At 37.7% G+C, this 72,089-nt stretch overlaps 1 protein-coding gene across 2 annotated transcripts; it reads right to left on the reverse strand.

The window, feature by feature from the left end:
- Positions 1 to 72: 72 nt before the first annotated feature.
- Positions 73 to 22,509, reverse strand: PNPase (polyribonucleotide nucleotidyltransferase 1). 2 transcript variants are annotated; one of them, XM_022852883.2, is made up of 12 exons: positions 22,215 to 22,509; positions 20,997 to 21,138; positions 20,572 to 20,677; positions 18,941 to 19,204; positions 17,681 to 17,976; positions 12,915 to 13,189; positions 8,876 to 9,053; positions 8,194 to 8,373; positions 5,703 to 5,861; positions 4,765 to 4,965; positions 3,852 to 4,040; positions 73 to 535 (listed from the first exon to the last, which is right to left on the reverse strand). In XM_022852883.2, the coding sequence occupies exons 1-12, from the start codon at positions 22,355 to 22,357 to the stop codon at positions 377 to 379; spliced, it is 2,292 nt and encodes a 763-aa protein (XP_022708618.1). In that variant the 5' UTR covers positions 22,358 to 22,509; the 3' UTR covers positions 73 to 376. The 2 variants fall into 2 exon arrangements, with proteins under 2 accessions (XP_022708618.1, XP_022708617.1); XM_022852882.2 differs by having other exon boundaries at positions 18,929 to 19,204.
- Positions 22,510 to 72,089: the final 49,580 nt, after the last annotated feature.

Genomic DNA, 72,089 nt, shown 5'->3' on the forward strand with positions numbered 1-72,089 from the left:
ACTTATAGCTTTTGTGTACGTGTAATGGCTGTTACCATTAGCTTTAAAGCAAACGACAAGTAAAACAAAGGATTGTAAAATTAACACAGAAAATAAAGTGTTTTTGAAGCTTTATTTTTTTGCCCTTTTATTGAATTATATATATATATATATATATATATATATATATATATAAACGCTATTAATAAATATATGCACCCGATATATGTAGTCAATTGCGTATAAATTCTAGTAATCGTTAACTGTACAATTAACTTTATATGCTTTAGTAATGGCACCACATTTTTTACATTAATATTCACAAGCTTTAGAACTTGATGCAAGATTGGAAGTATAATGTCGTGATGATATAATAAGACCAAGTACTTCTTCGATATCACTCTGATTTCTGGATTAGATTCTTCATTATGGAAGAAGGTGGCACTTGTAGAACTTTTCGCGAAAGTCGCATCGCTCCGGACACTGGATCACGACCGTAATACTTCACCTGGATTTCCTGACCTTCCTCAAAACCCAACACCGACGGATGGCTTACCTAAAAAATAAAGACACGTTTAATTTCAGAATATTTTCTGCACGCTATCAAATGAGACGAACAATGCCGGAAAATAAATATTTGGTGCGTACCGTTACCTAGTGTTACCCTGGGAGATCTAATTTACCTGGAGAATGTTAGAAATCAAAGTTGACCCAGTTATTTTCAAATAAGAAACTAAGAACAAGAATAAGTATTGATTCTTGGGCTCATAATCTTAGTCAGAGGGGAAGGATTCACTTTGAAGAAGAGGCAGCCCAAATGCCGGGTATCGATTTAACTTCCAAACATTGTGAGGCTTCACAAAAAATGCTTTTGTATAACTTCATTTATAGATTCCCATAATTCCGGTTCTTTGTTTGTTATACTGACAGTATATATGCGCACTCGTATCACTTCATTTCGTAAAAATCCATTATGGAGTGATGTTTGCAAGCTTGCATTACATGTTAGTTTAGCTATATATATATATATTCCAATAACTTGTTTACCATGTGCTAGAAATGTCGTTCTTGATAGTTAAGTTTATTCAATACGACCATTATTTGCCGCGATCATTTGGGATTTAAATAATCTAATCATTTTTAGTATATCCCCTTTCTTTAACCTGCAAATACCTTGCATAAAAGTAATCGTGCGCTCCATATTGAAAATTTCAGAGGAATAAAATTTTGGGTTAAAAGCAGGCCCGAAGTCTTAAAAATGCAAAAACTGATGGTGCAAGGAAGCATAAAAACTCTCCATAATATTAACCATTGGAGCTCATCTAAAGCATTTTAATTGGCTCTCCACTATATTCACTAGACATCGACCCTAGAGACTAATGTTTTTTTGAAATTCAACAACTTTTTATTAAAATAATCATTAAAATCTTAACACGATGTCGAAGTCTCTTTTCGAAACTCCTGAAGCCTCAAACTTTTAGAGTTGCGGAAAAAACAGATTATTATTTAAAGTCATAGATACCGGTGCACATTTTGAGTGAAAATAAGTGTGCCTAAGAAAAAGGTCACTAAGTCACATACACTCATCCGCCATTCTTTATACTAGAATAAAGCTAGGTTTTTCCAGAAGAAGCGCTCACCAAAATTAAAAGCCTCCTTTTTTTCCCAGGAATCGATAGTGTATGTTGTCTTCATGCGCCTTACGAAAAATTGGAAAAAGCTTTCCATAAGGCAAGCAAAACGATAATGAAAATTCCCAATAACTTTCATATTTAAAGAGCTCAATATTATCTCTTTGATACATTTATTTTTATAGTAATAAACGATTGTTAAAGAGTATAATATTAATGATCGATTAGGTCGTCTTCGATTCGGTAAGCTCCAACGCTTAGTTCTGTTGCAGCTTTTTGCGTCATTTGAACTTCATGGCCGTTGTAAACCCTAGCTTTTTTTTATCTGCTATTAGCTCAAATTTAGTTTCGTTGAAATTGATTGTATGTAATGTGTTTGAGCGATACTTAAACGCCGCTCGACGCACGGCTATTGCTAAAAATAGCTAAAGAAGGAACATTAGGAAAATGGGTGGTTCAGGTTATAAATTTAAAATGCAGTTATGGTGGATATGAATAAGTGTGAACGTCACGAATAAGACGGGTAATACATGTAAAAAAAAAAACTCGTGAAAGTATAATAAAACCATAATTGACAATTTGGTGTCATTTGGTGGTACGCGTGAGATAGACGAAATCATACGCGGTTTGGTGCAAGCCATTTAGGGTAGGACGAACAGAACCGACAGCCCCAAGTTTGACGGTATCAAACCGAAAAAGCGGATCGAAGAGATCGAGCGCCTGATAATCCAAGTAAAGTGGCCTGACGATTAAGTAGTACGGATAGTCAGCGTGCTACTTAAAAGGGTCGCGCCTGTGTAGTACGACCGTGAAACGGTAAAGACCGATACATACAAGGAATTCAAATACAAGTCTGCGGATCGCTTCCCGGAGGCAAAGCTCAGGTTTTTAGAACTCCTCAATGTCGTTGAGACCCGGAAGGTAACGTTTGTGAAATTTGTGCAGGCCGACCAGCATTGTTATACAATGTACGGCTAAAGCTTGATCTTAAAGTGGTCTAACAAACGTACGTCAGGTAGTTAAGTTGATTCCTTTTGCAGTGGGGCACGGTGTCGTCGAGAACGATTTTCGACTGTCACGTTAATGCCATCCAGGGTTCCAGTCCTAGGCTGTGTTGATACCGCCCAACTGCGAGGTAGATATTTGTCAAATAAGGACTTTCGTTGGGACGCCACCCTTGCTTTCGCGGTAGCAGCACATCAAATGACACATACTTGCTGGACACTGGTAATATGGGTGCTCACGGCAAGTTAGAACGGCGGCCCGCTCGCGCTTGTGAAAGACGCTTACAAGGCAGAAACACCGCTCGATGCTTCTGCATCAAGCCGAACCATTAATCAAGCCTCCATAGTTATCTAGCTGTCCAAGCGTGGATGGAGCGCCTTGAACAGCAGTATGCAAAGATGTTAAACAATGTGCAGGTATTTGCCTACATAGCAGCAGTTTCTCCTGATGTACAATTGCGAAAAAAGGTTTGACCGTCAACCTGATCTTCACTAAGGGCCTAGTCAGAATAAACTAACGGATTTACTTGCCATCTGTAATAACAGTGGAAAACGGCAAGAATGCGAGAGGTGAAAGGACAACGGTCTTGGGGCGAAGGCACCCCACCCGATAGCATTGACCGAGTCAAACGGAGTTGTACAGAAATAAGTTCACGGTAAATGATCTCGGATATTATATAGCCAGTCCCACACGGGCAAAGACGAAGCTACAATCAGCAATATATCACGAATCTGTTCATTCGAAACCAGAACAACTAAGTAAAAGGTTATTATATTAGATTAGAAGCAAACATGAGACATCCTTTTTTATTCGCAGTTCCAAGTGCAATCAAGTATTATCCAGCTTTCACATGCACAAAAGATTTTTTCTTTCCTACCAAGGTTCCTTTTTTGTCCATAATGGGCAGCATATGTTATTCCCAATTTTCGGAAGCAGAAGCGGATCATCTTCAGTATGCTTTAGACTGAAATGGCTCGAAAGCTTTCCAATATTCCATAAAGCCTTATATAACGCACCCTCATTTTAAAGTGATGCTAATGTATATATATAAATGTTTGGCAGATGGGAATATTCATCGTCTCTTGAACCCGTGCGTTTTTAAGACTTTTGGCCTGCCAACAGGCCGCAATTCAATTCCGCAGGAAAACGTGCATCAACTCTGAATGCATTTTCTTGCACTCTAATGGTATGGTCTGCAAATAAAAATCTATACATCACAAAATTGGCTTGGCTTACCTTACGCTGGTCAAGCTGCGAGTTCGGAAGTAGCGTGGGGTGCATCGAAGGATAAAGTTGAACCATTACTCCACTTTCTCGAATTTCAACAATTCGCGCTGAATAAACCCCACCAAAATCTAGCGTAGGTTCCTTTCCTGTAGACATCAATATTGACGTCATCAACTCCTTGGCTTCGGACAGCGCGGTCTGCGAAACATGATAAAAGTCAATTGAAATACAACTCCGTCCTGTAATTCCTAGATAAACAAATAAACACTACCTCTTGTTAAGTGAAACGTATCTATAATTTACGACATCGTGAATCGAATAAACACTATATATGACACTATTTATTTACATTGTGTAGATGCTATTATTAGCTTCACTAGTAAAAACAATATCTTAGCCTTGAAGTTTTATTAACATGTTTCCTTGTGTGATTTTTTTATTTACATTTCAGAAAGAGTGTATAATCTAAATAACAATGATATTAACATCAGTCCACTTCCATAATTTAGCCGCCGGTTGCGTCCGTAAATTTCGAATGAAGGCGTACTATATACAGAATTGGTAGCATATTGAATAATAATAATTTTAATAGAATAACTTGAAGAAAGGCAAGGGTTTGTTGAACAATTTTACTGTACGAACTGCCAACTAGGCTTGTGGCATCTGGAACTAACATGAGCCCAAAAAATACACTCGTATAATGTCTATAACGGAAAAATTTACTGCTATTGTTGGCCAACGTATTGAATGAAAAATCATTCAGTCTTGATGTTGTAAGTACACATAGCATAGTAGCAAATAAGTTACTTTCACCTGGCTGATACATAGAACGCCGCGCATTGACTCAACAACAGTCTGTGTTTTATTTAACACAGTGGCAAAATTTAAAAAAAAGAGTGTTTATTTAATCTTTTTTTTTTACCTGATTAGGTGCAAACACATCAAACGAACTGTTGTCGAGAGGGATGAGTGTGACTCCAGTCTCTGCTGTGATCCGTTTTAAATTACGACCGCCAATTCCAATGAATTCACTTCTCTTATGAACTGGAACGTCAAACTTCTCGACTACTGGCCAGTTGTCTTTAGGGTCATCGCGCGCCTTGTCCATTGCCTCACTCATCACCTATAATGCGCAACGATTAACGCGTGTTTTCCCGAGAAGATCTAAACAAATTAATAGAGGGCAGAAAATATACTGAACATAAAACACGCTCTAGATGTAAAACCCAGTGGCAAACTCCTATACGACCTCTGCCATTTGACGTTCGTTTGTCTGGACCCATTATCATTAAGTAATAATCGTGTCTCGATACATAATTAAATGCATTATACGCTAAACTACATCCTAAAGGTTATAGAAAGTGTATGGCACGTTCACGGACGCTATTCTGAAAAAGCTCTTAACCTGATTTTCCATACTCTATTTCATACCCACTTCGTTCGAAATTTGCGAGGTTCACAGGCCTCACATTGCTGAGAAACAGCCTTGGTGTGAAGTACTATGTGCCATGTGTTTTTCCATCGGGCTCATGAGGCCTGTATCTCTTATGGACAAGGAGGCGTGCAATCCTTACAGTCGCCGCTGCAGTAGTTCAAGTATAGCTTCATGCGTGACAGTCGTTATGTAAAAATAATATTTAAAATGCAGCGACACGAGATTGGCACTACTGCCTGTGAAACGTTCACTCTTGCTGGCCAACAACAAACCGATCGACATCTTGAAAACCTACTGGAATATTTCAGGAGTTATCCACGTAACCACATACATAGCAAGATTACGGTTGAATGCGGCATTTATATATTGCCCATGTATTACTAAGTAATGCCGTGCCTTTCAATTTGGACACGACTTCTCCTCACCTTGAGAATGTGCGTTTTTGCCAAAAACCCTTGTACTATCGTTTCCATAACAACTTTAAGTGGCATTCCAGGAATTTTTATGTCTGCTTGTAGCGCGGTTATCCCTTTCGCAGTCCCGGCCAGTTTGAAGTCCATTTCCCCTAGGAAGTCTTCAATACCCTGGTCAAAATGTTAGAAAAGGGAAAAGCGGTAGTTAAAGTCAGATTGTCACACATTGGGTAATACTATTAGATCATATAGGTAAACACGTCCCGGCATCCTACAGAGGCTTAGCTATTGATTTGCTATCGATAAGAAACGTAATTTCGTCTAAATGAAATGGAGAAGGAAAATATAAACTCTTATATCGTAAATTTTTTAACTCAATTTGCAGACGAACTAGCAAATTCTCAGTGAATAATTTCTAATGAACACAGTTTGGAAATAAGAAAACCCTTATCAAAGTGCGACTTCTGGAATCCCTTTTACATTCTACAAGAAAACTGTATATTCTACAATAGTAAGTTCTACTACTGCTATTTCTGACAATTGTTAGGTTGTGACATCAGCTTCTAAAAAAAAGCAGCTAAAGGTACTGTTCAGTAACTTTATATTGGTTGCTCAGAAGCTTGCATCGTCTTTCAAAAAATATCGGATGGTGATCGTATTATTAATAAATTTAAAATCAAAACAATGGTCAACAAAATCCAATATAGGCTTCACAAAAGGCCATCGGCACACACACACATACACACTTAGTACGCATTGCCTATAAATGGTATATCATTGTCAATAACTATCAGCAACGCCATTACGTGTATTTTAATTTTTTAAAGATTTTTAAGAAAATAAACCACCGTAGTATCCTGTTGGGATGATACTCCGTGATAATTCCAGGGCCTAAACTAATTATCATGTGCTACTGAAGGAAGAAAGGTATTTCTGAGAATGCGGTTTTGTTCTGCCAAAACATGCCTGTCTTCTGAAGCCCTTTAAGAATACTTGTTTTCGTATATGATTCCTCGTACGCTCAATCCGGTTACGTCATAGATTGTGATTTTTGCAGCAGCGAAGTTATATTGAGCTGTACGAAGTCGAACTCACGTCTAGAAGTCGCAGTTTGTTCGGGCAATGAGGAGGAAATGTAATAGCAAATGGTCGCAATGAAATATTCAAGACGGTCTCCAAACATTATGATCTATTTGGCCGTGTTTGCAAAACCATAGCTCCTAACGAGTGCACGCATTTTACTGTTTATCCTAAGAAATACGGTACATGGTAAAAGTGTGCGTCGTGTCTGCGAACACGGCGAGCATCGCAGCACCTGTTCCGCTTCTATGTAGTGTTTTAGACCACATAGTGTTTTTTGGACGCGATCACTTTTCGGGTTCATAACCGTAAACAGAGACGTCTCTCTGAATCAAAAAAAGATTATAAAATCATATGACAATTTCTCTTGCCTTTTGCTGTATGTTTGTGTGGGGGCGGGTCTATAAGCAAAAAGCAACCCCAAGTTCATATAAATACTGTCTTTTGTGGCACTTCTGCAGCTCCGCATAGCCCGTACGGTTGATTTCATGCTCTTGTCGATACCTTCCAGCTTGATAAACTTCGCTTCTGTTTTTTACCTTCTTAATCAATTGATCAAAATCCTTATCTAACCGATCCTCGCTGCTCTCTGGTATTCCTTCATTCTCTATTGGAAATCAATCACTTCCTGTCGTTGTTACCAGTTGCTACGTCAGCACCCATATCACCAACTTCTGATCACTACTAACTCTAAAAATCTGATCATTCAGTACATTCAAAAACCTCAGTGTTGAGTTATATTTTTGATGATACCACACAATAGATTTCGCCCTTTCTCCCTTATGATGAAAGTGTTCTTTTTAACTAGAATAACCTAATGAGGAAGCTGCCCCACACTTTGCCCATTTATTTCTATTTATTCTTTTATTAAAGCCTTTTATCGTCATAAGTTATTGCAAAACACGGAATATCAGATACCCTGAGTACGTATTCTGTAATCGTTAAAAGGGTTGCTGGAGAATGCTTTGCGAAGTTCAGAAATGGTTTCTGAGAGAAGCATTTTGTTTCACTAGACCGTCCAACTTTGATGAGGATAGTTTAAAGGCACTTTTTGGAGAGGGATGGCCATTAATAAATCTTGTAACTGGCCGTTAAAGTGGACTGCAGCTACGACGTTATTGAGTGGCAATACCTAATCATCCTACATCACGACATCGCTAAGTTCCGAAAGGATTACCATTTTTTCCGCTTCCTATTAAACCAGCTACACTGCGAAATTTCTACGAGTGAAGAGAACGTTGAAATCTGATTAAACAATTTCGAAAGCAAGTCCGCCAATTTGAACATTTAGGCGAAAGATTAAAAGGAAAAATTGTCAAAAATGACAGGACTATACAATAAATCAATGTGGTACGATTGTTTTCGCTAAAGAAACATAGTCTTTTTGAATTTCACAAAATTCTCTCGTCAACACATTACATACGAGAATATCTGTAAGTATCTTATAGTCCTTGAGTTGTTTTGGATTTTCAGGGTCCGGTACGGACACGAGACCCATGGCAACTCCGGCTACAGGGGCTTTCAGCTTAACCCCTGCATCAAGTAGAGCAAGTGTACCGCCGCAAACTGAAGCCATACTCGATGATCCGTTCGACTCGAACACCTATGATTGAGACGTAGCAGTGAAATCAGAAAAGGTTTTTCGAGAGAAACAGTTTTGCTAAGGTTAACTACAGGCGAAAAATATTTATTGGTCTGAACTCGCTATTTTAATTAAAAAAGCATCTATCTGCTACAGCGGAATATTTTTGCAAGTAACACCAAATGGAATAGAGAAAACAAAAAATAACCGGACTGCGGAAATAAGTTACTAAATGTAAAACGGCGGCCGGCGCAGGTAATCGTAGAAGTCTTGCAAATGCTTATAGAACTGTACGACAAACATCAGTTTGTAAAAACCTTCATTTTTTCACGTTTTCTTTGTATATCATAACACTTTCAGCAATACCAACACAATATAATGAAATGGAAGAAGTATTTTTTGGTGGGAAATAAAAAATGCTTACCCATAAATCTAGCTACCTGATCCTTGATCAATAGTTTATCATAAAGCAAATTCGTTAGTGGCTACTAACATTTAAAGTGGGTTCTGCGGGCTAATATACCTCTGAGGTGAGTCGAATAGTAAAGGGAAAGTCTTTTGGAATTACAGGTACGAGCGCACGTTCAGCAAGATTTCCATGTCCAAGTTCACGCCGGCCGGCCTGCGAACTGTGTTTAATCTCATTTGTTGCGTATGAAGGGAACTCGTAGTGAAGCATAAAATTTTTCTCCTTATAGCCACTGCAATAGTACCAAATAAATTATAGAAATGAACGTAAATGCCAATAATGCAAACCGTATATACTATGTACTTAACCTGTATTGCAAAACTTATTACTGTTATTGCTCTCACACAGCTCAATTTTCCGTTTATATAAATTTCGAAGCTAATGAGCAATACACTTCCTCAATTGCATTAAGCGTTTTCTTTATATGATACAGAAATTTAAAATGACCATAAGAAACGACGAAATAGGGTGACGTTTAAATTTTTACACAAAACGGGGCATTTAAATCTGAATTTTTACCTTCTGAACAAAAAAAAACTAAACAGTCAATATTTTAACTTTTTCTTTTGCATGCGCTTGGAGTGTCATTTCTCGCTATGACACTTATTTATGTAGATATTATTTACCGCAACAAAACTTTACTTTCTCACCTAGACGATTAATTTTTAATACGCGAATAAAATTTTACTAATGATGGTGTACCAAGCGACACTGGTAGGTGTAAGCTCTCTTGAACTAAACTACTGAAGGCGTCGCTTGAACTTTGGGTTGACAGCAGGCAATAGTTTTACGAACGCAAAGGCCCAAAACGGCAAAAGTTCAAAAAGTGCAAAAGAGCGCAAAAAGTCTCAAAAAGACTAATTGTTGGAATTTATCTGGGTAACCCATTTGGCAATTGATATTTTCCTCTTTAAAACAATCGTTAATTTCTGTTTCTAGAATTTATGTGTATTAAAAATAGAACTTTAAGCCGTTTCTATAATTCTTATAGACCTTCAAATTAAATTATATTGAAAGTCTTCTGGTTTCGTTCACGAAAATCTTGTTTCGGGTTTTTTATAAGCCACAGAAAAACTCGCCGTCGATTTCGGGCAGAAAAGTAAGTTTTTAATGTTAAAGGGGGTTTGTCCAGCGCAGAGAAATTGAATAATAGGCAATATTCATTCAACTTCAAATGCTTCTTCTTGTGTATATATGTATAAGGTAAAGTAAAAGCAATGTATGTATAGGGATCCAATGCCTACATGAGCTAAGAGTAATAAGAAACACCTCAAAAAGTTGCAACAGTAGTGGCTAAACACACAAGAAATCGCAAAGCTAAGAAGTTGATGATGGAAATCAAGGAGTAATATTCGAAGCACTCCGGAGAGGTGAGAGAAGTGACCTATTAGCAGATTAAGGTCCATTGGTGTTTCAAAGCGTATCTTCATAGAATAGTGGAGACGTCAAATGACTCATGCGTCACACGCATGCGCAATGCAGTGTGTGCTCCCATATGAGTTACATACTAGAACACTGTACATTACTCGAGAAACAAAAAAACAGAAGTTAAATCTAGAGCGACCATTTTGAATCAGGGCCAGAGTGAACTATTCAAGGCAAAGAGAACTGGACAGCTATGTCTGCATATGTGGCGAAGATTAAGAATACATTCAAGAGCAGAAGCGGATCAGATACAGGCAGACGGCAAAATCTTCCCGGGATCTGCGTTGAAAGAAAGGTAGTCCTCTGTAGTCTAAGTAGAAATAAAGCTAGTATTGATGCGCAATCAGTAACGAGTAAAGATGTGAATATGGCAGGTAATGCAATTAGAAAACGCATATTAAAAGAAATCCCACACTGTCGTGGTGAATACCTTGGGGCAAACTATAATCTGCAAGGATAGCGTATATAAAGAACCCAGGTGAATTAAATGAAAATATGACTAAACTCCGTGTAATAATTTAGATTCACGTAGTATCTTCCAGAGATATAACCACCAAAAAGTGGATCATTGAGGGTGGTAAGGCCCTTGGGTCAGTCTAGTGTAGACTCTTAACCTGTGGATTTGTATGATTGATCAGTTTTAATTCTCATTTTACGACCGCCAAAGTAGCAGAAAATATGCAAATTACTGCAGTAAAAAGCGGATTCTAAGTGAAATTTTTCTAGATTTCTTTTCGACTCCATATTACTATTTAGGATCGACTTAAATCATATTAGATGTCAACAACAAAGCAGGATTTAGAGAAGAATAGGGCAGACGGCTGAAAGCTCACAGCATCACCACAAGCAGCAGGTTGTAATGTGTCCTCTACAGTCATTCTTCTCGCAGAGTTTCAACAGCAGCCATTGACGCAAAGAACAAATCTTTTCTGCAATCACCATGCCTTTTGTAACATTTTATGACAACATAAATATGTTTGAATACAAAACTTTATCAGAAAAAATAACAGATCAAGTGCTCTCCACCTGCAGAACATACTGCCCCTTTCGAAAATCGAACAGGTCATCATCAACATTTATCCTGCGCCTTCAAAAGCCCTAGAAATACGGAACTAAAGTTCACTTTAATAAAGTAATAGCTGTTCTTGAGACAGGTGGTATTCCTGGAGGCACGATTGATAGCAACTAACTACAGGAGTCCTCTAAAAAGCCTCACAGTATTAAGGAACCATCTGATCCAAAAACAGGCAAAAATAAATAAAGCCAAATTACATATTTTGTGTAATGAGTCGGACATACACCGGTAACTTAAGAGTTCGTTTGTAAGTTTTTAGGTCAGCTAAACATGACAGAAAAAATGCAATTTGGTATTATGCCAGTCAGTTAAAAAAAATGTGCAACAAATGTTTTGGCGCTTGCCCAAAAAGTATCTCTTTCATTTTTCAACGTATATATAAACGTCTCCTTGGTTTGGCTAACTAAGGATTTGAAATGCACTATGGAAAATCTATCTGGAAAGCTTAGAAATGTATAATGCAATAGAAAGTTTTTCAACAAATCTAACAAAAACGATTGTGGGTTGTGCCATTTAATTTAGTTAAAAAAGCGCTAAGGATTTCAAAATGTAAAAAATTAAACGTGGCGTGGTAAAAATAATATGGGTAAGGAGTGGATGCTAGATATGTACATGCAAAGGGTACGAAATTTGAATTGACAAAAACTTCGACGGGCTTAGCTGTAGCGAATATACGTTAATCCGCTATTTCTAGTACCAGAAAAAAAAACCAGTTCTTTCTAGGTCAAAAAACAAATTCGTCATGGTGAAAAACAGCGCCTGTTTTCAAAATTTGAGCGAAAAATAACTATTACAATCCCTCTGTGCTCAGAAGAGCGTCAGCTTAAGAACTTGAAAGATACAATATACTCCTGCTAATTTTCATGCGGCTTCTGCAAAATCCATAAGAGCTAATTCCATGTGATTCCCATAAGGCAATTTCATTTTTTTTACATTTTTTAAATTTGAACCGCTCAAAACGCCCTTTTTGATACACCTATACGTTTTATACCGAAATTAATGGCCACTCTGGGAAGGACAATATCAGTTATTAATTAGGTTATTCAGATAATGTCCGACTGCTAGTATCTCTGCGTTTTTTCACACCTTTTCAAATTTTTGGTCGTTTTATATTTTGGCTTTTTGGAAGTATTTATCTTGCTATCAGTTCACAGTTCAATCCTGCCCAATAATTTTTTCTATATAGCATATTCTAGCGACACCACAACGAATTTACACCAATGTCGCTTAACTCAAAAGTAAATTGCGGTTTAAGGAAGAAATATTTTGAAAATGACTAGTGAGTGACGTAGCTCCCAAGCAAAAGCTTTCATTGCGGTAGGCGGTAATTATATTAAATAATCATGACCGTCAAAAGTGGCACATTTATCACATGCAAGAAAATCATTGAAATGAATCTTTTTTATTACATACAGTATTAGAAATGAAGCGCAAGGAAAAGTCTCAATTAAGATGCAATGACCTAAATATAAAGATATGTTATGTTAAGCACTGCCTGCAAGTCTATTTGATTGATGAACGACTGTCATGAACAAGATCATTTTCGAGCTCTTGAAACGCTTTTTATATATTATATATTATCTAAATACGCACTCAAGGAGCTGTGAGACAGGATCCCTCATCCGTAATGCACTATCAGGTGAATCGAACGTTACAGTGCACATAACCTGAGTTTGGCCTCTCTGAAATAAGGCCGACCCGTGTAATGGTTGTAGAAGGTTCACGTCACAGAAAATTGGACGAATATCGGTAAGCCTTCGCCCGTCCATACGCTCTTCCTTTTCCAAGACGAGACGACGAAACGCGTCTTTTACGATTCCATTGATAGCGTCCACCAAAAGATTGCTCTGCGCTTCTGGAAACTTAGACTAACGATGCGGAAACGAATGGATGTTGATACAGTTATTCAGATCGTTCAGTTTACCCTGTTTAATTTAGTCCGTCACTCTCTCGCAGTTACTTCATCAGCTTATTCGTCAGGGGGCTCAGCCGACTAAAGATTTGTCTTGCTTATTTTATGATATCTATATTTAATCATGGGACTTCTCTAGCGCTGGCTGATTGTTTCTGGGGCAAACATGAATGGGGTTAATCATCGGCCGACGTCTGAAGGGCGTACATGAATTAAGTAGCCGACTTTTAGTAGACGTTGCGATTGATAAATACGACTGACCTATTGATTCTGTTTCTGGAACATCACAAATTTTTTTTTATAACATAATATATACATACATGTAAAAAAATATGTGCAGTTATTTACTTTTATAACTAAGTAACTGCACATATTAAACTAGATGAAAATATTTCATGATGGTTTTATCTTTTATTTTTGTCGAGATTTATCAATTCACGTCACGAAATTCCTTTTTCATACAAAACATTAGGTTAAATTTCCACCTTTCAAGTGGTGTCTTCTTTTGAATGAAATGAAGTTTAGGCACAGGAACATGTATAGCATTTAGATAGTTTAAGCCTCTTGACAAGGAATTCCCTTACGTAGATCTTCAAGGCTGCTATTTTTTCAGAAAAATATTTCGATAAACATTTCATTAAAATATAGCCTTCTTTAGTCCCTAAAACTTTGTCACAGACGTGTATAAGAGATTTCATCAATGATTTCGCACAATAATTAAAACAGCATTTTGTCTCTCCATGGGGAAAACCTGTCAGTACCCGAAGAAGAGTAGCAGCATATTTAGACTGACATAACTGAAATAATTCATATTTCATCGATTATGAACCATTTAGGAAGTTGCATAACAGTAAAAAATCGGTTCTTTTGTAGTCCGATGTCGCACCCACTTGGTAAAACTTGAGGAAACAAATCATTTTTCAAGATGGTTACCGAGAAGTTCGCAGAAAATTACCAGTTTGTCCAAATTAGCTTCATGGAAAAGAGAAACTTCCTTACAAAAAAAGCTATCTGCCCAAGCCGTTTTATCCTACTTGCAAATTTTCATGGGATGAAACTCTTCGATTCTGAAAAAAATCAGTCCGATTCGACCATTCTACGGGATTGCCTTACGTCGGAAAAACACACCAAAAAATAGACACAGAAAAAAGATCCGTGGGCCCTATCTCGCGCCTGTGCTGCTATTGAGTGAATCACAATGTGAGTCTTTTACCTAAATAAACAGAATATTAAGGTAAGCACAGATTTGTAGTAATTCTGGGGCACATACTGTAACCTACCTAAAAAAGGACCTATAACTACTAATGTGTCTGAGGGAAGTGGACTTTAGTATTCTTGGTGCAAAACACTCGATGTGTTCTCGTTGTAAGTTGATTTTCTTGTGCTTCGTTTCGTGTTGGCATAAATTCATAACAACTATTAAGGTTTCACAAATCGGGCACAACACAAGTCTCACTGCACACAATTCGGGCCCACGGACAGAAAATTATAGTCATATAACATATAGATATGGTTGTTTTCAATGATAAATTTTTTATGTTGCTCAACGTTGGGCCTAACAGCTTGGTTAACAGTAGACATTGAAAACCAATGGTCATACAACACAAATGGAGCACAGATTTCACTCTTCGGGTCAGGTGTCTGAAAGGCATTGCCGTGTGGTACAGCTTGCTATCAATAACAAACCTTCTACGTTTGTCAGCGAAGCTATTTAGATCAATACAGTAGATTTCTATTATGCTCAATAGAAAGTTTCCCCTGTAGAGGCAAATATATTTGTCTAATTGGCTCCATCTTCTGCACTGCTCGTTCCAAGGTTGGAAGGCTCCGACCATAAAAAATCAGTCTAATCCGTCTACGTTGAAAGGTCGATTTGAATCTTAGAAACCCGCTCTCTCAGACTTTCAGTAGTTCAGTAGATAAAATGCCCGTCCCGAGTACAACTTCGCATTTTGGAAATAAATATGCTCTGCAGGTAAAGAAAAAAAGTGCTCTAAATATTCGTTCTGTTATTCTCCTTCATTCTAAAAGATTATAACAGTTATAACGAACAGTAAGCGTTATTCGTATCGCGTGAGGGCTACCCGGATGCAGAAAACTGACGGTCAAAGCGGGTTCCCCTGTACTCAGTTTGAAGACGCCCGATTATTTTATCATGTGGGCAAATTATTACAGTACAGGTTGACCGTCGAAAGCATAATTTCGAAAAAGTGGTAACTAAATAAATATCGAATTAGTTTCAAAAAACAGTTTGAGGAAAGCGTAGTTCTGCTGTTGTATGCCTCCCCTCTATATTAAATTTTTATTCATCTACGGCTACAAAATATGATAGGGCAATAAACGTCTCTTCCAAGGAAAGCTGATTAGCAAAAGAACACTAGTAAATAAGTTACTAATTATTTCACGTAATAGTCAATATTTTCCAGTTCATTAATTGAGCATTGCTTTTAGGCGGGAGTAGCAAAAGCGATTTCAAAAACTTCTAAAGAAATTAATATTTAAAAATAAAAAAGGTGACTTGACAACAATTTAGTGGTCTTTTACGAATTACTCTTATACGATAACGTAAGGTTACTTTTCAAGTATGTCACATAGTATTACACAGTCAAGAAAGGATTCATTTAGAGCTTTTGTTTGTGTGCTCATCGCATAGTCTCTCTTCTGTGAGAAAAAAATAGTCTATAAGTAGTTCGTTAAGCCCCACAGAAAGGTCGAGAATCCTATCAATCTACTCATCTCATATCTAACTCCCAGACGTGCCAAGATCTGTTATCTTTCAGCGAAAAGGGAGGATTCTAGTAGTAGTGCCCTATTGCAAAATAGAGATGGATATTTCTAAATCGTTGGATATTCTATTTATATAAATAAGCAGAGCAATTCTGATAACTCTTATCCCTTAGAAAAAAATAATATTGCTAACGACAAATCGAGAAAACTTGAACACTTACAAACGAAACATCTTGATTTTGGTAAAAAACATTGTGTCTTTGAATTGATTGTCCATTTTCCTTAATGTATATGGATGGAATACAATTACTCGGTTCGTGTGTTACTATACCACAAAAAGCATCATCGTTTGGAAACTATACCTAATTAATTCGAATACAAATTTTTATTTTGAATAAAATAAACAAACGTTTTGCGTTCTGAAACTCCTATCTACGGAATTGTGCTTCAGAGAGAGTAACACCCATATTTTAAACTTGAATTGTTGAATTGCCTGTACATTATTGAAATCGTTTAGAATCATCTTAAAAATCTTAAGAAGTTCTTTAAACTGTGATTAGTTACATCGCTATCCAAATTAAAATGAACAATAGAAGATTATCATTTTGTGGTGTAGAAATCGATGGTTTCTATTAGCTTAGAAAAAAGATTAGTTTCCCTTTCACGAGAGGTGTTCTGATGAGTGACAGCTAAGTCTTTATACATAGAGCCAAGATCTACTAGTACACTAGTTGCAAATATGTGCCGAAAATAATCCATGTTTCTATAGAAAAAAATCACTTGAATAGTAGTTATTTTAAGCTTTCGGACATGTTTAATATGGGAAACCGCAAGTTACTTAGTTAAAGGTTAGAGAGGGTAGTTTTTGCTAGCCGTATGTTAAACTAGATTTACGGTCACTAACAAATAGAACGTGCTTTGGTAGAGAGACTTTCAACTGTTCTGCATTCTCTCCGTTAGGAGCCCCTAGTAGCACGCTCCGCTTTTTTGATATTTTTATCCTAGACCTGTCTCCTCCAAGATATATTTCCTTGCAGAAATTATCTCACGCTTTAAAAATCATCAGATACACTGGAGAATAAAAACGGTTATTAGAATTAGGTAAAAGCATTTTGAACATTTTTTTAAATTTGGCCAAAAGGCTACAAAACAGTCGAATTTCCTACCCGTTGAATTGTCACCTGCATACGTTGAGGTAACCGACAACTTTGGGCTTGATTCTGAATTATCAACGTAATTTAGCAATTAATTCCTCTTGTTTTTAATAAAAAAGCATTTGTATTTTATTTTTGTATTGTTACTTCATAAAATCAAATCAAAGTATCAAAGTACCAAAGGAAAATCTACAGGGTATCCAGGAAATTATGCAATCCTATGGAAAGTTAACCAAAATTTAACCCAGTTTTCCTTCTTTATTTTCTAGTGAGAATCCATACTTTAACATTGATGTGTATTTCGAAATAATAAAAGAAGGAATTCAGACAAAGTTAAGAAAATGTAAAATTCTGAAATGTGAAAAATGTGTACCGAATTAAGCAAAGTTAACCGCATTCTAAATTGATTTGTTTCTCGATATTTTGCTTTTCGCTTTTTAGATCCACGATCCTTTTGAAATAGCCATTCAGAAAAAAAAATAAAGAAATGTCTTGAAACTGACTAGTATGCAATCCATAGCTATCCTACCCTGATTCTTTATACGATTCGCCACTTATCCCCTTACCGTTAATTTCTGCAGAGCCTCATCCCGAACCACAGAGATGGCTTTGTCTCTGGAAACCTTATCGTGGTTCCAATCCATCATAATATCAGTGACTCTTTCGAGCACTTCACTTCTTGCCGTCTCGATCATTTCCTCTGATGGCAGACACTGTTCTTCAATGACCCGTTTGGGTTTACCATGTCGTTCAACAAACTTCTTCAATGGCAAAACAATTTGGGTTACTTCCTTCATTCCGACCTTCACCGCCTTCATGAAGTCTTGCATATAAACATCCTTAGCTCCTGCTTCTAGCATAACTGCAAAGAACGAAATATATATATGATTATTATTAAAAAAATTTTTGCCTATAGAAGGCTTTTACGATATATATCATTAGTACGCTCTTGGTGTTCTCGCTTCTATTTCGTCAGATCTTTAGCGCAAAATTTCAGACTTATTATATATGAAGTAGGTTTAATACTTTAGTGAGAAATAGTTTAGTACTTTAAAAATATTCGGATTTTCAAACCTTAAATGTCGAAATCGTCGTATTGCTAGCGAAAAAGGATATTTTATGTAAGGGACTATTCGCCAGTTTTCTAAGCTTCCTTTTTTTATGTAAAACACGATTCAATAGACAGAAAAGTACCCCAATAACTGCGAAGATTGTGACGATTCGTCAAATTAAATTTTACAAAACGTTATTAATACATAATCAAGTGCGAATGGTTTTTATACACACGTAAAATTGAACTTTTTAAGCTGTTTTTTAAACCGAGGTATATATATATATATATATATATTATAAAGCAATTAATTTCCGATGATCGAATTTCAGTGCTTTAATTCCGTAAGTACTACGTAATATAAGTAGTGACTTCGGAACATACACATGAACAAATGACGAAATATGTGGCCACAGACCCCTTTTCGGCTCGTGTAGACCCTGCTTCTAAGAAAACATTAACGAAAGAATCTAGTCATGTTACTTTGTTACAAAGCTCTGAGCGAATATTCTGTTGTTCGCCAAGCTTGTTGTTTAGAAAATTTCGTAGCAAAATTCGGCAAGCTAAAAAAAATATTTTTCATTCGAATCTTCTCAACAGTGAACACGTTCATTTGCCAGTGCTTATGATCAGAACTTCATAGGAGCCAAAGCTTGGTTCTAATAAAAAAATTTTAAACAAATAATTTTATCATGAATGGACGACCCTATATTAGAAAACCTATCATTGGAAATGCCAAAACGCTAATATATTCATTACATACCAACTTTATTACCCTCTATTCCACTAACAACAAGATTGAGGTCACTGCTAGCCATTTGTCTTCGTGTGGGATGAACGATAGGCTCTCCATCTATTAAGGCCACCCGAGCAGCTCCTACAGGACCTACAAACGGAATGTCAGAAAGGCAAAGCGCGGCCGACGCTGCATTGATTGCCAGGACATCAGGATCATTAAGTCCATCCACTGCAAGTAGGTTACATACCAACTGCGTTTCATAGAAATATCCTCGAGGGAACAATGGTCGAAGGCTTCTATCTGCAAAATGAGCAGAAATAAACTACATTGAAGATCAGCAATTTTATTATCAGGCTGTTGAAAAGCTTCAGAGGCACAAAGGTATTAACATGACCTTTCGCAGAATTGTCATTGTGTTCATGATAATAAACCTTAAAGATAACATCACACCGGTAGTTTGGTTACATGTGTTGCGATCTTCAGCATAAGAAAAATAACGTACGTCGTGTATATTGAAAAAAATGTGCGACTATGTGGGTTAAATGGAAATTTTTTAAGAGTTCTTCTAAGATACTGACTAAATTAAAAAATTCGACATTTTGCGTACCCTAAAAGTGTTATTCTGGACAATCTTGCTATATAATACGATCACCATTCACTATGTCTGCATCTTTAGCTCCGGATTTAAACCATTCACCAGTAATTTTTAAAATAGCTTTTTAATAAAGCTGTAATTGTGCATAAAACGGGTATTGACGGGTATAAACTCATTAGAATGTCGCTTAAACCCGCTGCACACAAAAAATATTAGCGGAATTAGAGTTCTGACTGACAGTAGGCCAAAAGTCCCTAAAGAATTACTCAGTGAAGTTTATCGGGACGATCCAATTGGCAATCGATATTCCATTCGCTACTTAAGCTTGCCAGAACGACCGTTAGTTTTATATATAAATGAAAGTGTATCAATGTTTGTTCTAGGTGATTTTGATTAATTTCTAAGGTCTTTAAAACCTAAATTTTATAGAGAATCTTCTGGAATTTTTTGTAAAAAACTTCGTCTCTGAGAATTTTTTTCGGATTTTTGAGATGACGCAATAACGTAGACCATCGATTTCGGGTGAAAAGTAACTTTTTAAAACGCTAAGCTTTTCATTTTCTTAAAGTGTACGTTTTATTTTTTCGTTCAGCGCAAAAAGGTTGAATTTTAAATGATTTTCATTCCAAACGTGAGAGCGACGCATTTTTTTCATTATGGTAAGTTAATTGTTTTGTTCTAGAAACAATTAGCTTTTAGCACCAAGTTGTGGATAAGCTTATTTATAAGAACAGCCTGCTAAAGCTTGACTCACTTTAGATGCTAAATTCTACATATATACGAAACAAACCAGAAAAATATATTTTTGAAGGCGTTAACCTTTGGTTATTATTAACCAAAACCTATATCTTCTGACGTACACGTGCTGTCTTTTATTTAATTTTAAAATAACCCTTAAGTATGCATGACTGAAAGTAAATTGAATAGATTATTTTTGAAACTTTACTTAAGTTATATTTGAAAGTTTAGTTACGTAACTTTTTGAGCTTGGACACAATATTCTTTCGGTGGAAACCCTGATCTATCGCATTCCTTTTTTAAATATTTGTATTGTCAAATCATAAACTTTTACCTATGGCTCTACTGGTAAGTATTTCATGCTCGGATGGGCCCAGTTCTCTACGTAGATGGTTTGTCGGAATGCGTCCAGCAGCCGCTGCTTTTTGCCTGAAATCAACCTTATTCAAACATTGGCATGTGTGAGGCAATCTTTCTAAACTCACAATCTGATTAATGGATTAAGAAAACGAATTGTTGTATTCACTCGAGCGACTAGTAACAACATTTTGTAGGAGGCGTAACTGTAATAACAACATTATTTCTTTTGTTATTGATTTGGTAATATAGCTTGAGTTTCTTTTTATATATATTGTTTATAGTTCATATATATAGTATATATATATAGTATATAGTTTACACCTTGAGTAGGCTGCATTTATAAATGTACTAAAGTATTATATTTACATGAATATAATTATTGTATTTTGTTGCACTTACCGTCAGAGGTAAAAAACCAGCTGATGATTGAAGCTTCTTCGAGCTAACTGCCGTCACCATGACTGAAGTGTCACCCATTTGTGCGACAGCAGTTCCATCAGCAAATTTTGCCAGTCGACCCGTTTTGAATATCAGTCTTTGGCTGCAATAAAAAAGTTCGACCTTCTTGAGAATATTACCCTAGGTTTATATAATGAAAGATTCAAGGTTTGGGTGACATCATTAGCATATAATGTCACGTATATTTTTTTAACAAATAGAATGTGTGTGTTGTATCGCGTCTAACCGATACATTATTACAAAAAATAAGTTCTACAAGTTCCAGTTCATTCAAATCATTTAAATTTTATAATGATACCGCCAGGAAGAGTATAACTAGAAGTACAACAAACTACGATCATTACGGAGCCATTTTATTCACTTTAATGCATTAACTGTAAAATAAGGTACTATACGAGTACATAAATAAACAGCACACCTTTTCTCGAGCAGTTTTCTGAAGTGAACCGAATGAATAGGCAGTAGCAAACTATTAACGTAAGACGTTAATATGGACCAAGTAAATAGAGTTTAAAGGAACAAGGTGCTTATGGAGTTACACGACTCTACACCATTTTTTTAAATATTTTTTTTTGTTTTGTTGTATAAACATAGAGTGATATTTTCCACATGCTAAGAATCAATCGGAAAACGTTATTTCAGGAACGTCAACAATCAATTGTTTTCATTCAATCAACAATTTTTACCCAAAGTTATCTCTGAATATGCTGGATGCTAAAGAAATGTTCAGTATCTTGTTTTATTTTGCATGGTCGTATGAACTTAAAATAATTTGAATTCAATTTAAACTCTGTTCTAAGAAAGGTTCTAAAGCTCTTAAAGTTTATAAGATACTGAATAAATGTGACTACATTGTTGAATACGTACATTGTGAGACGAACACGGCTCAAAGGCAGCATGACCATACAATTTTGGATGTCTATTAATTAACTTGCAAGTGTGTTCTTAATTACTTGAAATCGTTAAAACATATGCAGAGTGCAGCAATAGTTTAATATTTTTACTACATACTAGTATATTTTCCACTATGCAACTAACTAATTGCTTTATTTATAAGGTTTGAAACCTATCTTGCGTTCGTATTGGGTTCTGTCTAAGATATGTATCTATTTTTTCAAACATACAAATGTACAGAGTATGTTTCTGAAGTATACTCACTCATTAGAGCAATCAATTGTAATGACTTGTTCCTCGCCAGCAATAGACAATTGTCGTAGATAAGATTTCAGTGACGTAAACCCTGTCGGTAAACGTCGACAGTCTGTCAAAGAAATTCTGAAGAACCTCTGTACCGCGTACATGGTAATAAGATATCAGTAACTGTTGTTTTCTGACTTACACTTAAATTTCACCTTATTGAAACACTTAAAAGCAACAGTGAGAATATAGCCTTTAGAACGACGACTATTTCTCACGTGTGCCAAACGGTCTTTTAGCACCCGCGGTAGATCCAATGCTTCAACAAATCGCGCATTCTATTGACAAACAATGCGCGCCTAGCAGACGACGAAAATCAAAATTGACTGCCAGGTTTTCAGCCATATGCTAATATCAAATTAGGCATAATTTCGGTAATAGTTAGACAGCGTTTCAATAAAATAACATCTAAATTAAAGCCTTTTTTTTGTTATTATATAACATGTATGTACCGGCCAATTTACTATGTTATACAAACAAATACTACTAGTGACAGACGGTCGCAAGATTTGAAAGAAAGAAGAAGAAGACTTGAATACAGTTGTGTGTTGAGTAATTTACCCTAGTTGGGTTATTTACCCTAGTTGGGAGACAATTCTAGCTTATTAATAGTTTCGAATTTCAATAGGCGGAGCAGCTCAACGTGATTCACTGTTTCGTAACAACTATTTGAAACAATTTTTCATATCAAATCCTCTTAGTGATGTTTTGCCGGAATACGCATCCAAATTAGGAAAGCTTTTTAGATCATTCCAGCTTCTAAATGAAATACAGATTACGAATGCAACATGGTAATATTATTGAATGGTCTTCTGATAATTGTTGAATAACCCGTAGTATTTTCCGGCCTTATTTTAAAACTGGGAAACAGGTACCTATCCGCAAACATTGCTTACCGCGCCAGATAAAGAAAGAAGTTCCTGTCATTAAGATTTGTCTAATGAAAGAGGCTGAATGCCATATCTAAAAAACTCTGGGATAGCCGCCTCACCTCGTCCACAGATTTACGAAGAAACATTTTCCTTGTCCTATCAATGATATTGTTTATGTTTAGTCTATCTGAAACAGTGATTAACCGTAGAATCGCACCCAAAGCTTGAAACATTTATACCGGGCTTTTCGTCAACAAGGTTTTATTCTTCCACGTTCGAACCTTGTATATTAAACAAGGCGCCCTTAGATATTTTTCTAAATGCATACTGTAAGAACTAAACAAGGATTATGTGCGTCATTTGCAAGACTAATATTTGCACGGCGTCGAAGAATGACGTACAAAAAGTATTAAGTGTGCAACATTTCAATCGTCTTAAATAGAATAACACATATGGTAAAATGTATGGTCTGTGCCACTGGACCGAGGGCTATTATTAAAAATATTCATTACGCCCTCCAGCTTGTAGGCTGATTAAAAATTTGCGCATACAATACTTATTTCTTCCGTAATTTCTGCTGAAATGATATATTCACAAAACAATACGTTGCGGATTCCTTATGGTAGCCGATTGACAATCAGTGGCCTCTGCATCTTTTATGCGCGATGTGTTGCCACGACCGTTGAATATAAGCGGCCTATAAGTACGAAAACTTGTTGACGTGCTTCGAGGGCGTGCTTAATATCACTAAGACATCTCGAGTTGCCCTTCGTTCAAATTTTATCGCTTACGTTTCTGTAAGGGTCATCTTTAAACCAACTCTATGATCGCTGTATCCACCCTAAAGATTTTTTTCATCTGAAACCCGCTATTTCCGTAGGTGGCTAAATCGTCTGCACATAGGCGCATTTTTTCACGATCTTTCGTTATGCAAACTTATTTTCTACCAATTAGAATAATCTCGTCTTACCATTTGCAATTATAAAAACAATCTCCTGCGTTTTTCAAAAAAGCACTTTGTGCTGTGTATGTACACCTACCGTTGAGTGGACAAGTTATTAAGGACTCATGAAAGCAAAGTCATTCTTAGCTATCGTAACAGTTGTAAGCCTATAAGCCGTAACAGCCTGATAACGTACTGCTTGATATAGTACGCTTTTTGGACATTTAGATTTCCTTATTGGAACCACTGTGACAAAACTATCTGTGTTTAGGCAAAAAAACAACAACGTGTTCATCGGGATTATAATTAACCGATACAGTTAATCGGAATGGGGCACTGTTGCTATTTTGCCCCACTTCATGCTGAAATAATATTTTGACTAACATATTAATTATCTTTGTTTTCGAAAATTTACATCTGGTTACAGGTAAGCCATTTGGTTGGGTAGATTTATTTTATTTACTTCGTAAATGAGCTCACATTTACGTTAAAGTTAACCTTTCCTTTTAACGATTTCACATAATTTCATCATTATTTATATAATACAGCCTTGCAGAGAACTGTAATACTGCTAACTATTTAATATCATGCAAATTATTACGACTGTCTTCTCTTTGTTGTTGTGACTTGAGGACATTTTTATAATGGCACTGATGTTACAACAATGCATAGAAATTCAAATTATACTTTCTATAAATTTAACAATTTAATTTTAATTTGATTAGATTTCGCCGTCTAGCTGCTACACTTTCATCACTTTTACGTGCAGCTCGCTAGACAATTTCAGGATAAACTATATTTATCTTTTTCAGTATTTAGCTATACGTTTTTGTTTTAAGCTTAGATTAAACTTGTCCTCTATGAATACATTTCATAGAACCGAATGTGCGGCAAATATTTTTTTCTTTCAATTTGTGCGTTGAATTATTCCGAGTTTTCCTCTGATAGGGCATATGTAGCACTTCTTTCCCTATGTAATTTCAGGGACTGTAATACTGCCTAAATGTCAGATTAGTATTTATAGACTTGACAAGGAGCTTACTAAATAATTATTAGATGACGGATAGATAAGTACGAAAATCGACATAGTCTTACATTATATCCATGATGTACATCGGATTTAAAAGTACGCACAAATGCGTTTATCTGGAATTTGGCCCACAGATTGAAAATATTCTGAAAAAAAATGTATGTTATATATTTATATAATATATATACTAATATATTATATAACTATTCTTAAAAAGCTAAGAAACCGACTGACGTTTTGCGATTTTGAAGCCAACTAGTACTGCAATATTTTCCCGGAGATGTATATTAGGTAATTGCCTATTCAGAAAATGAACGAGAGAGATTATTAAAGGGCTTTTAGAGGCCGGCAGGCTTTGATTAAAGTTGCATCAGTCGTTTTTTTACGAAGATTTTGAAGGAAGCTTTAACCTTTTTAAAGTCCTTTAGCATTTTGGTCTTTCAAACAAATATGGAATATTTTAGCTCATCTTGTTTTTTTGATATACTTCCGTTACTTATTTATCTATATAAAGAAAAAGTAAAGAAAAAAATACTGGGAGAAAGCTTACATTTAAAATTGCCAAACCACGGTTAGATTCACAAAAGCTTCAACACACTGTACTCCAAAGAAACGAAGTGTTTGAAGTGTGATGCCGGCAGTTAGATAAGGAACTCACGTATAGACCTATATCATGCTAGGCTTACCTTTTTTTCGTCAAAAGATTTCAAATGATCTTGGAATGACGGACTTTAAGAGCATCTAAAATATTTTTTTTGACGAATTGGCTGTGCGGTGGTAAGTTCTATAATAAAAGGAGCCACCGGTATCGCATCAGTTCTGTTTCTCATGCTTCCCATAATTATGTCGAACCCATAAATAGAACAGTAAGTAACCATCTGAATGCTCTGCTGCGATCTGCGGGTTGAAAGGGCGCCATCGAATTTGGGCCTCCAATAAATCCAATAAATTACGACACGTATGTGACGTCAATACCCAACACTTCTATTTGTCTCATGCAGAGATAATAAATTTAAGCTTTTGCTAGAGGTTTCAGACACAGCAAGTGTTGGACAATGTTATATGTAAGGTGTACATACCTGTCAATATACGTTATTAAAATGTATTACAAATATAATTGATAAACTCTGTTTGTGCTACGACGGTAAGGCTGGTAACGCTGCGGTGTCATAAATCTGCAACTCCGATTTTTACCGGCTGTCGAGATAAATTTGTTTTTTTTTTAAAGTTATTGTTATAGTTTTTGAAGTTTGATTTAAATATGTATATAGTGCTGTAGGTGTTCATGGTAGGCTTATTCGATTAAATAGAGGCAAAAGAAAATTTCCTTTGAAATAACTTTATTTTCATGTCAGGTTACAGCGCAGTGACACTTCATTCGCGTAAGTATCATTACGCTTTCTGCTTGCAGTATATTCATAATTGGTTTATACCATACCACTGGCAGTAAGTACCGCACATTATGGGGTATTGGTGCTAAAAGGTTTCAGCCGATACAAAAAATAGGCAGGTTTCAAGCTTCCTACTTACAACTTTATTCGAGGATATGCGGCTATGAGCTTCTGCTAAGTTTTTTCGTAGCCGAAGTTATTTCTGTTAACAACTTTAATTCTTTAGGCTCTCGAATTTGTCCTTTAAGCACTAGAAACCTATAGTTACCCGTTTTATTCTGTTTGATCCAAAATCACCTTTATTGCACCAAAGGGGGAAAACTGAGTGAAGCTGTTCAACAGAAAGAACCTAGTAGACAAAATAGAGTCCTTCTTAATGACAACGTTAGGCCATACATGGGAAGGTTCGTTGAAGCTCTAATGGAAGAGTCTGAGTGAAAGGTTTTTTGTTACCTTCACATTCTCCAGACCTCGTGCCAGTTACTACCTTAGCCGACTAGTACCTGGAATGGTACGACGACTCGTACCATTGCACTTGAAATGTACAGGGGTTTGAAAAATGAAGTGGGCAACATCAGATTTGGAGAATGATGACGAAGAAAAATTAATTGCTCGAGAGGTACGAACGTCGAAAATTACGGCAACTTCAAAATATATTGTTTCGCGTGAGTTCAGGTGAATCATTGCATGTTTCGTTAAGTGAAAAAACGATATTAAAACTTTTATATTTTACGTCAAGGGAGTTATTGGAAGCTTTAACGATAAAGTATACAACAAATAGCTATTTTGGTGTCTTTCTAGCTACAATTCCTGAGACGTTTTTTTTTCTACCATCAGATCTCCTCATATGTATATGCATATAAATCCAGAAACTATCCAGCGGCTTTTAAATAATTTTCAAACTATAGACCATTAGCGGAAGAAATGTACACTGAGTCTTTGCATGTCATGAAGACAGACAGCTGTTCATGATCGATAGACGGCGAGGGTAGAAGGCAAAATATCATTTAGTGCTTAAAATCAATATTCAGAGATTAGATTTCTTTTTTTTCGAAGGTAAGAGCGCTGGTAAAAATCCATCGAAAGCTTGCGAAAACATGGGATGGAAGGGTTTATGCCGAAACAACGGCTCATTATTAATGCAGTCATTTTAAGAACGAAAATCGGGAGACTGAGCATTACCCCTGTGTCTGAGTGACTAGACCTCAGGATCTCAAAGAAAAATAAGTCATTGCGATCTCCTAGTTTTTTGAGCAAAACAGAAGATGGAAAGTTTCTTTTCGGCTCAATATTAAACTTTTAGAAGCACAAGCTCCGTAATTAAAACAAAAACACTAAAGATGGAGAAACAATCAAAAGACGAATATTAAATATATTTGTCATTACAAGCTACTACCTGAAGGGTGCAAAAAATAAGTTCTACAAGACATCCCAAATTTTGAGAACCTCATTGATATACGGCGCAGCAATTGATAACGCACGGTGTGGTTACACGGCAACTACGTACGATATCATCTCGAAAGCCTGAACCGAGGGAAACAGAATTGACTGATCTGCCCAGCTTTCTTATTTGACATAAATTGGCGCGATTTTGATTACTTCCATACCCTAACAAGACTCAAACAAGCCATCGATGCCGAGATTCAGTATGGCAATACAAATTGCAGACGAATACAGCTGTTTATCACAGTTTTCCAAGAGTGCTGGCCTTAATGTGAAGACAATAAAAAGGGAGTACATCTAACATATGGTTTTTCCACCTTGTCAAGTTATTCTAAAAATTTGTTTTTTGAAGTTTTTCAAACCGCTAAATAGCTACGGACAGCTTAGTAAAAACTAAATTGTGAAATATTCATCTACTAAAATACGTCGATTAATCAGCTCTAGAAAGCAACTTAACGGTATTTGATGTCATTACTTGTTCAACCAGAATATTATATCGCTTTGACGCCCGCCAGAGATGAATCCATATTGCACACTATCCCTCTTTACACTATCTGTTATATATATACCTCTGAGTGCGTACACTTCGGTATTAGCTTTTTTATTTATGTAAAAATAATTAAGTTAGTAAAGCACGTTCGCAATACTCCAGCGGCGTGGTATATAAAGTGTGCGCCCAGATTCACTCCTCTGAAGTCCATAAAGGCTATTTGCATATAAATTACAAGGAGTATCAGCAGAAGTAATGTTTCTAAGATCTAAATAAATAAATATAAAAAAAATAAAAAATACAAAACATCTACACATACAATCTACTTATGAACAATTTAATATTTGATTTACATGTTTTCTAAGTAAAATTATTTATTATTTATTCTATCGAATAACCTAGAGGGACCCAAATAAACACTCTTTTTAACACAGCTGAATCTTATATTATTCTTATCTTAACCGATTGCATAGATCTAGGCTTCCACTTTGTAAAGCTGCTGTAAAGATACTGATCTTTTACTAGAAGTTTTCTCGGGGTTAAAAACTTATACGATTTATTCGGAATTTTTTATATACAATACAGGTAATTGATTTTTGGCCAACTGTCTTATTTGTTATTTTTACCGTCAGGCTCGAAGTTGCATTTTAAAGTTGGTTCCTCTATAAGAAATAACTATAAACAAAAAAATGTTACCTTTTTGTAATCGATTAAGTACGGTCTTTTTGTGTAACGTATATTACAAAGCAGTCTTCAAAGTCCTAATCAATTTTCTTGATTATTTAAGTGCTTTGATTGTTCCAATGTAATGTTTGCCCTTTAGACTTTGCATATCTAGAAATCGATTTGAATTTCTTGAAATCTACTTGTAACTTCTCGACAATTCGTAATCATGTGGATGATTCTTTTTAATTAGCTCCTTACTTAGGGTATCGACCAGGATCAATAGTTTCTTCCAAATAGTGAGTATAGCTTTTCAAGTGTTTGATAGACACGAACAGTTTCATGGGTATTAATATACATTCAACGGAACTCTAATGCGTGCCATCTACATTTAAACAGCAAGTGTGGAAGGATACGGTTTGTGGAGCACACGATTGATTGCATAGAATGGACAACTTTTTGTCCTTTATGTTTTCCTTCTCCTGTTCCATCATTACGTAATGGCTCTGAATTGAGTACATATATTATGTATGCTACGCTGTCCAAATGATAGAGGGCAGATTAAAATGGTTGAAGACCGTTAGTGGGGAGAAGGTATTGTAATAGTATTATTTAATACGCCTTAAGCCATTTATACTTAGCCCGGTTTGCCTTGATAAGCCAATGGAGTGAGTACCGCGACTAAAACGGTGAAAATGTCGACAACCGCTTCAAGATGAATTGTAAATTTGAGTTCACAGTATTTAATGTGTTTTTAGCAAAATGCAAAAATCTATGTGGAATCGTTATCAAATTACAGATATTCACGACGTTTTCTAAATAAGCTCATTTAACAAAATGAGCTGTTCGTTAAATAGAATGTTTCAAGTGAGTTACATTTACCGATTCTGAAAAGTGTGAGGATATACGCAATTGAGGATAAAATGTTGACAAAAATGGCTAATACAAAGGAAACCTGGGATGATAGACGTACAAGTATAGGTAGGATGTGTAAGTAGTCATTTTGGTTAATGGAAGGATATTTTTAAAATCCATATTTTATAATAATGTTTTTTTTTTTTAACGCAAACGCGTTTGTTACCCATTTACTGTTATTAATGTAAAAAATAAACTTTTCTTCCTAGTCGGGGTCATTTTTGATGATCACTTTTACTTAATGTAACCTCCACTGATTTTGGTTATAGCTTCCATTACGACTATTTGGTCGTAGATATTATCCTCATTAGAACAGCCGATGATTTCCGCATTAAAAATCCTGGATCATCATAACCGGCGCGTTGCAATATTTCGGTAAATTTTTTACCATAAATTTAAACTATATTAGGGATATTTTTCTTCTTATGAAAATCTACTCCTAATTTTTCGAAAGCCGTAGAGAAGCAATAACGTTAAGTACTGATTTTAGGTAAGGTTTTTGATTTCGGTGAATGTTCTTTGCTCGTGGAAAAATTGGATAATAGCTTATATTTTCTCAAGTTTCGATGGTGAAGCACTGGTTTTTACCACGGCTGCTAGTCTAAAGCCCTTTTGCAACGAGCTAGGAAACCACAAACGACCAGTCGAAGGCAGTTCAGTTGGTGCATCTTTTATATACACATATACAGCGTTTGCATATATAGAAGGCAAAAATGAGTTGAAAATGTTGTGGTGCTATAGCCTCTGTACAGTGAGAGATTATATACTGGTGTTTTTCAACTTTATTGTTGCAAGAATCACTCAAAGCTCAAATACAATCTTTCTGTCTTCGAGCGGCCAATCAATCTGTCCGCTTTTTGCCTGGGCCATCCTAGTGGGACTGATCATCAAACGCATCTCCTCGTTTTCTTTCGCTCTTCTAAATTGAGCATTTGCGACCGGTAACGTGGTACAATTCTTTTTGCTTTCATATTACGTCAGTTGGGCAGTGAAACAGCAACGTTATTGCCCCAGGGGTTCGTTCTTTTATGCTTGTTTTTTCGAAAATTGAATTGCTTCGCCCGTCGGCAGTGGCAGCTGTGAAGGCAGTTGGACATGAGCTTTTGGCTCGTTGGAGGACATCACTAGAAGCGAAAAAGTCCGTTTTTGCTTGCCGTATGCTACACAAATTTGATTTTTATTGTTGCAGCCGAAATTCGTATCGGATTTTCATTTGGTCTTCTCAATTCGTTTTGTCCCGGCATCTTGCTATTTGCTTGGCCATTCAGTTCCTATAGAATCTATTATAAAAGCGAAAGAAACTGGACTAATACGGGACTATTTCTACAATCGAACCTGCTATAGTATAGCATTATTTATACTTGGACGCAACAATCTGGAAATATGTCTATGAACAGTTAACGTGCATAACATTAATCTTAATTTTTCTCCTGCAAAACCTAATTACAAGATGTAATTCGTTACCAGACAACTTCGGAAAACATAGTATAAAAAATAAGATCTAAATTAACGTGACTTAAAATATATATGTATATCTTTTTTCAACGTAAGCAATGTCCCTAATAAAAAAAAAACGCAGCGTCCTGCTCGAGTTATAACAGCAGATTAATTTCATTATGTATTCGCCACCACTCTCCAGCATCCTCCCATCCCCCAATTGATTTATTTCTTCTCTGCCGAAATTTTTGTCCAGCCAGGCTGCAAGGCCTTTATTCATTATGAAATGTACAGTTACTGATTTGATTTTCCAGCAATCGAAAAGGTAGGCTCATGATGAATATGCTGGGTACAAAAGAATCTTCCACTTAAGATTTTGCAGAAAGGCTTCTACAGTCTTAGCTATGTGCGGCCTGGTATTGGCATAGCGAAGGATGATTTTGCCCGTCTATTAGGTTTTTCTTGTTGAATAACCTCGCTCGAACAATACAACCGGGCTCAACAAAATCTTTGTTAAGTGTCTTGTTTTTCTCAATCATTTCCCAGTGAATAAGACCTTTCCAGTCTCATCAAACGCAAGCCGTGATTTTTTTGTGCTGGAAATCTAGCTTATGTTCCGAAGCTATCCATTCCTTTTCCTGTTTTATATTGACATAGGGCTATTAATTGTTGTCACCAGTGACAAGCTTGTGCAGAAGGCTGTTCTTGAAACTGTGTGTTATTTGGTGCCGAGCGAAGAAATAGCGCAATGCTGTGTTTTTTGTGTTGTTGGCTGAGCTCATTGGAAACCCAGGCTTCTAATTTTTGAGTAAATCTCATAGATTGAAAAAGGCTCTTGAGAGTCATACTTATCAACGTGGATTGCGCAATGGTATCACAGACGGTTGTTTCTGTGGCGAAACCCATCCTCGAAGTTGGCACACCACATATTCGCCAAAAGACGGACTCGTCTCTAAGCTTTGTTTACATTAAGTGACTCAAAATCGACATTCATTGCTGGCACAAGTGTTTCCACTCGTACATGCACTCTTGCGAATTGAATTAGAGGTATGGATGGTAGCGTACGAACTTGCGAATAGGTGAAACCAGCAAAGAAAGCATCTAACTCTATATGCAGGAGCAAGGCGCCCCCCTCGCGTGCGCATGCGCGGCCACTCGTGATACGCTCATTTAACCGTTTTTTTCCGGTTTTACTCTTATGTTCGGGCCTTCCTTCGCACAACATCTCCCTGTGCGCTCAGACGGGCATTTGGAAACAAGCTAGAGCGGCCACGATGGCATAGTTGACAAAATTGTCATTCAGACGCGCTTCGTTAATACCTCTCACGGCAGTCCTAGCCGATTTATCAGAAGATGAATGGTAATCCCTTTTCAACTGTAATGGAAGGAATGTACAGGGAAAGTGTTACGCGAATAATATAAGACTTAGGGGATAACAATGATGGGTTTCGGAACATGTATTTAATTTGTAGCGTGCGCCCAGTGTGCAGATATGCGAAGTAGTTTAGAAGCGTTTTAAATGTCCCAAAAACAAAACTGGAAATCAGCCAAATAGTAATGAACATATATTATTAGTATTCACTGTATATCACAACTCAAAACATTATCGACGTATAAGTTTATTTTATCTAGAAATATAAAATGATGTGGTATATATAAACGAATTACGTGTTAAAATAGTAGAATAAAGGTAAAGTATTGCGTAAGGCACTGTGATAGCGAATTAGTAGACCTTAATCCTAAACTCTATATCAGACTATCATAAGCAACCGTACCTTTTCAATACCTCACTACTCCAATACGTAACTCCTTTAGGCTTTTGTTCACAGTTGTCTAATGGCCTATAATACAATATCATAGTAATATATAAAGATGAGAAGAAAAGCCTTTAGAAACATCATGTTACTCTATATAATCGTACCATACTGCCCTTGTATTGCTTATTGGTCACCGACCGAGTTGATTATTTTAGTGTGCGCTATCAGCCACTCAAAACTTTGGTGAGCGTCGATTTTACTATAATATACCTTAGAATAATATATATATATATATAGAAAGGCTTGTCTGTCTAATCTACTTAACTCAGCTTTATAAAGTGCAAATACTACTAAAAAGTGTGTTTAGAAAGTATATTTACTACCGAAACAATACGCACGCCATCACTGGAAATGGATTGGTTCAAGTTTTATGATATTGTAACACCCTCAAAGTCCTAGATATCTATAAAAAATATAACATGAAAAATCTGTTTAGCTAAAAACAAAATTTTCACCTTTTCCGTCAATAGCAAAATACGTACGCTGTAAATTTAAAAACGGCGGAACTAATTAAAATAATCATCCTATACAGTTCCAGTGAACTTAGGGTAAACTTCTTGCAACAACGATTGGTATCCAATGTTTAGATATTTACCAATATCCATTCACTGACTGGTAATTATATATTTACATTATCGTTGGCTGGCAAGAATCGAGCACTTCACAGCAACTTGCCCTGCGTTTGTATACCCGCAGACGTATAAACTTTAGTCTTATATTCAAATTGTATGATATATATATATATATATATATATATAATCAGTTTACCCTACACAATATTTGGCGAGGAGCTGGAAACTCGCTTACTTGTATATGTGTATACTATACACAAGTATATTCCTATACTTATACGTATATATGATGTTACAAACAGTAAAGCAATTATAGTAACATTGTCACCTATTCATTCGGCATCGGCAATCCCTACATATTGATTCTAGCCACGTCTAGGAATTTCTATAATATTGATATATACTGCGCGTATTTCCATATTCAGTCACGTTATCGAGCTAAATTTCCTAACGGCCGCATATTCTCCGCATTCACGCCTGATCATCCGCCCGGAGTTTAGTGACCCGTAAGCCGTGTAGAGCCACTCAGTGCACGGTAGCAGAAGGCCTATGGTAACGCAACTCGACTCTTAGCAGCACCCGCGTGCCGTTTTGCAACCCCTTGTTCAGGTTTACTACTTCCCTACTCAAGCCAAGCTTTCAGCTGTCGTTACCTAGCCTGATGCTATGCGCGCTCGCATAAGCCCGCAACGTCCCCTGGCGCTCCTGTACCCGCATGGTTCTCCAAGTAACGAAGCTCGGTACCCGAAAAGTAGTCTGAGCGGACTACTTTTTCTCCCGAACTCCAGCTTCGAATGATAATGAGGGAAAACGATGCCCGGGGCGGTCGGCGTGGTTGACGGCAGCCAGTATGTCCCGCAGGTGTCGAAATAGGATGAACATATCATATTGTCAAGGCAGACAAAGGCCATCTGGTATTTTAAAAGTCCATCATGTTTGGTACTTCGCGAGCGTATTGGTGAGGCCTAATGGAATATTTCTTGAATTCGAAAAGGCCCCCGAGCGCGCAGAAGTCCCTTTTTTCCTCATTATTATACTATATAATGATTCCTTAATAATCGCTAATCAAAGAACAAAAGCGGCATCCGCTGTCGTAAAGTCAAGAATAGTCGGCGTAGAAATACACCGTTCCGGTCTTCTTCCTCGTGACTACGGAGGAGGACCATGGACTAGACGAAAGTACCATGCTGCCGTTGCTTGGAAAATAGCTTGGACCTTGTCGTCTACGGCCCGTCTCTTAAGAAGAACAACACTTTACGGCTGGACGTTAGGCGACAATGAAAATGTCTATATAGTATGCTTGACCGGATCAGTATAGGTAAACTTATCTGGCTGCTCGAAGCACTGCCATACCCGCTCACGAGTGGCTTAACACCCGTGGTGTTTTATTGTCGGCTTCGAACCTAGCCGGAAGAATCTATGTAGGCAAAGGAGGGACTGTTAACCGCTTTTAACTTCGCATATCGAAAGGCATCATGTGAATTCTCAAGGTGGCGCGGGCTTTTATCCGGATGGGATAATCGTCTAAGTTTACAAGTAGCACCTGGATTCAACTCAGCGCGTCTGGACCTATAATGCTGTAAGGGACACATACCGGAGAACACTGTACAATCCCGTCGGGCTGTAGTACGCTGTTTAAAAAAATAGTCTGGGCCGTCAGCTAGAGCACTGTTTTCGGTGATGTAAGAAATCCTCTAATAACCTTGCAATAATGATTGTAGGATGTATATGAAGAATAATCTTTGAAGCCTCGAGAGGACATAATAGTCATAGTTAGCTAAGTTGTTCCTCAGACATGCTTCGTTGACATCCTTCAAGAAAGTCTACGAAAAAATTGTACGACAACTTCAGCCGATCGATCAAAAGGTGCTTACCATATACAGTTTTAATACCTTTGGTAATACCTTTGGAGAGGCGGACGATGACAGCCCGAAGCGTCATATCCTCATCACACACATTAAAACGCTTGCCACACCGTCCTCGACCGCAGCGTATACCATTATTGCCCATCCATCTTAGCCTGTCTTTCTGTTCGATCCGTTTAGATACTATCAAATATTACAAATAGTAAAGTTACTACCAATTTTCTATAATTTTTTTTAAAGGAAGCTGATTCGATGCGTTGACGCGCGCATCAAATCTTGCGCTGAATCATAGATGGATCGCCAGTATAGTGTCGGACTTAATTCCGAAGGATGAACTTAGTTCCACCGTCACTAATGCCGACTAACACACCCATCCCTCAAGCTCCACTCTCTGCCTATCTGGATCTACATTGAATGGTACTACGAACTGGCAAGAAGAGTGGTAGGTACCCGCCGGATCAGTTGGTTGCGGTCACTTCTGGATTAGCCAGCATATCAGACGCGTGAGACTTAAAACATGCGAGGTTACTGCAATTCAGCCCCTACCATTATCGTTTCTGGCTGCGCTTACCTAATAATTACGACATTATCGATGTTCGTTACGTACGCTTTCATAATAATTAAAATTTAAGGTGATACATCATTTTTCTACGAAGAATAAACAAATTTGTTAACTTCTAATAACTTTTTGAGGCAGAAGTAATGGGTAAATGTATCGTTCAGTATCATCGATATATTCTTGCACTTGATTTTTTGTTCAACGTTTCCTATTGTATATGTTTGGTAAACACTTTTTATATAGTAGTTCTTGATGACATTTAGTACATAATTGTTGGTAAAAACGTACACATAAACATGACTGAGAGTAGGGTGAACCGGCATATACTACACCAACTGCGTTTAGAGTGACTCAAATAAAATATGAGATTACAGTGAGATTTTGTCTTTTATTGGAACATTTGACAGTTTCTGATGTTTTAATCGCCTCTACTATAGGTATGTTTTAATTAGATGGTATATCGTAAGCCTCATTGTAATCCAATTTGAGCGCGTTTATCGCTAGGCTTTTTTTTGCTTGAGAGAAAGTGACAAAGTGAAGATTCTTCATCTAGGGTGTCTTGCCACGCTGCGAGAATCTCCAGAAAATTTTATTCGGCACCTTCTTTCGGTTAAAAAGCATAGCCTCCCGACGTACAAGGCAAACAAGAGGGGTTTAAACGATGCGTTTTGACTTACCTGTCGTTTTTAAGAGAGAGTTTTCACTAAAGCAAAAGCCCAACTAAAAACAGAATTTGTATAGAATTTCGGGTTTTGAGTAAACAGAGATTAGAACAAAAAATTCGAAAGACTCATTCCTGAGAACAGACAGCCATTCTATGACTTGTCTTCTTTTTAATGGGTTTCCTCTAAATATATTCACCGCATTTGCATACTGACTTATACTATCAATTTTAAAAGTTTTTTAAAATAACTTTAACCTAATCATTCTCTTCCAAGCTGTTTCTTGGATATTCGTGGCTCCTTGGTACACGCTGATGCGACCCTTTTGTTGTACAAAAGGGCTACAGCAACGATGATTAGAGTTAATTAACAAATGATCAATCAGGATTAATTAAAGTTAAGGTCACAACGTGTTAACGTCGAATGCTATGGGAAATATTGGCTTTTCTACGAGTCATTTCACTCAGATATAAAGCTAACATAAAGTCAGTTGTATATGTACCTAAAGCCTTAGCTATAGTCGAAAACAAAAAGATTCAAATCTAAATATCAATATTATGTTAGTTTTATTTATTTAACCCGCACCCTTATGACGATTCTAAAATTGCAGTATCAATTAGAAGAACTGAGTTGTGCGACATACTAGAACTTCAGAAAGCTTCTTCAAGAGCTTTTACCAGGAATTGTCGCTTGCGCCTTTTCTCTACGCACTTCTAATTTGCTGTTAACAATGAGTGCACCTCAAGCGAAATTGAGGGTCGGACAGCTAGGCCAAAGCAAACGAGGTATTTTAACTTTTTTGACCCATCGGAAGGGAACGAATCGCTTAACCTTAGGGGATGATTTCTTCAGACCACATAGTTGGAGACGAAAAACGTTAAACCATTCTCCACCGACACGGTAGGGCAACCAAAAGCCCTCGCTTTTCTGTCTCTGTTTCTCGGAGTGAGAGAAAATGACGGTGCCTCTGCCTAAAATGTTGGACAGTGTGCTTGCTCGTCGCGGTTTATTGACCGGTGAAAAATCGAGTCATGATGAGCGCGTGAAAAGATATTATGCGTGGAGAACCTCAATATATTCTCTCTGGACGAATGTATCTATGCGGTACGGTAAAATTACGAATTCTTGAAAGAATTATTGGGTCTGAGTTAGGAATCGAACCGCACCGTGTTCATTGCGACTACGACCTCTTACCCACCTGCCAGTCAGAACCGCTTCATAAGTTTTGCAAGAGCGCAAGTGGAACTTTTAAAACAGTCAATTTATTTAGGTAAGCTGATCCCACCCTAATTCGCAAAATTATCGATTGTTCAGTCCGATTATAAATTAGAACTGTATTTAAAGCAATGTATTTAATAAAATTTATTACCATCTAATTATGCATTTTCCCTTTATTTATTTTTATTTTATATGATCATTAACCCCTGCAGCGTTGAATATTATGTAGCTTAGGTATAGGCGTAGTAGCTCAAACCACTGGCTGCGCCTATGTTATTAAAAAAGTAGTTTTTTGTCGTATATGCGTAAGTAGTCTACGAAAAGTTAATAAAAGGACATGTTACAATGGTAAGTATTATCATTATTATATTTTCTGCAAGATGCCGACGGAGTATCGTATAGAAGAATTTATGCTCGTCACCGCTGAGTATATGACATCGTATTGTCGTAACTTTCGGATGCTGCTAATTCTAAAAGGTATAGCTTTTTAACGTTGGAAAGATTTCCGTTAAGATAACGTTAGGAAAAAGTTGCCATACATCTTCGAATGGTCTGCAAAAATAAGTTTCAGCTAACATACTTGGCTTATAGTCGAAATAATGTTATAATTGAGCTTTGTTATTATGTTGTCAAGGTAAAACCGGTTATTTTTTTTAGCCAACTCTAACTAGGCATAATCAGTTCATTATAATTATATAACAGAAAAATGTGACTTGATCTAGCAATTTTACACCGAATATGTAGTACACTTTTAAAAATGTACCTTTTTTTTCTCAGATTTTTTAGTATCTGGGTGACTGTTCAGATGTAAATTGAAGAGCAGACACAACTACCGTTCCCTGTAAAAATAATTATTACGGATTGCTAACAATCATCGTTTCATTTTATCATCAAATTTTTCCGATTGTGTTCAAGAGCAGCAGAAGTTTTTCTACCAAGAATACATGTCAACATTAGTAGTATAATATCATTCCTTTAATAGACAGAAAGACATCACACTCTGATCTCTACCGCTGTTGTTGTCGTTGTTGTTACTCGTGTCTGGCTTTCAGTCGATGCAAAATTTCCGAACAGGATCAGACTTGCTTGGATAAACAAACGGCATTCATACTGTCGGCGTGCAATGGAAGCAGAAGTTCAGTAGTTCAAGTGTGTATTACCATCATCAGCTGACGTCAGCGGTTGCTGCTGCCACTGCTTTTGCTACTGTTACGGGCTTTGTTTTCAAATCCGCCCTCTACTCGTTGTCGCTGCCGGTGTAGCCATTACCCTGTGCAGCTAGACATCGGGAAGATATTTTTTGGTCTCCAGGGGACTTCTTTTCTTCAAATGAGCTGTCCTTTACTCCGGTGGCCCGGCAAGTGCTTGTCTGCGGACGGCAGGGCCAATGGCTGATGGAGTGATGGGAATTCGGAAGGGGAGAAGGGGATATTGCAGCAACGGTCAGCATGGAGTACGGGAAACATTGGGCGGACAAGACAACTTGAACAGTCACTTACTCACTACATTGAAATGTCTTTTCATTGGCTCGATGTTTGGCTAAAAACTTGGAAATGACACTGAACTAAAGAGGAAAGCCATTGAAGCGGGCACACGAACATCGGGTCATACACATACACCTACACATGCAGCGTCATACGCGCTCGGGCATAATGATTTGCGCGTAATGCCTTATTCAGAAACATTATCAGACAGGCCCATCAATGGAGAACGATTTTCTCTTGCCCTACGCTGGAACAATTTATAATATCTACGTTCACTCGCCATTCAGCGTTATTTGCTTCTTTCCTAATTATTCTATTCTATATACTGGTGGCGACCAATCTTTTCTCATCTACGATCAGTTTTCTAAGCACGTCTATACTTTTGACTCCTTCAGCTATTATATACTCCTTCAGTTTGGTCGAGCATTGACTACGGTCATATATATTTTTTCTTCATTTGAAGCTACTAAATTTCTCTTATTAGATTATCATCAGTTTTAACCATTATAATAAGTAACATTTAACTGGTAGATGCTAAACTACCAAACTTGGGAATAAATACTAATAATAAACCAACGAGGCTTATAAACTAATCAGGTCCGTCATTCTTCCTTCACGACTGACATGACATTCCGAAATTTCCTTGATGACCATGTTCGATTGAAAAACTAAAAATCTTTAACACTGCTCGAAAGTACCCGCGGTAGCGTGTTTTCATGTACGTAATATGTTACCTGGGCTTTATTATTATCATCAGATCAAACATAACCCGATATGGCTCTTAATGTCATAATAATACAATGAATATTTTGACATCCTGCATAAAAAAGTACCAGTGAGCATATATATTTTACGCTTGTAAAATAAGTTCCCATATTTCTCTATCTCATTGCGCGGAGCTTCAGTAGATTTTTTAAGTGCATCAGATCTGATGCAGTTTATGGAAGACGTATTTTTGTAAACAATTGACAAAAATCTACAAGATCACCCAAATACCTTAAACCTTGCTTGTCATGTAGACACTGTATATATGAGCTTTAGAGAATTCTAACCGGATTAAATGTACGTTCCAAACAGTAGAAACTGATTTATGCCACGTAAGCTTATTAAATAACAGAAATTTACAAAATAGAAGATGCGGTATTGGTAAAAGTCAACCTAGACTTCTAGGAGCCTGCTTCATTTCCAAGAACTTCCTTTAGTAAACTGTCAAATGTACATAGCGCATCATATGAGTGAGGGTATAAGTACATTAAATAAAAACACACTTTATCAATATAAGAAAGACATAAGTGTACTAGGTTGTCCATACGAACGCCGCTAGGTGAGTCACTGGTCGGTGACCAATAATGAGGTGGCGTATTCTTAAATAAATGCGTCATTACGTCGTTACGTGCAAGTATATAAAAATGGTAACCTTGAAAAATAAAAAACACACACTGCCTATCCTTTGAGTGAGTGACGCAATGTTTATATGCGCAGCTATTTTATGCGGTGAAGTTTGTGAAATGATCGACAAGAGGATCGAGTTATACTGCATAAAATGTGTGTTTCGGAAAGGCAAATACTGCATAGTTTACAATTATTCCGCCAATGAAACGCCACTTTCACAAATGCCATTTTGTCTCATGTGTCACTCATATATATCGAGAGACTTTGTCTGGTCGGATAGGCCCACTTTCACGTAAAAATCATGCTAAGTTTCAAAATCGCAGCACTTTGCCCCAGTCAGCTAATGGCAGGCGGTTAAACGTGTATTTGCCTTAGCATTTTTGTATCGACTACATTAAAGTCAGTCGGATGACGTCGCGGCTATGACCTCAGCTCCGAATCTTAGATGCAATGCAACACGGTCTTTGCACCACGCCTTAATCCCCAATTTTTATTGTATAATCATTGCATTTTTATCTTTCGAAAAGTGTGTGCTCCTCTGGAACGCGAGAATATTTCGTAATTCGAAGGACAATGTGAGGAGTTTTTCGTACGAGGCCGTAACGACGGAATGCTTTGAGGCAAGCAAGTTTGACATGTCAAGGTATAAATAAATCTTTAAAATTTTTTTAAGGAAAAACCCGTAAACGCACAAAGCGTTTCCAATAACATTTTCAAAACTCTGAAAAAACTATGACAACAGTACATGTAGGGATCACTAAAATCACGTGCCAAAGTCGATATTTATATTTATTATGTTGCCTGAACAAAAATTCATCATATTTTCTTTACACTAATATATGTGTAACTTGTAAAAATAGGCCCCCGTGAGGGTCCAATGGTATCGTATTTGCCCACCAGAACTAATGACACATCGAGCAGCCTAGATTCGAGGTCCAAGATAGACATATTTTATTTCGTTCTGGGAGCCAGCTGCCAGAAGCAATGGTTAGCGAAGGTACCAAGTGTAAAATCCAAAATGTTCAAGTGAAGGCCGATCTTGAAATTAAAATATAAAACTACAATCAATTAGTATCTTATAGTACTTCACTGAAAGTCGAAGCCAGCCGTAACCTAATAAGGAAGTAAATGCATGTTTTTTATGTAAAATGTAAAAAATGTTTGATTTTCAATGTGCTCTAAGATTTTTATATTTCTTACAACTTTTTTAGATGGTCCAGGTATGTTCTGTTGAAAAAAACAAATTAAAACACGTCAGAACGCAAAACTTTTCGATTGAAGACAATCAAGAATAGGAATACATGACATGGCTAGATTTGGTTTAGATCTCCCGCTCAACGATCAGATTTAGCATATACTCGTCAGGGTAGAGGACAGAAAAATGTCCTAAATTGTACATATAGCCGACACATTTGAAAGGTAAATGCATTCTAGAGTTATTTTCATTGGAAATAGTCTGCCACTTCTTCTTAATTAACTATTGTTTATGGTAGTATACTTAATGAGTATTCACCAACCAAAGTCTGACTCGAGTTTTTGCTTTTACAGCCCCCTATTGTACAGACTGTTCCTGTATCTTTCAACCTACGTAGTTGAATAAATTGATATATATATATATATATATATATATATATATATATTATTACGCCGTATTAAACATCTGTTGACAATAAAGCTGTCGCCTGATGGCAAGCCTTGAGAAAAAAAGCTGGATCTGTCCATTAAGCGTAAAATTTGTGTATGATTATGTTCGGATCAAGTAGTTACACGTTGTTATCCACCGGTCGCACTCCGCTATACGATCATCATTAGAAAAGTGCCTAAAGGAATTGAGATAGTCAGGTCTTAAGACACGCACACAGGTCGTTTATCTCGAATCGAAACGGCAACCAAGGTGAAAAAAAAAGTCAATTGAGTGACTTCAGTTTACATTATCAGATGATTTTTATTATTATCAGATGATGAGCGGCAATGGCCAGCCGGTTCCGATTTGAGTATAATTAATTATTATCAACAACATTAATTAGTCGGCTTTCGTGTTATTTGACGGAATCTTAGAGCTTTTATATCCTGCATAGTTACGTTGAACGTTTCATGCTAACTGACCCGACAGAGTAACGGGGTCGGGTCAATTGGCACACGCAGTTAAAAAAACGGCCATCCGCCGTTAAAACGATGTGACGACTAGGAGTATCAAGGAGAATGGGCTGTTACATAGACTTCTGGATCTTTTTTTGAAGACGATCCGGCACTCTTAAGATCTGTTTATTGCAGATACGATTGTTGCGATCGGTAGAGGCCCGTTTGGTCTAACTGAGTTTCAATTTGGTATCTGTTCGATGTCGCTGCATTTCTCACTGTTCGTGCCCCAGCATCTGAATCATCGAGTTTATTATATGCGTGTTCCATGAATTGCCAGGGTATGTGTGTTCAAAGCACGGAGCAGTTTTCTCTCGTACTGAAAACAATGCCGCTGAAGCAATTTCTTTCCGCAAGCCCCATCTTGGCATGCCAGCCCCAGTCTGATAGTAACAAAATGACCCCTCCTTGTTTTTCCGTTTTGCGCGAATAACACTACTGCTGGCAGCGTTAGAGGAAGTGCGTGATGCAAGTAAAGGCACCCACTACTTCTGTCCAATAAGTTAAATGACTTCCTTCCACTTAAAATATTGACCCTGACCATCTCCCAAAAGGTCGTTACTCACATTAGCTTTGCTACTGCTGCGGTTCATAGAGTGAATCGAGTCGTGCGTATTACACGCACATGCAGATCTGTTCCCGCACTTCAGCGACCTTTGTATTCGCGTGCTTCTTTCCCTGCCATAAGCGCAACCTGTTACTTGAGTCAGATCTCGAAAAAGGCCCTTCAACCATAATGAGTTAAGTTGGAAATTGATGTGATTCTCAACATAAGACCCTAGTCATATTACTAAGAGCCATAACTTTGTTATTAGATCATCAATAAGCGAATTTATCTCTTTGATAGTTAAATGCAGAGATGAAGATAAAATAAGAGTTCTAGTGAGCAAGCTGCTGACTACAAACGCTGCATTTTCTGGAACAAGTTTGATGTAAGTTCGAATGTGTAGTCTTTCCTTAATCGTATTGTAAGCACCAAAACGAACGCTGAATTAAATGATTAATTTGAATAGGAAAGGTTGGGGCACGGGGGGAGGGGGTAACGACAAGACCTCTATGTGTCGAGTTTTGCCTCCGGTACCTAGCACGCAGTCTAGCATAAAACGGACTCTGTCAATGCTCGGGTATCTAATAAGATAAGCATGAAAATAAGTTATCCACAAAGCTATCACAAGGACAGCGAGATAACCTAGGACGGACTATTTGCACAGTCGAATCATTTGCTATCCCAGTATGCGATGCTTCTCAAGGTTCTGACCCTTAGTGCCGTGGCCGGATCAAAAAGAAAGTTTTGCGTTAAACGTTGCAAACTAATCCCTTGTTCATAGCATTTATATAGTTTAGCGATAATGAGGCGGATCAGAAAGATGGTATGGAGAAATCTACATACGACACACTATCCCATAAATCTCTCGAAACCATAGGATTATCGCAGTTTCTTTTTAATCAACTAGAAGATCATGCGATTCTTTTATCAAACTTTTATAGCGTATGATGCAACATTGTACAATTGAAGTATATTGTGTACATAAACTTAAATGTCTCCTAAAATCGGCGAATCCAGAAAAACAGTCGACTACATAGGTTCACGTGTAAACTGATGACCGCCTTTGCAAGAAATTATCTTTCAGCTCATGCGACAAAGTTGTTCTGTTGTATTTGTTATGTTGAAACAATTTAAGTCATCATCAATTTAGAGTCGCTGAAGGGCCTTTTCGGAAACCGTTCTATGGTTATGCGAACCCAATTGCTGAGCTATTGTTGCACCTTTCTTTATCTCGAAGTTGTATAAATGCGCACCCGGGAAAATACCCCCCCCCCCCAGGCTCCATACAAAATTATATTGCAAAAATTTTGCAACTGCACGTTATTTAAGGCGCATGTTAGGTAAGCTGCATAGGTTTTAAAGTGACATGAAAAGCATTCTAGTATAAGCAATAATTAGTCTGACATGGGCAAAGCTTTATCAAAATTCTTGATTATCTTGGCCCATTCGCTTATGCGTTAACGTTTAGTAAGTAGTAGTAGTATAATATCGTTTAATAATAATAGGTAGTAAATTAGTGAATCTAAATTGACTATAATGAGTGCTATATTTATTGAAATTTTATTGTGGCGTCTTACAAGAAAAAAACTTTGTTTATCTCGTTAAAGATCAACTGACAGTGGAATATTTATCGGTTTTGTGTAACAGTATTGTCCTTGTGATAGCGCAGTAAGTGACGGACATATATACGTTATGTATCCGTAATGAAAACTGGATAGTAGCGTTAGACGAGCTTCGATATGTTACTAGACAAGACTGTTCACTCAAGAGTTAACTCAGCCGCCTAAAAAAGGGCAATTGCTATACTCGTATGAATAGCGCGTAACGTGTCCCCGGCATAGGACGACTTACGTGATAAACAGAGGCTGTTGTGAATGGTTGAAGAGTGCCGTTGCCGGAATAGATCCGACACGAATGAAAGAATCATGAATGAAACAACCAACCTCCATCCTGATAAAGGACTCCTGGCGACGATCTATTCTCGATGCGAACAACCCCACTGACAGTGCCATGTTGCCAGGAGCAAAATAACAGCAGTAAGGGTGGTATCAGATGGGCGAGCACGAGAAGGACGATTAGGCACAAAAAGGGAAAAAGAACGGATCAGAAGGGAAAAATAAAAGTATATGAGACAGACATAGAGACAGTAAGACAGAGACCTTCTCTTTTTCACTGAACTTGTTCGGTGAGCAGGGAGGGCTCACAGGCCGCTTCACGGTAGATGGTCGATTTCTGTTGGTTGAAATATTGAACGAGGAATAGTAACGACGACGATGTTCGGAAATTTTCTAATGGAATTTGGTCGCTTGATCACAGAGTTCGGCACTGCGAACTCGAACGCGATAGTAGCACCGTGATCGATAAATACATGCGTGTCCGTGTGAACCCGCCCGGAGGCTTTGGACAGAAAACGTAAAATACGCAGAAGTGCGCATCAAGCGCCAGAAAAGAAACAAGCCATTTTGTTGATTTATTCATAACTGGATCTTTATTGTTGACCAAATTTTCTATAAAGCCTCCGTGCAGATTATTGACGAAACAGGCAGATTAAATCCTATGCACGTTGATTGATGTCGCATCACACCACTGGACGAATCAGTTGTAAACTCGGATTAGAAATATAAAAGCGGTTTTTCTTTTCTAGCTAGGAATCGAAAATGAAATGACGCCACCTCAGACCCGCGGTCCTTAAGCTAATCGTTCTATATTTAATAGTTTAATTTAGAACCGTTCGTTTCATATTCTGATAATATATCATGACAAAACAAAAATCCCTAGACTTGTATTTCGTTCATTAAAGCTATCCAGCTCTAATGAGTAAATATTATTTGATTGATTCAAATTAAAATGTTGATAGGGTCTGATATGATAAGGCGTAGCTTTTTATAGTTTATAGCAGAGATGAGTCGATGCATAGTAGTTCCTAAAGGTCCAAAGCTACTAGGTGCGAGTGGCTGTCACCTTTCGAAATTATGCTGCTTCAGATTCGTCTTCATCACTTTTATTCGCTTGCCGTTCGCTCCCATTAATCCATGTTCGCCTAGTTGGCCTGAAAGGGCTAGGCTGAGGGTGAAATATCTCTTTTTGCTATTCTCTAAAAGCGATCGTTATATACTTAATTTTAATGAATTAGTTGACAATTTTAATAAAATATCCCAGCAAAAGAAACCTTAGACGTTCAAATGTGCAGCTCTGCTACCGTGTGGCGTTTTTTTTCTTTATGATGGGTTGATGGATCTAGCCCAGGCAGCACTGGCGTTGCAAGGCCTCGCATACACTTATACTATTTCCTCTCCTATACTGTGTCCTGTCGACCAGGATCCTTGGTCGACTGTTTGATTCTACCTGTACCCTATGCACCCTACGGAAGCACCGTGAATACCAGCACCTAGCAACCGTTAGCACACTTGCATTATAGGGAGATCACAGTAATTTCGGTCTATGGTCCGCGTACAAACTACGCAAATCCACGAATATTTTATTTTTTATCCAGAAACATTTTATTGAGATCTACGTAACATTTTCTCAGAGGTTTAAATTATTTATTTAGGTGCCACCAGCGCCGAATTGCTTATTCGAATGATTCTTTCAACCTAATCTAAGCGTATGAGTTTTTATTATTCGAATTCGAACTATGGCTACAGTCACCATAAGCTTACTTTCGGTTATCATATATAGCTCTACTCCGCTTATATATATATACACAGGCTTGCTTTTACTTAGACATCGAAACGGGACGTCTATTGCGATGTCATAATAGCTCTGGCTCTTTGTCGATTGAATGACTATGCGAATATACCAAAGGCTCAGGATAAATATTGCGCGAAATCTTGACTCTACGACATGTCGAGTAAATGTCATTTGACGTCCTTTTGCTGAGAAAACGGCAAGCTCTATCGCGATTTGTCCTAATTCTTTTTGTGAATAATTTGTGTTAACAGGATGGTTGCTGTATTGTGCAGGAAGCAATGTATCTGCTTGAAACCATGGTTTCGTGTCTGCTGATTCCTGCATACGACGATGGCGTCGAAAGGCCGTCCTGGTGGAAAACAGTCCATGATCTAAAAGGTCGTATTCATGGAATGATCGATAAAACTAGGCTGCTATTATTTAAGATAGGGCAAAACAAATCGAGTTATGCAAAACACACTTAGATATATAAGCTAGAAGATATATATTTATTATTACGACCACTTTTATATATATATATATATATATATATATATATGTTCTAGATTCAGTATTAAAATCAAGACTGTGAGTTTTAAACCGCGTAAACGTTTTGCACAAATGTAGTCTTCTGATTTTCAGTCGGAATACGCCCCATTATTATCTATGACTTTTCGATATTTGGATATTTTTTACTGCGCTGACGTGGAAATTTTTTAAGTTGAAAGGAAAATTTCCGCATTTCAATATTTGAACAATTTTTTTTATTAGGAAATTGTTGACTTTCGAAAAAATGGTGGTCCATAAACGTAATATTTAAAGAGCATACGAGGTACCAAAGTAGCATTTTTACTGCCAAGATTTTCGCTAGTGTAAGGTCGAGCATTGTTATTTTATAGGACCTGTTTGCGTCTGTTCACTAATCTTGACTATTTAACGCATGGTTCATTCATCGCTCCTTCCAATTATGAGGTTACACTTCAGCGGTACTTGACGACTGAGGTGGATAGTGAATAGTGGATAACACCTGTACCCACTGATTCGATCTTTTACGATTGCTATAGAAAAACCGCCTATTTTGACGACAAGTCATCTAAAGCCAGTTTTCTTTACTTTAGTAATTTGGTCGAGGCGGATCAATGTGTTATTTTTACATAAAATAAATGTATGCTAACACCCGCATACTGCGAGATGGGTCGACTCCCATTAGACAAGTTTTTCGAATTTTAATTCTTCAAACCGGCGACTCTCGGTGTTTCTAGTTGTAGTCACCGATCACAGGATCTGTACGGCAAACTATGTCTACCAGCTGTAATTCCAAGACGAAGCTTATATCTGTAAGTCACTGGAATTTTCTAATTTTCTGTGACTCATCACGCCATAAATCCGAGTGATACTTTTTCGCTTTGCAATTCCAAGGAGCACAAACTGCTTTTCGCACTGATACGAAATAGCGTCGTCCTGATCGGTTTTTCTGGCAATTTTGCGAACCTGGTTATATCATGATGTTAAAGTATGACATCTCGAGTCTCCGTTAAAGAGAGTATCATGTCGTGTGTTTTTCGTTACAAAATATGGCACCTTATGCGTAAATGGATGTGAGCCAGTTCGGTCAAGGGTAAACCGAGCTCGCCGCTGAAAATCTCAACCCAGACTGGCTTTCCTTTTGTTTGGAAAAACTGTTACATCATTTCCATGTGTTCGAGCTTAATTGTGAGCTACATCAGCTGGATAAGACTACGTACAGTTCTTTTTGATTGATTGACTCGGGTTAAAGCCAAAACACTCCATTTAAGAGTCGAACCTATCTGTTCTTTTTTAACCCGTTTTCTTACATCATGATGCAATGACTCCACATCTTAACATCACCCATCTTAATACACGTTCTGCACCGGCTCACCGTCTGCGAACCAGTAAGTTACTTACTAGTAGTAATGAGACAGATATTGGCGCCGGACTACAAGAATCTATCGGATTTCGTTATTTAGCTTACATATATTTTAGGGGCAAAGTTCGATTATGGTTCAGTAATGATGTCAGGGAAGTACCGTTGAGCGCATTCCTATAATTCTTTTATCCCCGTTGTCTCTAGGCGCTTGTAGGGCATTCAGGCTGCTCATTTTATAGCTTTGTCTCTATAGAAAGCATTGTTTCTAGTGTCACCATCCCACGGTTGCTTCCAATGCTTCCAATTGATATTATTTGATATAGGTTCCTGCTGTTTATCAACACTTCCGACAATAATGAGCTCAGCAGGTTGTCGATAACAGTTCAGAAAAGTTTTTCTCTACTGTCACCAATGTTGTTAGTTGTCATCTGTTCTCTATATTTGCCATGTAAATGCGCTAAGGATAAGGGAATCAGTTACAATCTTCCGTGTACTGATGACTATCTACTGCTGTTAGCCTATTTTGGTTTCAAATGGTGTAAGACCTTAGCTAATAAGCCATTCCAAGACGACATATTTAGTTTAGTTTATGCAGGATTTCATATAAATCGTTACATAGCAGCTGATGTCAGTAATGGTGAGATAAACTTCCTATACTTCAATGAAGAACGTTCTCATCGCTGACGATTTCGGCATTTGAAGAAATCTGCACATTGTTAAACTGATTAATGAAATCAATACAATCTGTAGAAGACTTGTTTATAGGCTAAGTCGACGTAGTTGACGTATTTCATCCAAAATCCTACGCTGCTCTCCGAGTGGGATTTTTACAAAAATAATCTTTTTATACAGCCTTTACAAAAAAAAATTAATAGTATTGATAATAGTTATAAATAACTCTAGAGGATCAATTTCGTCGAATGTTTTTTTGAGTTTAGATCTAGTATCTAGTTTTTGTCGATTTACCAAAGGTTTAAAGAAACGTATGTATCATAGGTAAATGCATCAATAGATTCCACAGAATGGTCCTCTCTCAATCTTGGAAAGTTCCTATCTTAATTGTTTTCTTACTTGTGTATCCAATGCTTTGTGTTTCACCGCAATATGCATACCACATTTATGTAAATATCAGACTCTGTCCTGTTATATGTTCAAACTGGTCGCCATTGCGCTATTTTAAACCTTCACGAGAGTATACGGAGGAGAGGACTCTGGGAAGCCTCAACGGTGTATAGAAAAACGTTCTTTTACAAGATAATTCTATAAAAAAGTGTATGTAGGAAATTATCGATAATTCTAGTTTTACGCTCAATAATAACTATACGATCTATAGCTGTGTAATATATTGCCCAAGACAATTTAGAAAAAATAAAACGAGCACCTATTGCCATGTTCTCGCCTTACACTTATACGTCGGATTGATATTACTTTGCATCTATATTATGTAATATAGATGAGGTACTTGCTTTTTACTTGCGGTTGAGCTCTCTGTATCTGGTAAAAAGTTGGTAGCTTTTCTCTGACACACGTCGGAAACATTGTAAAATATCTTCTTTTGTCGCTGCCGGCGACAAGAATAAGGGACACCATAAAAATGCGCGCATTTTTGGCTCTTTATCAAGCAATGCATCAAAGTTAAACGCAAGTTCATCTTGTCTTTCGTTGTTGGTTGTTTGCTCTTCTGCAAAAAACGGTGGTATCCGATTCCACCTTCTATCTCGTCTAGGCCTATCCTAATTCCCTATCCCTAATACCCTTGTATCTATCCAGGACATCATTATCGAGATGTTAGACCGTTGCTGCAGCCTCGTAAAAGCCTTGTTTCTAGTTTAACCCGCTGTCCGACTTGCTTTTCTGCTGGTTTGCTGGTTGTGCGTATTTTCCAAATGTTTAAAAATTTATTATAGCATGTCACCACTATTTTAGCTCTCGAATTACTTCCTGCTACTAGACCATACTGTCACTAGGGCAAAAGGCTTCATTCCAACTTATTTTCTTATGTGGTGGCCAGTTTAAAACGAGTTATTCGACGACTATAGTGATGATCCAAAAGAGAACGATCAAGCTGTTTTTGACAAGATCAAAATACCCTAAGCTATAAGCTAGAAACAAAAATAATGGTAGTCGCTAGGCTGCTTTTCGGATGAATCGTTTCTACAGCCACGCTCGACACTCGTAGCATGGGATAGACCTTCCTTTTTCGCTTGTGGTTCTGCGCAGCTAGAATGCAAGACATTAGAGGACGTTGCTGGATGTGCCGGCGCTGCACGTACAACAGAAGCAGCATTTTGAGATTTTTTTGGGATAGAACACCGTAAGGAGCGGGACCATGTTAAAGACCAGTCGTTGGGTGCCGGGTAGTTCTTTCTATCGTCCTGCTACCTGGCGTCAGCTTGAGGTTGCACTACAGCCTCCTTCGGAAGCCGGCGCCGTGTAGGCATGGTCCATGAGAGCATGAAAAGGGCGGGGATCCCGTAAAAAAAGAACAGGATGAAAAGGGGAGTTGAAAATATCGCGGCGGGGAGAAATGAGGGGGAGCTTCGGGAAAAGCTTGTTCACGGAGTTTGTTTCGGATCTGCAGGAGGGTTACGGAAGTTGAAGAGTGGCAGCTTGTCGCAGTAATGGTGGCTTGCCCTTGTTCTCTTGAATAGAGAAAAAGCGAAGACGAAACAGAAGCTAACTGCTGCAATTTTGTTCTTTTCCCTTCCGGAAGTCCTTTTTGTGCTTTTCCACGCTGGTCAGAACCATTGTTTAGTTTGAAACCTTCGAAAATTAATTCTTTCCGCGTTCGCTATATCTTTGCCGATAGAGAAATATGTGGGGTCGATAGGACGTGGACTCAAGTATCCGGCCTTCCTACCACACTGCACTCGGGTCCGTCTAGCCGCGGACGACGCCTTTTTTGAGACTCTGCAAAGCTTCTCCGCTCCCCGCATTCAGTAAGGACGGGAAGATGTAAAAATCCTGTATTATTTTCCCTGGTCACTCCACCGACCCTTACACCCTTTCTGAGCCAGCTAGTGACTGGTGATTGCTGCTCACTTGGCAACTTCGTCGTTTGAAAAGCTTTTTGCGATAGCTTACCAAATAAAATAAACACAAAAATCATTGATAATGAATGGTAGAAAAAGTCAATTACGAAAGCCTAGAGTCCGCGAAAGCTAGCTATCAAATATATCAATAATTATTTCTGCACCGGTAATGGAGATAACCGTCATTTCTTCAAACTATCGCCTAAACTCTTCGTCTTTTAACAGAAATTTCGGCAACTCTAATAATTCTATCCTCAGATGTTCATGTGGTTCCTCAGATTCTATGGAATATGGAAAGTGCCTTACATACAGATGACACTATGTATTACAGATAACATAGTGTGTGACAGTAAAGCATTGTGTTCAAAAAGTCATTTAAAACGCAATAATGCTGGACGTATTGAATTAAGGCTCTAGGAAGTCATTCCTTAAACAAAACCCGATAAGTTGCACCACTGCTCGTGTCCTAATAACTTTAGTTACGTGCCCGACAACTCTCTGTCGAGTGAACTTCATCGCGATCAAATGCCACTCGTATATGTATGTATTCATTAAGTTTTCTGTTACCATCTGCTTAATATAATTTTCTTGTACCGTGTTTGCATAGGAGTGAGAAGAGTGTGGCGGCACAGGGAACGACTCTATCAAGCAACAACCATTACCGACGAACCTGTAGGTAAATCCGACTGAGGAATCAGCTTGCTCGTCTTCCACGCAAGACAAATACAGCCATAGATTCGCTCAAAACAAAACAGCACTAAGTGCCGAGCTAAATAACAAATGCGTTTCAGTTCTAATCAATATATTTTAAAGGGATATCTGTTTTACGACTGGATTAGTCATGGGAGTCGTGGGTCGTCTATAGATAGTCCAGTGCCCATTTTAATTACGACATATAGGCCAGAATCCCAGTTTCCACTTAGATCCTGCAATAATAGGACATCTCGTACCTTTAAAGGTCATTGGTCTATTGGATCGTGAAACTGCTCTGATCTCAAATAACGATGATATTCGTAAAATGTCTTCGAAAAAGGATTCAAATGTTGTTGAATTCGCAACTGGTTCCAAATGAATACCTTTAGCAACAAAGCAGACAATAATGCGTTTTATAGCTTTGTTTTCGTTCTACATACTTTTTTATAATAAATTGGACCCGCAAATTCTACCACGACTGCGGATAGCTAAACAATTTTTCTAAAGCTATTTATATCCCATATCACCCCTCTGGCTGCACAAAAATAATATGTACCGTTTGCAGTAAAAAAAAAAAGTCAAGCAGAGTACCTTTACCCAGAGAAACAAGGTTATCTCACTTTTCCGTTTGATTGACATGTTTACGTCAAATATTTATATATATCAGTATATACGAGTAGATGATACCAATCGGTCCTATTCGTTCTGGGTTATTGCAATTTTCATGCGTACCCTTAATTAGACGCTTTAAAAATGCAAGATATTCGTCTACGTTAATTTGAACTTATAGAGTATGTTTTAAGCATTGTTTTATTCGAATAAATTGAAGTCCTTAGGTCCGAGCCGACTCCAGGTCATATATGCATAGAAAGCAGAGAAGCAACATGGATTTCATACAATTTTATATATATGAATAAACATTATAGACTAAATTCCGTAGGAATTCGAAAAATAAGGAATATGAAAATCCAACTTGCTCATTAAATGTAAAGTCCACCAAAAAATATAATGTTTAAGTTGTCTGTTATAAGTTCACCGCAGTATATAATCAGGCGGGGATACAGTTATAATGCCCATCTGAAGTATTTTTGGATAACTTGAGCACGTTGAATTCACCTCCTCATCCTATTGGTTCAGCAATGTTTAAACAACGTATAAAACGGCAATCGTCTTTGTCTGCTAATATAAAAGAACGCGTCACCTAACCAGCTGTGTCTTTGAGTTTACATAAAAATCTAAATACCTAATAGAACAAATATCAAAGCGCCCAAGGGATATACAACCCTAGTTGGTTTATTGCGGAACTCCCCATGTATGCCTCTACATATTAGTACAAATTGTCGTAGATTCTGAAGCATAATGCATAGTAGCCGGAGTGTTCATTTTAGTTGTCTGATACAACCAGCGTATGGAAAACTTAAACACTGACGTCGCCCCACACTCGAATGGCAAGCAGACGTTTTATAGACCGACCGTTGTCCGCCTTTAACCTGTCCTGTCCTGCTCTGTTATCACTGCTTCTCTAGGTCCATCTCTCATTCATGGTACCGCTGCTTCACATATAAGAAATAAATGGTTTAAATATTCTAATCAACGAATATGAATGAGTAAAAAAATGCAAGGGCAAGCTCATTAAGATGTAGATGCAGTCATGAACAGGTCCCCAGGAAAGATCAGGCACATTGTTTGAGGTCTCAGTTACATGTATTATTGGCCTGATCTACGGACTAGTTTTCTTTTTTAGAGTGTCGAGCTGCTATTTTCGAGAGCTGAATCTTTTTAAAAAAAGCTATCTGAAATATCGTATTAAACACCACGCTACAAACTGGACATATTTTACAGTTTTATTGAACAGTATATATCATCTATCAAATTCTGCTAAGGAAGGAATGCACCCGTGAATTCTTTTCTTTGAATTTTGAAAGCTGGGTGGTGTGTTTCATTAATATTAACCTTGTGGTGACAAATAGCTAAGTATTTCGTTTATTTTTTCTAGAGTAAAAGACATTCTCTACAAAAAACTAGCCATTTCATGTTACTCTTCCGCCTTACTCATTTTTGACCCACTACAAGATCGTAAATTTTGATGTCTTTTTATCAAAAAAGCGGTTGTTTCATAGAGAATTGTCGCCGCCAACAACGAGTCTACTCGTTTTTTTATATTAGCCACGATGCGTTTATCATTGACAAAACATTTGCAAGTGCAAATAACAAAATAATAATTTTATATTTGGCATAATTCTACATAAATAGAGCAATAAGTTTACGGTATAAAAAAAATCAATCTACTCTAGTAATCTTTCAAGCTGTTGCCTTACGTTGTGTCTACAGCTTCTTTTTGCTTTACTTGACACTGAAATACAACCCCTCACATAGAACGAACGTTAACTCTTAGAAATCTCTGTAAGAAAATTTGACATGGACGGTTAATGAAGTCTTCTGGATAGAGTTCATAATATGGTTAAAGAGACCATGGCAGATTTTTCCTACCTACAAACACAAAGATTAACTGAATGAAGTGACTAAATAGACTAAACTGGTTTGTATAGTCTATAAAAACGGTAAGAGAAGTTTACTCTCCACCGGAACGAAGAAAAAGATTGCTTCCGTGAAAAAGTACCTTTGACTCTTTCTTTTTAGACCAAAATTGGTACGATTCCCGATATGTAAATGAGTACTCTGTCACTTGTTCCCATCTGTTCAGTCTCACTACTCTCTTGACCACCGGGACCCTTTTCAAATAGAGGGGCTCTTTCTCTACTCGTTCTCATCCTGTCAAACCCAGCAGATTAACCGAGCACACCCAAGTTAACCCAGTGACATCTTTCTGCCAGTTTAAATTGGACAATTGAACGGAACGATCAATGAGTCGGCGCGACTCCCAAGTTGGACACATTGGCCCGCCTTAACAGCATGCGGCATGTCAAGAATGTATGACAAAAATCATAGGAATCAGCATAGAACAGGTTTTTTTTTTTACATTCTTGAAGATGAAAATCTATTTTCGTAAAAACGTATTTTTCACAATCGTGTTTTGTCTACCGATAAACAAAAATTGTTGTCATTTTCTAAATTACTCCAGCACAAACAAATTTACATTTATCTTACTCACTTTACAATTATAGAGTATCAAGATCAAGTAACTGCTGTATTAGATAGCCAGTGGCATAAAATTACACCACGCATTAGCTTGACTCTGTGAAATATTTGCTTACCGCATAAGTATACGTATCGATGATACTATTTCTCAGAATTGCGAAAGTTTTACTAAATTCTAACAAACTTTGACGGGCTGTTTGTTGTAGCATTCGTTCATTATCTTTGGTAAAAAGCCTGAAAGAAACTGGTCATGGTTGATGGCAAAGCATCGCTTTCACAGCTTGATAAGTATGAGCTAATATTCGAAATTTCGCGGAGAGAAACGCCTCTGAGGATCAAAAACGAAATCGATAGTTTATGTTATTGAACATTTTTATGTGATTTTTCGAACATCCGAGAAAGATCTGTATGCAATAAGCAGCAAGAAACTCAGTAGGTTTTAGATTCTAAAGCTTTCAAAAATTCACGAAAATGATTTAAAAAGCTATATATTTAGCACGCTTGGATTTTTTAGAGAGAAATTAGTCACCGTTTTGGAAAATAAAATAACCAATGTCAGTTGGATAAGAGCGACACTTCTATGAGTTTGACGCTTCTTGATGTACAGCTATTGTTAAAAAGTTAGTTGTGTATTGAGATGAAAATATTTTGAAAACGAGTGTAGCAACTGCTTATACTTAATACTCCTGACACCAACTGTGCTAAATCTATCATCCGATGGCGCCATCTAATAACTGGTAACACCCGTTAACATATGTCTGCATCGAGCACCCCTGGCGCTTACGGTGAAGATGGTGGTTTGGTTGCTTACCTGAGATCAGAGCGTACGGGAAGACTCCTCTCGCTGGTTTCAGCATGCCACGTGTGTAACACTCACCTCCTTTAGTTGCAAGGGGCGCTGTATTGCACGTTTTTACCCCATTGTAAGCGTCGGACTGCCCTTTTCCTCTACGCATATTCTTAACAATTAAATATAATTAGCAAGCGTTACTTATTTCTTTAGATACGTGACATTACGAAACATGCTTCATCTATTTAGTACGGTTTGTAACATATTCTGATTGTCGGGCTATTCCTGTGTGTGTAATTTTGACGCCTAGCGAGCTTCCAGTGATCGAATGGTGGTGAATGAATGTGACTGTCGGAAATGATCTAGCACACATAAAGAGCTTCGTTAGAATATCTTTTTTTGTGTTTAGGTACAGTCTTAGTAACAAAGCCTAAGAAAATTTACACGTGCTATTTTACAGTTTACGTACCTTTATTGAACACTTTTCTATATTTTATTATTATGTGGCATGTCGAATCTTTTGATTCTTCTAGCATCAGTTCTAGCTGCTCGCTCTTAAATTTTACGTCTGACATTCCTTATCATAGTTTGTTTTAGTCATGTCGCAATCCACCTTGACGAACCCGTTAAAATGTTTACTTTTAGTTAGATACAGCTATAAAGATAATGCAAGAAAGCGCCCCCATTTATATCTATATACACACTCGGTTCCCTTGAAGATCTTGGGTAGCGAACTTATTTTATCTAAAATGACTTCTAATAATCCGAATTTCTCAGCCAACCAAGTTCAGATTCATTTAGACCTGCGCGAAAGATGGAACCAAATAATAATAATCCGATTAATAATAATTCTAGATAAATAAGTTAACTTTTTTTTCTATGAAGCATAATGTTAATTTCGGTAAGCACAGACTGACAGCAGCGTCTCCTTTCCCATATTCCATGTCTGAACACAACGCCGCACCAGCGTTGTTAAACTCCAAGGCGATCATCAGCATTGTTCCCGCTGGTATAGCATCAATATAAATCATCAAAATTATAGCCTACTAACTAGTTGTGCGGAAATGATCATAATCGAAAACAGCCACCGAAAACGAGACGAAGCCAGCGAAAAATAGGACAGAGAAGGCTGCCGAAACAATAGAAGAAGCGAATGATCGGACTAGAGTACGCTGAGAAAAACAACAACTTCCAAACAGAATGAAACAGCAAATGACCAGCGCTGAGCTAATACCGAAAGTCGAAAGCGATGTTGAACAAACCAACATGAGAAATTTCAGATGACTCAAATCGGTATCCTCAACAAAAAACCAATAATCCTCCATAAATTCTACAAGATGCTGTCTGTCATAAGATAGGATCACTGAAAGAACAACGCAACCGGCATTTCCACCTTGTTCAAACCTACTTTACAGATCCGCAAGACAGCATCGAATGCCATCGTTAAACATCTAGAGGGCGGATCCCGAAAGAACGATCCTTATATTCAATACTGAATACCAGCCAAAAGTATATTTACAGAAGGTACGTATCATTATTGCTCCTTATCGACGGCTGGCAGGCAGACATGAAGGAACACACAATACATAAAAACAAATTGCTCAAAATGTAATAGAATTAGGTATAACATTCATTGTCCTACGATATTAACGCAATTCCTTATGGATGGAATGGAATCAGCTAAAATAAGCAAACGAACAATTTGTAAATAATTTAATAACAATAATCAGCCCTATGACTGCCCGTACTACGTACTACTGCTTCCAGTAAATGAAGATGGTCGGCATTGTGAGCTACGTATAGCGTAAGAAAAAGAAAGCCGCATTACCATACTGCGCGTATCAAGCCATAACACATAAAGGTCACTTGAATCATATTGTGAACAATTAACCTTTTTCAACAATACCTGGCCGACGTCGCAGCGAAGACTGGACACCTATCTTATCTAATCTCCGTAATCGCCAACATGTACTGAGCCCGTAACAAATGAGAATGAATTTAAGAACATTAGTAGACGTGTGATTTTTCTCATCTTCATCTGAAGCTAGACCAAGATACGTATACTTTGACGTGACGTCATAATGTACGTTCACATGTACGGGAACGCATCGCTATCCATGATAATGATGTGCAACTGAAAAGAAATTCGCCAAGCATTTTGGTGGAGAGCTTAGGTCCTCTTAAACTTCGCAACGGCACAAGAATTATTGTTTACAATCTATATAACCATATTATTATAAAGAAGATTATAAGCTGATGCTTTCAAAAATTACTTCCAGTCTTCGAAAGGAAAATGGAAACTCGCTTAGGCGACGTCTGTTTTTAGTACAGTCGTGATTTACTGTGCCAATTTACAACGTACGAGGTCGAATAGGGGAAAACGTCCTCATCTCCCTCGAAGAACCGCGGTCGACTATACGCCGTTCTCAGTCAGGAACCCCCAAGAAGACGTCAAGGTCTTCCTTAAGCAAAAAAAAACGGAACTAAAAACATTATCATTCGAAGCGCTCTGCAACGACATCTTCGCTATGAAATTTTAGCCATGACTCAGATATTCGTAAATTTGCATAAATACAACTATGCCAATTCGCATATACGCAGATTGAAAGAGAAATAACTAGGACTGCAAGTCCGATGACGTTGGCTTGACGCCAACGGCAGACAAAATCACCTTGTTAAACAGGATAATATCACCTAAGTAAACCCAAAGCTTCCAAAAATGGAAAAATCCAAGGATTTTAAAGCATAACAACGAGGATCGTTCCAAGTTACCTCTGCTGTAAACACGATTAGGCAAAATGGGCTTAAGGCAAAGCTTGTCAATTTACTGTTTTATGTACAGCAATTGCAATTACTCCAGATGACTGGTTTGCAACACGAAGCAAACTCTGTTAACGCTTGAATTCAATCGTAGACCACTACGCATCTCTACGTGTAGCAAGCAAACATTTTACCATCACAGGGATACGTCATGCTTATCTAGTTAATCGGCAACAACTTTCATGTTAAAAACAATGCCTTAGCCATATTTGTGAACACCAGGGCGGCCGCCAGCATCGTCCGCACTGATGCACCATTACGTTACGTGAATAAATGTGCTGAGCTTGTGTTGTGTGCTTAATATTTTTCGGACCGCAATTATTAAGTAGGAGATAGCTGACCGCTCTTCGACGTCGATTTGAATAAAAAATATAAATAGCTTTTTCTCTGTACAGGTAAAATGTGTCAAACAATAAAATAGGGCAGGATACACGGGTGGCACTCTAGCCGGGCGGCCTTAATGCCATAACCATACGGCCTTTTCCATAAATTTAATATGGTGTCTATTTAGCTTTACTTATGTAATAATTGAATAAAAATCAGGTTTATGCTATTTAAATGCTTTTTTTTTTTTGAGAAAAAAGTTCAAGTTATTATTTAACAAAATGGCAAAAAATATTTGTTATAAAAAAATTTGCTTTGGCAACGTCTTAGAAACAAAATCGATATACCGCCCGAGACATAGAACTATTTATTAACACACAAAAATTTAAAGATACTGAAAGCTTTTAAGCCTTGGTGACGTCCTAGGGACAAAGTCAGTCAACTAAGACATATAAAATCATCATGACCTGCTTATTATACATTTATTTATTTCACTATGTGTAACTAGTTATTATAGAAGAAAAGAAGAAAAAACCTCCAACTTTGTTCACGTCCCAGCGACAGGATTAATAAACCATAAACGTTTATTTATTATCGAAGGCCTATTCGATTATCCACAGACTCCAGAAAACGGCAGGCACCCGACCTCATTCACATGTGTTCTGGAAGTAGAGTCAATCGGCCAACACTAAGAAAGCCCTGTAATCGCGTTGTAGAAATGTATCAAAAGCAAAACAGTTGTGAGTTAACTCAGCCCTGTGGCGAACAAATTAGAATAAGTTAATGAAATAACTACAAAAAGGTAACGGGGTAAGTAGACCAATTATAAGGGACTAGTTATTATTTACTTTATTATTCAGGCTGAGCTGGGTGTAACATTGACGGACCAAATCAGTTAAATTGACGACAAACTAGGCGCAGCTTTGTCCTATCTACTTATCCCACTAAAACTCTATGTTCTCATGCTTGGCAGACCCATGAATTGAACTAATCTGTTTTTAAGTTTCGTCCTGGAACGTCTGTGCTAAAGATGGGATCGATTAGACCGGTAGTCGTGCGTTTAAAAGAAAAATTTTGCTTTTCTTCATAGAGCATAGTTTTAAATTAGCTGGCTTTAACGCGACACAGGCAAGCTTCTTCTCAATTTACAGGTTTTGAAACAGTAGGTCACACGAACATCCACAAACATCAAAGCGGCCAATAGCATCTTTCGCGCTTCCAGTGTAAAAATCGTGTTGAGTAACGAGTATCGTATGAAAAACTGTTAAAACGATATTATAAAAAAGGATATTAGGTTATAGCTATTATAGACTAGCTATGTAAGAATTAAAAGCGGTCTCTGGGTAGTAACTTAATAGCTACAAAAAGGTACAAGTAATCAGCTGCTACAGCTGGAAAACACCTCAAATGGTCTACTCTTGTCGTCGTTCCTCTCGTTATGTGTGAACGCATCTGTGCGACAGTCAGTGCGCAGTTATGCGGACTTATTTTTGGATCTAAGTGGAAGCTGACGCGACCTTCTTAGTGTGATCGTACTTTCTTGGAACCCTGTTATATGGAAAGTGTGGACCAGCTTAGTCATGGCGGGCTATGTAGGTAGTGTCAGGCTGTGACAAGTATCTTTGAGCTACATATAGAAGCTTCATACGGCCTAATATGTACCAGTTACTTACTAAGCCATATAAAATAAGAAGAAACCTAATTTACTTTAACTTGGAAGGTAATTATTTATTCTTTAATTAACAGATTATTTTAAATGCAGACACAAAAAATGTTTTTTTTTTTTACAAAAGACGTGTCTGCTTTTCGTCTCGCTGTGGTAAAATGGCTAGGTTGAACGTTCCCCTTCAGCAAGCCCGGATTGGAGTGTCTGTTGGCTTGATGACTCCATATGATCTGATAGAGTGAGCTTCTATCGTAATAACTACCGCTTGGGATGGAAGCTTGATGCCCAGAGCAGCAGCGCTAAATTGATCGTAATTCCAACTTAAATAAGATCACCCTATTTCAGGCCTTTTTTCGATTATCACATCCCAACTTCTCGACCATACATCTCCTGACTCCCCGCTGGCCTCCGGTTAATAGTGATGATAAATAAGGCAACTGCTCACCTATTTTTATTCTATCAAAGGCCGAACGGTTTGGCGTCTTTTTTTGGTAAGCGGGTCGAGCAAACGACGTGCATTTCGTTAGCTTGAGCAGGACGATGAAAGAGCAGGAAGTTAGCCCTAAATTAAAAAAAAAAAATAAGCGAGTAAAGAAAATGCGAAAAACACAGACTTAGTGGAATCGTCGACAATATTTAGATGATTTTCAGCGAGAGTACGCCTTTGCATCGCGCCGTACCCGAATGGTTCTTTTGACTAGCTTGAGGTAATTGATCGTGTGGTAAAAGTTACGGAAATGATTAAAGTGTCATCGGGATTCCGGGACGATGCTCGAAATGGGGGCTGGGTAAACGTCACATAAAAACGTCGTAGCAGCTTCGGCGTTCTGCCAACAACTTGTAAATAATGCGCCACCCCTACTGGTATCATTATCTTTTTTGCCGCATGAAACGTGCCCCGAGAACTGACTTGATTATATGCGTGTGAATAGTGTGCGTGGAGGAGAAATAATGGCTAGTTGGTGCGTTTTAGTTTCTAGCTAAACAGTAGAGGTTCATTCCCTTTCGAAGGCATTCAACCATACAACATGAGTCCACTTGACTGCACCCGTTGTGTCTTGACTGCACGATGGCTGTCGTTGGCCAGCTTGACAAACAGCAGCAGCAGCAGCAGCAACAACAACAACAACTGAGGCAAAAGCGGCTCAGCGTAATCATTGTTCAGAAGTCAATGGAAACATTGACACTATTATTATTGCTTAGCACGAGCGCGTTCGACGCTGAGCTTCGGCAATATCTGCATACCACTACGAGGCCACCGTTTTTTCCGGCGGTCTGTGATTGTTTAAGAGTGAATGGAAAAAGACCTCAGCTAGAATTAGTAGCCAGCGCAACTGGTATGCAGCAACCCTTTAAGAATCTGACAATTCGATGACAGTTTGTCAATGTCTGTCAGAGCAGTATGAAATGCAGCAGGTTCGAACGGAGGTCGCAAAGCACATGTACAGCTATAGGTAAAGATTGCCTTTTTATTTTCTTGAAAAGCATTTCAGTGCCGATAGCGACTTCAGATACGTTTTTGCATTAGTGGCTTTGAATGTACAATATAGTGGACAGGATTGATTATGATATTTAAACTCATGCTTAAAACTCTGTAAGTTATAAAGGACTATAAAAAAGTTGAAGTAACAGCGACACGGATTGTAGATTGAGGTTAACTTGACACTGTGGCATGTTGGCGTCTCTAAGTTCGACAGAACAAGGGGTGGACAATGTCTGTCTGAAAAAAGCACAGGAGGTAATCAATGCTCAATAAATTCGGCGAAATTGACGACAAATGGACTAGAAATAAAACTACAAGTGGCGACGGACAGAAATATCCCGAATGCCTTCGTTCACACAAGCGGGCATCCTACTTCATTAAACGCAGTAAGGGCTTCCAAGCCGTGACCAAATAGAAACATAGAGGGCGCAAAGGTACTAATGGCAATGACTACCTATGCTTTTTTTTTCATAAAGTTTATCATTACTGACTAAAGAAAAACAAAAAAAAAAGGTGAGGAGAGTTAACTTGGCTTTCTTCAAACAAACAGCGTCTTCTCCTTTCAACGTTCAATGATACTAAGATAGTAGCAGTTAAATTTTCCTTTTTCTACTCGGGCATACCGCCACAGTTACTTCTGAAAATAGGAGCGCAAAGTAAGACATTCGTTATTATTTGTATGTTTTATGGAAGCTATTCCCCGATGACTGTAAGCCTAACAATGTAATGTTGGCAAAATTGTGTTATGGGCTCTCTATACGTGAAACGACCGTACGCGTAAAATGTCTAGATCAAATTGTAATTTTTAATTGTCGCAGTTTAGAAATATTCCAGTTATATCTGCCATTATTATGTGCTGATGTGGGCCTCGATCTGCAGTTGTTGTTGTTTAAAAAAAAAAGAGACTGTTGTTGCTGGCGCCCTTAGACCCTGGAAGTGGTAATTCTGTCAACCATTTAGCTGCAAAATGGACCATTAAATGCAATCATAGCAAATTGATATTTTCTAGGTACAACCTGTACACAATACGTGAGTTTCTGAGTTATTATATAAGCTAATATAAAAAGCGCTTAAGGATTTGCACCCCTTACCTTTATCCTGCACCTCTTTTTGTCGTCGCTTAATTGAACTAATCTGACTTATCAACATTCCACCTAATCTCATGTAAACCTAGGTCAGGCATCCGCTAAGAGTTGCTCTTTTGCAAATATTTGCCCCATCTAACCCGTCACCTTTTTGCTATTATATATATTATCCTGTTCTAATATGAATAAACTTGATCCGTGTCTTATCTAGTCCTACGCAAACTAAGGTTCGATTTGAAATCTGCGCTTTAACAACTAACCGGTTGCAATACTCCTGGGCAGCTACTGTAGCACCGATTCCATTATTCCGTTGCTACAATAATTCTCGCTTCTACTGCATTCAACCAGTTAGAGAACTTTCATCGGACTGTTTCAGCAGACCTGCTGTTAATCGCTGAACATCATACCAGCTTTCTTTTAAACATTTGGTTTATTTACCATTTAAATAAAATATTTTTTTATTTAATATTTAAATATTTGGTACCACATATCCCTGTGGTATTAATTTAGTTCTCAGTTACCGTTTCTTGCTAATTAACAAATCGGTTGGGTTCGATTTTGCAATTATCAATCTTCAGCAGACAGATTCTAGTTTATTCCTACATGCTCAATTAACCTACGATCATTCACGCAGCATTACTCCGAATTTTAACGTGACAAAGATACCGTATTTATCTCCAGCTATACTCGCTATCTCATTGTAACGTCGTTGCCCGTTTACTTATTTTAGTTAATCCTTTCTTCGACTTCCATATTGACTTTTGCCAATTTTGTAGGCTTTTTTTGCTTATTATTAAATTTCGCATAAAGACTTTTCACCGGCTGTTGAACAAGTCCACGAATAATTCTCTATTTGCTATCACACCCTATGAGAAAAGAAGCTTTTTCTGGAGAAAGTATTTATTCAATCAAGGAACATAATTCATTCGCTGGGAATAACGGTTCATATTTCACCAATTATAAAGATTTTGGCAAAAAATAAATTATTTGAATAAGAGAAATGACAAAACTGGAAAATCATATTGAAAAATCAAAGATAGATGTTGTACGTACTTTGTAAAACTTGAAAAAATAAGGAACTTAACAGTAAAAGCCTTTTACGCGTTTTCAAATTCTCTAAAAAAAATACCATATCCGAATGAAACAAATAATTTATTTCTAGAAAAGGTGTTTACTGAATCAAAGCTTATAAACAACACACTAAGGTGGTTCATATTTAATCAAATTAATGGACCATCGAGTGAAAGAAATTATCCTTCGAAGAAGTAATTAATACTTTTAAGGATTCCAAACGATACGCGGTGGCGGTTTATATTTCAGCAGCCATTTCGGAAAAAATCACGATTTTCCCTTAAATCCAATAATGCGCTTAGTAGAAGAGCTGAAAAAACAAACAATATTCTGACATAAACCGTTTACAAGTTTTCACCAGTTGTCAAATAAATCGCAAAAAATAATGAATTAGTCAAAATTTTAGATCACACGCTATAAAAAAATCAAATATCCTCCTGAAAAAACTATTTATTTATCCACTACAGGTTGAAATTCTAGCACCTCAGAAAGAACGAGCTTAATGTGACCAGTTTCCGAAATTGATGTGAGTTAAAAATACAGATTTTTTTTTTACTGTTTTATTGTTTAGTAGTGTTTAAGAACCAAACGTCAAGTAGTCTCAAGCATGCGAACTTGAAGTTAAAAAAGAAACAGGACCTCAGCCTCTTACCAGAAGCCCTCTGAACCTCTCAAGTGAATTAGAGCTTTGTAAAAATTGAGGTCGTTTATGTTATTTTCAGATTGCTTATTTACAAAGCATGCGAGTCAAACGGTATCTCTACTCCCTTGGCCCTTATATATATATATATATATACTGCGTCAATATATTCGACCAGGTTTGCATCGTGTGGCAGGATTATCGTTTATTACTGGTACTTTCATCTTCACACGCGGAAATCGTGTGGGTACCTTATACTCGGTGTAAATATTTACGATTCCTAGCCCAGCTTCCCTTCGACCACACTTAATGCAGTTAGACCCTATAGTATATTCAATAGAAGTATTAAAATCTGTAATACCGAGCGTAGCAAAAAACAGTGGAACAATTAGGTTCCTATATTCCAATATCAGCTGAACTTCCCCCCATATTGCTGTACGCATTCTAATATTCTGCGTAATAGTCTATTATGGACATTTTCGGCATCTTTCGAATTTCACAGACTTAAATAAACCACATTTTTAATGAGCATCTTTTTGCGCAATACTAGTGTTCTTTGATAGATGCCCCCGAAACACTTAGAAGCCTATAAGGAGCCCTATTGGTAAACCATTTATATAAATGAACGTGAACTCATTACCTATGTACGTGTTACAATGCGAGGTTTAACGCGGAGCCTTTTTCAGTCAGACACGTAAAATCTCGTATCAATCGTATTTTTTTTTAAAATATCAAAGCTAATATTATATCTTAGAAGTCCGATAGACATCTACACAATGTATAAATTAAACTATATGCCAGTTAGTGTTCATGTTTCTTATAGAATTACAGCTGAAAACTGTGCCCAAGCCACCCTGAAGTAGAGCTGCAGTTACGACTTGCCAGAGAGGAATCTCTACAGAGGTAATGTATAACATCTGAGCATGCATAACATATGGGACACCGCCTAATACTTGTCAAGGATATCTGCGATACAGAAATCTGCATATTTATTCATATTTTCCGCTGTTGATTATATCTATTACTCTAGGGCTCTTATGAAGAGCACTCAATGGGCATCGGTTGAAGCACACCAAAAGAACACCGGTCTATTTACTAAATTCCTTAGTCGACCATATGAGTAGACTTAGCACTGTTGTAAGTGCACCGTAGTTTCAATTGGCAGTGTTGCATCTGACATCGGCAGATTTACGTCTCTCGAGGTACGGGTTGTCAGTGGCCGCCGTCCCGCCTCCTCTTCGTCGCCTCTGTCTTAATTAGGTTTACTTTCAGCCTCAAGTCTGTGACTGCCACGTGCAGCTGGGCTAGAGCTTGCTGAACTATAAACCCGCATATTTCTATATCGTCTGCATACAAGACTGATTCGCTTGGTCCTTCTATTTGATTAGGAAAGCTTTTCAGCAAGATGTAGAACTAGTGTAGACTCAGATTGTCTTTCTAATCCAGGCCAATTGTCTATGTGAAAAGCGGGAGTTCGGCTACTTCGTCATTATATGTATCCTTGGTAGAATCGTAATGAGAAGGTTGAGTATATTCATAGACACACTCATGTTGGCCAACGTGGGCATAGTCTTACCCCTGGGCATCGAACCAAGGGGTTCCTTGAAATTGCGCAGTTTGACGTGTACTGTATCCACGTCGGTCAACAGAATCCTGCACGCCGTTTCTGTGGAGCGTTTTCTCTTTGGAACCCATGTTGCTCTGTTAGAATCGCGTGCATGTTTTCTAGGTAGCTGTTTTGCCTCTTAGTCAGCAAGCGAATAAGCAGCTTATAACAAACACTATTTTACCCTCGGCATGCCGAACACCCGCCATTATTACAATACTATTGGGGCGCCATTTCCTTTAGGGATCAATGCCAGGGTGGCATCTTTCCGCTGCGCTGAGATTGTATCAGTGTGAGAATATTTATTCATTTGTGTTGCCCAATACATTGCCAGAGTGACGACGCATTTGAGATGCTAGTTGCAAACTCTATCTTGGCCAGCAACTTTCTTGTTGCATAGATACCGAAGACATTGTGCTGATTCTCGCACTGTGAAGTCATGTTGTAGGATACCGTGTTGTACTGAAATTGACTCTTCCTACGTTGCGGCGGAAAAGGGCAACGCGCATGATTTTATATCCTTTAATGCAAACATCTCCGAGAAATAATGAGGGTCAAGGAATTAATTGTGCAAGCTGCTGAGCCGGCGTCATAGAAGCCACTTCTATGGTTAACACTTTGCAGGTCTTTAGCCGTTTGGTCTAGTAATGGTGGCTCTTATGATACATACGTTTTTCGACAGGTTGTTTTAAAATCGGAGTCCAAAGGATGGAATACAAATTGTACCTCGGCTATGAGCCTGAAGGCCATCTGGCCTCCCGGGCAAAATTGCAATTAATTGAACCACGCCATATGCTTGCGCCCTCTGACAGAGAACGATGTAGCAGGATCTCGACCAGTAGTTCTTTTTCGCACTGAAAGCTGGTTACGCTCGTCGCAAAGATATTGCTCACCGAATTTCTTGCACCTTCTAAGAAAGTCGGTGTTGATCCGCCTTGATTACACAGCAAGCAAAGTCCGCTAAAGTGTGGCTAGAATTTGGCTAGTTAAAGTTGTTGGCAATGGCCAGGGGAGAGACCAGAATCAGGGGATCACGTTTCTAGCCCACTGACGAGTTTCTTTACCATCGCATATGTTATGTTCAAAGCAGCCGACCAAACATAAGCTAGTATGAGGCCTAGTTGCTAGACACGTAAAGCGTATTCGCCTCTAGACGCGGCGTGTGATTGCCTATCTTATGATTGTAGAAAATAAGGACACCTTCTCTAACTAGGCGGTTTGTTAACGATGATGTACTGCGCGTTATATTATAGAATAATACTCATAGTTATTCTATAGCCAGTTATTCATTTTAGCTACCATGTTAAATGAGTAGCTGTATATCCGAGCCTGATTTATTTTCAGAATCACTATCTGATTTAATGTCTAGTAGAAACATTTAAAATATAGATTTTTCGATAACACTTTTGAATACTTGCGAAGCAAGTTATGCCTATGCATGTGTGCAGCTGTGTTTGTCATGATATATCTGTTAGTTACCACAAGGTCTGCTGGTATTTCCTATACTTTAGTCGGTAGACTCTACTGTTTAATTGTTCCTGCTGTTGGCGCAGTACGGGCCTATACAGGCTTCGGCCACGCGTTTTCGCTCTAGCAGAAGGTGTTTGTTGTTGACCCGCTTCTCTTGAAAAAAAGTTTCTTTCGATTCAAGTAGAACAGAGCCCTGAGACTCCCGACTTATGGTTCTTTACCTCTGGTGAAAACTCCAATTTGTTGAATCGACTATTTTACTCCGAGGAGAGCCGGTACAAGCGGGACAGCGAAAGGCAGAGAGACGCATTACGACGTCGAGGACTGTAGAAAACTGGACTTCGGTAAACGAGGTTTCTTTTGTCGTGGTCTCTTTCCATTGAAGGCCTCCGTCACACGGCCCTTGCCTCGACTGGTTACAGAGTGTGCTAGCTAAGGTTTCTTCTTTTTAGTATTATCTGCGTCAGTAAAACGCCTTGCACGTTTACTGAAGGACACCAGCACCAAGAGTTGCTGGAGTTATTTTCGCGTGTTATCATGTTTCTTGCTCCTCTGCGATGAAAATTCATCGTAGTTACGTCGTTTCCTGGCATCGCTTCTATTAAAGGAAGAGAAGACGAAAGTCAAATGAACTTTCATTAGTGCTTTCTGCGTCCCATCTCTTAAGGATTTCTTGAAGCAAGCTGTAACGGATATGGTGTAAATGTTGATTAACAAGAATTATTATAAAATTTATCAAGTATAAATTCACTGCAGTGACATATCACTAATAACGTTAAATACAGCCTTCTTAATAAATGTTTAAATCGTCCAATACGAAATATCGCACAGTGAAGTAATTTTTTTAGACGCTTGACTTTCTTTAGTGTAAATTTAATAAAGATTAAAAATTAAGATTTTCTGCCACTTGCCCGCTTATTATGGTAGCGCGGATGTTTAAAATACAAGAGTCTATTAAGTTTTAAAAAAAATTTTCACATGTTGAGTTTTGATGTACTTTTCAAATTACCAAGATCTTGGTAGACATGGTAATCTGTCGAAGTGATGTCTGGCAGACGGTGGATAAAAGAGCATTCAGTTGTAACGCCTCTATCTTTGCCACAGTGATTTTTCCGGTGCCAGACCTAGCGTTGTCGTTCGATAGGATTGGTTTACTCTTATCCATATGCCTGTTCACTAATTTTGAATGCTTAAAGCAGACCATTTCCTTCAATTGTTAGGACTTAAGTTGTAGTGCAGAGATACCATACAAGCCATAACTTTTTGTAGCAGTAAATCTACCCCACGATAACGTCTCGTTCTTTAGTTGCATTCATCCACTGATGCGACGGTCTGCTTATCGTCCATCTTGGCGTAGAGGATCCACTTTTCATCACCGGTAACGATTCAGTGGGAACAAAGAAACGCCTTTAGCTCGGTTTTTTCTTTACCTTCGTTCAAATCGTCGATTTATTGTATTTTATTAATTTGACCGAAATGAACGGCTACGGTACATTTAAGTACGGATTTGAGTGCCAGCATCCATAGACTTGAAAATGGCTTTAACCGCACATTTCTTGCATTCTTTCATACGGGGTTTCCCGCGAGACTCAGGTTCAAGTTTGAAATCTCTCTACGCATAATTTCCCAAATCAGTACCTCATGATGTCCCTAGTAGCTGAACCTTCAACGAATATAAGGTTTATAATGCGAGTTGACAGGTTCCTGCAGTTCCAAGATGAAATAGCTATTCGTAAATTACTCTAGTTTCCTGATCTTTATAGTATACTACAACTTATCTGCTCAAAGATGAAAATTATTTAAATATGATCACTACTATATATACATATGCATAATATAGTAGACATTGGATTCAATATTTGTTGAAGGAAATATTTCATATATATATATTCAATATTTGTCCGCACCTTTTAGAGTTGGAAGACATTTAGAAGGTGGATTGAACTTCAGTAAAATATAAAATGTTCAAATTCATGTATAAAATTTAACAGCGATAATTTTCAATTATCTCTGGGATGTTCTACTAGCATTCAAACCTGTTTCCCAATACGCATCAAAATGCATTAAAAATGAAACATTATTTTGGAATTAAATAATTTCTTAGTAAAATACGATTTAATGTCATATAGTATATATAATGGGTTATAATAGAGTCACTGCAGATCGTAAAAAATGTTTAGTGCCGACTGATCGCACGATCAGTTTGACATCTATTAGGCTGTTACGAACGAATCCCGTAGACTTTGACTATTAAAAGCTTCAAGGATACTCATTTTTTACACCTAGGATTACATTTTCTACCCCAGCTCTTCGGCAGCATATGTAATGCATTATACCATCCCCAGATGTAATTTCTCTAGTTACGGTTTCTTGAAGTGAATTAGCATGCTTGCCTACCAGTTATCCTTTTAAAGCATGGAAAGCCCCATGATTGTACGGACTTAGGTCAGAAGAATAGGCGGATGGAAGCCAACTTCGGATAAGTTTTAGTCAGTCTAGCAAGTAATTGAAACACGGCGATTAAGTCTAACGTTGCCACCACATACTCTGTAATGGCAAGAATAGCGGTAGCAACGACCCACGAGTCTTTTAAAGAACTCTGCATTCACTGTTCATTCTTCGGCAAATGTTTCTGATGTCCATTGCAGGTACTAATACCACCTCATGTCCCGACACTGCCACCGAACTCCATTTCTCCCCAGAACGACATCATTCTCTCTCCTGCCTCCGTTTCGGGTTGAATGACGATTGAACCATGCATCGTTTACAACGACCGTGTGCTTTAGGCGAGTCTTTTGTTAACTAAAATTCTGCATATTGTACACCACGTGCAGCTCCAACTGGCCTAAGGTAAATCGGCAGGGGGGAATTTTTTTGCCTTGCGTATGAAATATTAATTCTGGACGTCAGAGCCTTTAGACTCTGCTTCTGTAAAGTCTTATCGATTGCGTTTTTGTCCTTTGTGGTTTCGAACACTGCAATCTTCGTTTGAAACGTTTGCACCATTTGACAACTGTGCTTTCGTTCAACGATTCTTTGCTTAATGTCTTCGCCAATTTTC

The sequence above is a fragment of the Varroa jacobsoni genome, unplaced genomic scaffold, assembly GCF_002532875.2.
Source record: "Varroa jacobsoni isolate VJ856 unplaced genomic scaffold, vjacob_1.0 contig01193, whole genome shotgun sequence".
In the NCBI taxonomy this organism is placed as follows: domain Eukaryota; kingdom Metazoa; phylum Arthropoda; class Arachnida; order Mesostigmata; family Varroidae; genus Varroa; species Varroa jacobsoni.

Excerpts from the sequence above, each read along its gene's own strand:
- PNPase (XM_022852882.2), bottom strand. The coding sequence starts at position 22,357 with ATGTACGCGGTACAGAGGTTCTTCAGAATTTCTTTGACAGACTGTCGA. Across the intron at positions 4,966-5,702 it reads CAAAAACGCACATTCTCAAG|GTGATGAGTGAGGCAATGGA; the intron begins GTGAGGAGAAGT and ends TGCGCATTATAG. Across the intron at positions 4,041-4,764 it reads ATGTGTTTGCACCTAATCAG|ACCGCGCTGTCCGAAGCCAA; the intron begins GTAAAAAAAAAA and ends CATGTTTCGCAG.